The 72,089-nt window shown below is 39.8% G+C and overlaps 2 protein-coding genes across 2 annotated transcripts; both read left to right on the top strand.

The window, feature by feature from the left end:
* The first annotated feature begins 22,723 nt into the window (after positions 1–22,723).
* IFNGR1 (interferon gamma receptor 1) lies at positions 22,724–43,252 on the top strand. The gene is made up of 7 exons (XM_082633742.1): positions 22,724–22,943; positions 33,033–33,147; positions 34,047–34,210; positions 35,398–35,570; positions 37,511–37,700; positions 40,168–40,295; positions 42,139–43,252. The coding sequence occupies exons 1-7, from the start codon at positions 22,760–22,762 to the stop codon at positions 42,691–42,693; spliced, it is 1,509 nt and encodes a 502-aa protein (XP_082489868.1). The 5' UTR covers positions 22,724–22,759; the 3' UTR covers positions 42,694–43,252.
* A 14,045-nt stretch (positions 43,253–57,297) lies between these two features.
* On the top strand, positions 57,298–67,571 carry IL22RA2 (interleukin 22 receptor subunit alpha 2; the record flags this gene model as incomplete). Its single annotated transcript, XM_082633709.1, is given in 5 exon segments — positions 57,298–57,507; positions 59,877–60,048; positions 60,052–60,055; positions 66,268–66,434; positions 67,422–67,571. Coding segments are annotated over 5 exon segments (681 nt in total). The 5' UTR covers positions 57,298–57,319.
* Positions 67,572–72,089: the final 4,518 nt, after the last annotated feature.

Genomic DNA, 72,089 nt, shown 5'->3' on the forward strand with positions numbered 1-72,089 from the left:
ATTTTTCTCAAGTGCTCATGGAACATTCTCCAGGATAGATCATATCTTGGGTCACAAATCAAGCCTTGGTAAATTTAAGAAAATTGAAATTGTATCAAGTATCTTTTCCGACCACAATGCTATGAGACTAGACATCAATTACGGGAAAAGATCTGTAAAAAATACAAACACATGGAGGCTAAACAATACACTACTCAATAACGAAGTGATCACTGAAGAAATCAAAGAGGAAATTAAAAAATACCTAGAAACAAATGACAATGGAGACACAACGACCCAAAACCTATGGGACGCAGCAAAAGCAGTTCTAAGAGGGAAGTTTATAGCAATACAATCCCACCTTAAGAAACAGGAAACATCTCGAGTAAACAACCTGACCCTGCACCTAAAGCAATTAGAGAAAGAAGAACAAAAAACCCCAAAGTTAGCAGAAGGAAAGAAATCATAAAGATCAGATCAGAAATAAATGAAAAAGAAATGAAGGAAACTATAGCAAAGATCAACCAAACTAAAAGCTGGTTCTTTGAGAAGATAAACAAAATTGACAAACCATTAGCCAGACTCATCAAGAAAAGAAGGGAGAAGACTCAAATCAATAGAATTAGAAATGAAAAAGGAGAAGTAACAACTGACACTGCAGAAATACAAAAGATCATGAGAGATTACTACAAGCAACTCTATGCCAATAAAATGGACAACCTGGAAAAAATGGACAAATTCTTAGAAATGCACAACCTGCCAAGACTGAATCAGGAAGAAATAGAATATATGAATAGACCAATCACAAGCACTGAAATGGAAACTGTGATTAAAAATCTTCCAACAAACAAAAGCCCAGGACCAGATGGCTTCACAGGCGAATTCTATCAAACATTTAGAGAAGAGCTAACACCCATCTCTTCCAAACAATATCAGAGGAAGGAACACTCCCAAACTCATTCTACGAGGCCACCATCACCTTGATACCAAAACCAGGCAAGGATGTCACAAAGAAAGAAAACTACAGGCCAATATCACTGATGAACATAGATGCAAAAATCCTCAACAAAATACTAGCAAACAGAATCCAACAGCACATTAAAAGGATCATACACCATGATCAAGTGGGGTTTATTCCAGGAATGCAAGGATTCTTCAATATACGCAAATCAATCAATGTGATACACCATATTAACAAATTGAAGGAGAAAAACCATATGATCATCTCAATAGATGCAGAGAAAGCTTTTGACAAAATTCAACACCCATTTATGATAAAAACCCTGCAGAAAGTAGGCATAGAGGGAACTTTCCTCAACATAATAAAGGCCATATATGACAAACCCACAGCCAACATTGTCCTCAATGGTGAAAAACTGAAACCATTTCCACTAAGATCAGGAACAAGACAAGGCTGCCCACTCTCACCACTCTTATTCAACCTAGTTTTGGAAGTTCTAGCCACAGCAATCAGAGAAGAAAAGGAAATAAAAGGAATCCGAATTGGAAAAGAAGAAGTAAAGCTGTCACTGTTTGCAGATGACATGATACTATACATAGAGAATCCTAAAGATGCTACCAGAAAACTACTAGAGCTAATCAATGAATTTGGTAAAGTAGCAGGATACAAAATTAATGCACAGAAATCTCTGGCATTCCTGTACACTAATGATGAAAAAGAAATCAAGAAAACACTCCCATTTACCATTGCAACAAAAAGAATAAAATATCTAGGAATAAACCTACCTAAGGAGACAAAAGACCTGTATGCAGAAAATTATAAGACACTGATGAAAGAAATTAAAGATGATACAAATAGATGGAGAGATATACCATGTTCCTGGATTGGAAGAATCAATATTGTGAAAATGACTCTACTACCCAAAGCAATCTACAGATTCAATGCAATCCCTATCAAACTACCAATGGCATTTTTCACAGAACTAGAACAAAAAATTTCAAAATTTGTTTGGAAAAACAAAAGACCCCGCATAGCCAAAGCAATCTTGAGAACGAAAAACGGAGCTGGAGGAATCAGGCTCCCTGACTTCAGACTATACTACAAAGCTACAGTAATCAAGACAGTGTGGTACTGGCACAAAAACAGAAAGATAGATCAATGGAACAGGATAGAAAGCCCAGAGATAAACCCATGCACATATGGTCAACTTATCTTTGATAAAGGAGGCAGGAATGTACAGTGGAGAAAGGACAGCCTCTTCAATAAGTGGTGCTGGAAAAACTGGACAGGGACATGTAAAAGTATGAGATTAGATCATTCCCTAACACCATACACAAAAATAAGCTCAAAATATATTAAAGACCTAAATGTAAGGCCAGAAACTATCCAACTCTTAGAGGAAAACATAGGCAGAACACTCTATGACATAAATCACAGCAAGATCCTTTTGGACCCATCTCCTAGAGAAATGGAAATAAAAACAAAGATAAACAAATGGGACCTAATGAAACTTCAAAGCTTTTGCACAGCAAAGGAAACCATAAACAAGACCAAAAGACAACCCTCAGAATGGGAGAAAATATTTGCAAATGAAGCAACTGACAAAGGATTAATCTCCAAAATTTATAGACAGCTCATGCAGTTCAATAGCAAAAAAACAAACAACCCAATCCAAAAATGGGCAGAAGACTTAAATAGGCATTTCTCCAAAGAAGATATACAGACTGCCAACAAACACATGAAAGAATGCTCAACATCATTAATCATTAGAGAAATGCAAATCAAAACTACAGTGAGATATCATCTCATACCAGTCAGAATGGCCATCATCAAGAAATCTAGAAACAATAAATGCTGGAGAGGGTGTGGAGAAAAGGGAACACTCTTGCACTGCTGGTGGGAATGTGAATTGGTACAGCCACTATGGAGAACAGTATGGAGGTTCCTTAAAAAACTACAAATAGAACTACCATATGACCCAGCAATCCCACTACTAGGCATATACCCTGAGAAAACCATAATTCAAAAAGAGGCATGTACCAAAATGTTCATTGCAGCTCTATTCACAATAGCCCGGAGATGGAAACAACCTAAATGTCCATCATCGGATGAATGGATAAAGAAGATGTGGCACATATATACAATGGAATATTACTCAGCCATAAAAAGAAACGAAACTGAGCTATTTGTAATGAGGTGGATAGACCTAGAGTCTGTCATACAGAGTGAAGTAAGTCAGAAAGAGAAAGACAAATACCGTATGCTAACACATATATATGGAATTTTTAAAAAAATGTCATGAAGAACCTAGGGGTAAAACGGGAATAAAGACACAGACCTACTTGAGAATGGACTTGAGGATATGGGGAGGGGGAAGGGTAAGCTGTGACAAAGCGAAAGAGAGGTATGGACATGTATACACTACCAAACGTGAGGTAGATAGATAGTGGCAAGCAGCCACAGAGCACAGGGAGATCAGCTCGGTGCTTTGTGACCGCCTGGAGGGGTGGGATGGGGAGGGTGGGAGGGAGGGAGATGCATGAGGGAAGGGATGTGGGAACGGATGTATATGTATGACTGATTCACTTTGTTATAAAGCAGAAACTAATAAAAAAAATTTAATAAAAAAAAATAAAATAAAATAAATACACCTTATTCAATTTTCCTATGCAGAATTCTCAGAAGATAAGATGCATCTATCATATAATTATATCTTTTTGTGACTAATAACCAAAATATATGGGTTTATTGCTTGGAACCTCTTACCTCTCATTCAAACCGATCTTTTCAACATAATATAATATGGTAAGACCCTTAACGTCTATAGGAGCCACAAAGGAAGCAAAAGACATTAGTTCATTAACTCAAGAAATATTTTAATATCTTTTATATGCCAGGAAACTTTCTACGTGCTGAGAGTACAGAAGTCAATCAAAACAGACAAAACTGGGGGGGGGGGTTGGATTATAAATACATAAGTAAAATATATAGTACTGTATCTGCCTTTATGGGATTTATGGTAAAATAAGCCTGCACGGGGATATGACTTACATATGTTTTCAAATCTTGCTGTTTAAAAAGAAGTGATTAAATATACTTTTGAAAGTTAGGACTTGTTATAACTGTGTTTTTTGTAGCTCCAACATCTGAGAAGGGTGGATGTGAAGAGACTGTTGAATATACACTAGAAAAACAATAAAGCTGGAGTTGAGGTCGAGAGAAGATAGAATTTCCTGATTAGTTAAACAATATCTATAAGGCTCATCCAGGCAAGAGTAAAGCCCTTCATAGGAAGATGCAATCTCTATGGAAGGAAGGAAAAAAGAAATCTCAATGAAAGGGAATGAGAACCTCTGAGAATTACCTTGAGGAAAGGCTGGAAAAACTGGCAAGAATTTTAATACTCAGTCAGAAAGTTGCAAGAAGAATGTTAGGTATTCTGACTCACAAATTAAGTCAAACTCTCAAAGCTCTGAAACATGCATAACATGAGAGAGTTTGTGGCATGAAGCACTGAGGTTTGGAGAGAAACTAAAGACTTTTTTTTTTCAGTGAAGAATGAATGAAGAACCAGTGTTTATGAAACAGAAATGTTCTTTATATTTAAGCATCTATATTTCTTTGATTCTTGTTCTAATTATATTTTTCAATCAGAAAAATAATCATGCTGGAATCCCCTGGCAGTCCAGTGGTTAGGACTCTGTACGCTCACTGCCGAGGGCCCGGGTTCACTCCCTAAAAATAAAAAAATAAAAAGAAAGAAAGAAAGAAAGAAAGAAAGAAAGAAAGAAAGAAAGAAAGAAAGAAAGAGAAAGAAAGAAAGAAAAATAATCATGTTCAGGCTTAAAGTTTTATGATTTCCTTAGAAATTCCTAATAGGAAAAATGTAAAGTTCATATCTGAATCTTAGCTCTAATATGATGACTCCTCATTTGGACCATGAACCAATGCTCAGCTGATTCTGGTATCTCCTCATTTTAATATATGCATATTCCCAGCACTGAGCTGGTACAATTCTAGCAAATACACGGTGACAGCAACTGTCACAGCCAGTCAAGACAATCCACAAGCAAACAGAACTTCCGAGAAGCCAACATAGTTCTATGGTTTGTCCCCTCAAATATTTGACTACCACACATTAGATGCTGTTAGAGTGAACACAGCCCTACATTGTTGTCTCCAGCTAGATACAGACTGCTTTCATCGCCAGTTAGCTTTCCTTTCAGTGGCTAGAGTTTGTGTCTCACATCCTGGTCAGCCTCTAATAGGAGGTCACTTTTCACATGAAGAACTGAGAGAAAATTTGTGTGAACATTCTTTTTTGTATGTTTAAAAATCATGACCAGAAAAACAACCTATATCCTAAGGATAATGAGTCAATAATAAAGACTTTTTTAGTGGCCAACAGAACATTTATGTGGGACATCTTTACAAAATCTAAACCTCATATCTTCGGGATGAAAAGGTTAAGGGAGTTTGAATAAGACAATGTATAGCTTCTCTTTCTCGATAACTATGGTTAATTACAAAAAAAAAAGTTCTCCCTAAAAAAGTTTCTATATCAAATAATAGATAATAAAACCATCTTCCAGTTTTTAATAAAGGGACATCCAGTGTAAGGATTAGAAGCCTCACTTTAGAGGCAAAATAAAGGAGACAAGAAATACCACATGTTCTATTCTCTACAATCAGAAGAATGGGCTGCCCAAGGAAAGCATTGCCCATTCTACCCTAAGCAGAAAGAACTGCTGAACAACAATTTAGAAAGGTTAGAGCTCTTCTCAGTAACCCCCAAATTCCCAGTTTTAAGCCATGTTTTAGGTTATTCAGAACTATTCAATTCCCTGTAACAACAGAGAAACTTTTTAAATGGTCAGCATAAATAGAGTACATTGTGCAACTTCCCTCAGCCAAACCACAAACTGTCACAGTGTAAACAGTCAGATCCTTAAAAGAGAGCAACTGAAAATTGTAGATCCAAAGTAGGGACCAGGGAAAAGGGACAGTTTTTTTGAAATGTACCTTTATGTGCTTTCTGATGGGGAATACCTGTTTCTGTAAGTTACAGAAATAATAAATAACAGTTATTTAGTGCTTACTGTGTGCAAGATACTGTACTGATTTATTCTTTGTGGAATTCTATGAAAAAGACATTGTTGTTGTTATTGTTATTGTTATTATCTCTGTTTCACAGGTGAGGAAAATAGGCTTAAAGAGTAGGTGACTTGGCCTAGGGTGGTAGTAAGCAGAGGCAGATAGAAATGGTCAGATGCTGGGCATGTTTTGAAAGTAAAGCCAAAAGCAAATGCTGATGGAGGTGATGGACATGTGAGAGAAAGAGAAGTCAAGGCTGATCTCTAGGTTTGGAGACTGAGCGTTTAGAAGAAAAGAGGAAGCCTGCAGGGGGACACAGGTTTGGGATTATGGAGGCCAGGAGTTTGGCTGTGGAGATGTTACATTTGAGACGCCTATTAGACACCAGGACAGCAGTGTTAGGTAGGTAGTTAGATATGCAAGTTGGGTTCAAGAAAAAGGTTCAGGCTAGAGATATAAATATTCAGAGGTGGAAGAGATAAGGAGGAATCAACAAAGGAGAATGAGAAAGAGCAGGCAGTGTTGCAGAAGGGGATTCAAGAAGGAGTAGTATCTTAAGGTTAAGGGAAGAAAGGGGTATCTGGTGCGTCAATTGACCTACGTCAATGCTGGTGATAACTTAAGTAAAACGCACCTGGAGGATTTCCTGACCACTGGATTTAGTAAGATGAGGACTCTGTAAAATGCTGTTTCTCTTTAATATTGGAATCCTTTTTCTTATTCTTTAAATGTGAAACTTCAAGCATATCAACACCTTATTATCCTCACTCCAATATTCAGCTTTTAATTTAGATTATACTTTTATCCTATCCATCCTTTTTTTTAAAAAAAAATATCCTATCCAGCCTTTACTAATACTACAACCTAATTCAGGTCCCTGTGACCTCAGGACTGTGTTCCTGAGTCCCCTCCTACACTACCTCCTGATTTCCAGTCTCCTCACCAGCAGTCCATCCTGATAAGTCATCCTGGAACAAAGCTCTTCTCAGGGATTCCCCAAGCTCTTTGGCTGTCGTCAGAAACATACTAATAAGAGATTTTTCTCACCCACTTCCCCACTCCAATGCACGAACATGCCTTCCAGATACCCAGCAGAGCCCGATGAACCTGTGAATGGAAAAGGTCTGCCTGGACCCCACAGAAAAGAAGCCACAGTTTGAACCACCAGTAGAATGGTTGGGCCCCTCTCTTTGCCAAAATTTGATGGATTCTCTTAAATCTACCAAGAAATGTGGGAGATTAAAAAATACCAACGCAGATTAAGCTGGGCAAAGGACTGATGCTTTCCAATAATAATAAAAAAAAAAGCTCACACACCTAGTAGAATGATTAAAGTAAAATTAAAACAAAAACAAAGCCAACCTTACAGCACCAAATATTGGCAGAGACAAGAAGCAGCTGGGACTCTCATTCACTTCCTGTGGGAATGCAAAACCATTTGGGCACTTTGGAAAATAGTTTGGCAGTTTCTTATAAAGTTAAATACTTAAAATAGGACCCACCAGTCCCACTCCTAGGTATTTACCCAAAAGAAACTAAAACATATATTCACATACACCCATAAAGTAGGTAAAAAAAAAACTCATAAGTGAATATTTACAGCAGCTTTATTCATAATCACCCAAAACTGGAAACAACGCAAATGGCCATCAAATGGTGAACAGATAAACAAATTGTTGTACATCCATAAAATGGAATTCTACTCAGGAATAAAAAGAACAAACTCCTGATGCCTGCAACAACATGGATGAATCTCAAAGGCATTATGCTAAGTAGAAAAAGCCAGACACAAAAGGCTACATACCACATGATTCCATTTATATGACATTCAGGAAAATGTTAAACTAAAGAGAGAGAAAACAGATTCCTGTTTACCAGGGACTGGTGGTAGTTGGAGGGTCTGACTACAAAGGACCCTGAGGACACTTTTTCGGTGATGGAAAAATTACTGTAACTTGATTGTTGTGCTAGTTACATGAGTGTATAGGTTTATCAAAAATCATAGAACTGTACACCTAAAAGTGGGGAATTTTACTGCACGTAAATAATACCTCCATAAACCTAATTTTCGAAAGGAAGTTCCATAAGGGCAAGTACTTCGTTATATTCACTGCTTTATCCCTAGTACCTAGAACAGTGACTGGCACATAGTAAGTATTTATAGAAAGGAAAGAATATAAGAATGAGAGGAGGAAGGAAGGAAGGAAGGGAGGAAGGAAAGGGAGAGAGGGAAGGAGGGAGGGAAGAAGAAAGGAAGAAAGGAAACAAAGAGAAGAGAAAGAAAGGACAGGAAGAGATAAAGGGCAGGGGAAGGAAGATCTAATTCTAGATTTTAGGCTGAACATTCTTTAGATTTTCTAATACAAAAATTCTGGAACCAGTAAGTAGCCCATTCTAGAGCCTTAATTTATTAAACATTTGATTTCAAATTTATAGTCTAGAGCAGAGAGTAAAGGTCAATATAAGGATTAAGAAACTATATACATTTCTGGTTGAGATAATACAGATATAAAACAAAAAAAGAAAACTCACGATATAGTACATTTTTAAATTGATTGGGAGTCTAAAAGAACATAGAACAAATTTACCTTGGCATATAACTGTAGAATTTTCTATGCAAATTGCCTAAGCTAGGAGTCAAAATCAGTCATTCAAAGTTAGATTCCTCTACACAGAATCATCAAAGTAAACATTAGTGAGTTCCAGTAGCCAGAAATAAAACCTTAAAGAGAACTGCCTTTAATTAATCAGTGTGCTTTATGTCAAACTTATACTATATTAAGTTCAAGTGTAAGAGTCCGTGTGGTCCCAAGGTATAGTGTATGGAGGATGCTTCAATTAGTAACAAGATTAAAGAGTAACAGTGGCCAAGTCTTCATAAAACTATGCCCAAACATAACGTTGTCCAATTCATCATTTTCTCAGTAGAGACTTCATTCATCCCATTACAGCAAGTAAAGTAAGAAAAATAACAGCTCAGACCTTAATGCTAACTAGTCCTTCAGATTCTCACAGATGATACTAAATACACAAAAAAAAGCATTTAAAGGCTGGCAAGAAAATGTTTAAGTAACATACATATGCAGGAAAGAATTACGCTGTGAACATGACTCATCTATGTGTTTCTACTGGCGAGAAAATGCATTGTTCTTCCTTCCTGGCAAGGAGTAAGTTCACCTTTCATAGCACTTTCTTGCAAATGGGTAAAATGCTGGAGGAGGATGAGAACAGCCAAGCAAAACTAGAAGAAAAGAGTGATGAATGTTAGGTTTGTCTAATTAAGGCCACACCCAAACACTAACAGGAAAGGATTTTTGAAAAACTACCTTGTGAAGTATATGTATCAGCACCTATACAGAGGGAGTCAGTTAAGAACATGGTAGGGAAAGCAAACTACACTGTTGGGAAATAAAATTAATTTTTAACAAAAAGTTGTTAGAATTAGTTACGTCTGTGGCAGGTAAGAAACGTAATAGTAAGACTGTTCATGAAAAGAGGGAAGGGAAAAGAAGAACTTGGAGGCTATTTTTCTCCTCTCTCTGCTTACTTGTTTTTAAACCTCAACAGTAACCAAGCAAAAGAGCCTGAGACCGACATGGTGACCACAGGTATGTAAAGAAAATGGCAGAAATGAAGGACATCATTTTCTAGCTTGGGAGATGTTCATGTGAGCCACCTATGTGATTTGAAATTCTCTAATAGATACATTAAATAAGCATAAAAAAGTATAAAGAGGCAGATGAAATTAGCTTTGATAATATATTTTATTTAACCCAATATATTCAAAATTTATGATTGCTCAACATATCATTAAAATTAAAAGAATATTAATGATATGTCCTACTTTTTTTTTTTTTGTACTAAGTCTCCCACATCCGGTAAGCATTTTGTACATCTCTATTTGGACAAGCCACATTAAAAGTGCTCAGCGGCCACAGTAGCTAGTGGCAAGTCTAGGCTCTTCAAACGTCTTTAGATGTTTTACTCTTTCTCATTTCCTAACCTCCAAACCACACTGGGTTTACAGATTTTTAAATCCAAATCTTCACCTTTTAAAAATACATTGTATGCGCGGTCCATTTGTTGTTGTTGTTGTCCCAAAATCTTCCATGTAAAATAGAAGTGTTCGTTCACGTAAATCTGGACTAAAGCAGTGTGTACAGTGAGTGATCTAGTTAAAAACTACAGTTGTGGGGCTCAACCAAGTCCCCAGGTCCTCTTCACTGCTGACACATTAACACACACATTTTCAACCACAGAGTTGAAAACAAATCTTTTGAAGTGATGATGAAGTAATGATTAGAATTTAACACCTTCGAAAAAGGAAACGCCTCGCTATAGCTATATAAACTTCTAGGCTCTAATTTTTTTCGACAGAGAAAATGACAACAATTTTTACCATCAAAAATTGTTATTTCTCTATTTTCATTTTTTTACTTAAAAAAGACAAAAAATAACTTAAATGTAATACAGTCATCATTACAATAATCATTTTATAATGAAACTATTCTGAAAATTTTAAGGATCGGGGGTTTTACCTGCATCCTCACCCAGTCAGAAATTCGGCCCAGGTCCTGCAAGTCAAGATCAGGATACTATTCACCTCCTTAATTTTGCCTCCATCTCAGATTTCCAATTTTCTTGAGGTACCATGCCCAGCACGTATGTGAAAACTGTAGTGGACACCAATTGTCTTCTTCCCGAAGCAGATTCTACTAATTTGCCTTTTTCTGGATGTTTTGCTTCTCACAGGTAGTCAGGTCCAAGTTCAACAGTGTAGCTAGGAAGTTAGGCCTTTTCTGACTCTCCCAGGACTGCTTCTGGGAATTTGGTTTTATGCCAGTCCCTACCCTCTTCCTTAGCCAGCTTGGAGACAAAGACCCCCCAAACTGCAATAGCAAGACCCAGTTCTCTCCATATCACAAACCAATACCTGCGTGAGTAGGAAAAACCTATGAGCCAGTGAATTGTATTATCCTGAGAAAGTGCTCAGAGTCTAACTTTACATTTAGTATCTATGGTTAATTTTATGTGTCAGCTTGGTTGGGTCACAGTGCTGAGATAGTTGGTCAAACATTATTCTGGATGTTTCTGAGAGAGGGTTTTTGGATGAGATTTACATTTAAGTTGATGGACCTTGAGAAGGCAAATTGCCCTGAATAATTGAGGAGGGCCTAGAATGTACGGCTGGGGCAACTCAACCCAAAACCCATGACTGCTATGGAGCAGGGAAGGGCTTGAAGAGGTGTTGTAAGGACAGCCACAGCGTTCAGAGCAGATCCCCACACTCTCCCTGACTTGGTCAGAAAGGCTGTTCAGCATAGTCTATAAATAACCAACTAAATGAGTGAAACACTCAGCATGACTGCATAAGCCAAGCAAGATGTATTTTAAGGAATTAACTCATATTATTATGGAGGCTGGCAAATCTAAAATCTGCAGGGTGGGCTGGCAGGCTGGAGACCCAGGAGCCAATGTTGCAGTTCAAGTCTGAAGGCTGTCACTGGCAGAATTCCTTCTTGTAGTGGGAGGTCAGTCACTATTCTATTAAGACGTTCATCTCACTGAATGAGGCCCTCACTAATTGTCCGGCCCTGTGGCCTATCATGGGTCCTCCTGCCAGCCTTCTCTCTCATGGTGATTTTCTCTCAGAGGCCTGCTTCTCACCTCTTCGGTCCTTCATATCAGGGTCTATGTTCCTGAGTCCCAGTTGCAGGCAGGGTTCAAGGTCATCTCAAGAGGTTCCCAGTCCCATTTAAATCAGAGGATACAGGGACTTCCCTGGTGGTCCAGTGGTTAAGAATCCATCTTGCAATGCAGGGGACGCCAGTTCGATCCCTGCTCGGGGAACTAAGATCCCACATGCCACGGGGCAACTACGCCCATGTGCAACAGCTACAGAGCCTGCATGCTCTGAAGCCCACACGCCACAACTAGAGAGAAGCCCGACAACAGCAATGAAAGAACCTGCATGCCGCAGCTAAGACCTGATGCAGCCAAAAAATAAATAAATGAATGAATATAATATTGTGTTAGTTTCAGGTGTATAGCAAGGTGATTTAGTAAAACATACATATTAAAAAAAAATCAGTGTTTCCATGGTGGCGCAGTGGTTAAGAATCTGCCTGCCAATGAAGGGGACACGGGTTCGAGCCCTGGTCCGGAAAGATCCCACATGCCACGGAGCAACTAAGCCCGTGGGCCACAACTACTGAGCCTGTGCACCACAGCTGCTGAGCCTAGGGCCCATGCTCTGCAACAAGAGAACCCACCGCAGTGAGAAGCACGTGCACTGCTACAAGGAGTAGCCCCTGCTCGCCACAACTAGGGCAAGCCTGCACGCAGCAATGAAGACCCAAGGCGGCCAAAAATAAATTAATTAATTAAAAAAAATAATCAGAGCATATGGCCTAGCACCTGTTTAAGCCTCCTGAACATTTCATGACAGTCAGCAAATCCCCAATATTCCATGACCATCCTCAGCTTGTTTGTTCCATGTACTCTGAGGGGTTTTAGCAGGCTTTCAACTGTTGACAGAAATAATAAACAATCTATAACAGGAATAGAAAAGAGTTTTATTTGAGCCAAACTGAGAACTATATAGCCTGGGAGACACAGGTTCAAGAAGCACTTGAATTGTGTTCTGCTGGACCACAAAATGGGGGAGTCTTATAAAGGCAAAACCTGCTGGAGCTGGCAAGAAATAAGGGTGATTGTTATGCAAGGATTAGTTGGAATCCGAACTCGTTGCATAGTTACCTTGAGACCATAAGGTTGCAGCTGGAAGCTGTTAGCAGGTATTGTTTTGAGAACGGCTGATGTTGTCTTTGAGTTTGATACAGCTCAGAAAATTCAGGTTCTCAGTGATGCAGGAACATGCCTGAAACTATATTCACAATGGCCACCTTGCTCTATTTTGGATGCCTGGACCATGTTTACTCCATTTTTGATTTTTAAATACATTCTTGTCTTTAATGGTTAATGCAGATGTATAATGCATGTTTGACAGGCCATAAGACAGGCTGTTCTAGTTAGCATAAAATTCAAGCCAAATCATGCATAAGCCAGAATGACTTCCACATACACTAGTATGTGAAAATCTCTTCCATCACACCTAATACCACTAGCCAAAGTCTCAGCTTCAGCCCCACTAAATAACCAAAGTTAATGTCAGAAATGTCAAAATGGAATGGGCTTTTATATAGAGTGTGCTGGGATTTGGGGACAGAGGAAAGATGATGAAACTGTGACCAGATGATGCTAAGGAAAGAGAAATACTAGCTATGATTTCTCAAGCACTTTCTCTGTGCCAGGCACAGGGTAATACTCTTACCCCCATTCACTGAATCCTCACATCTGCCCTACTGAGATGAGTATCCACATCTCACAGACAAGAAAATTGAGGCACAGAGAGGTATAATAACCTACTCAAATGTACAAAGTTATTAAATAATGGGGCTGGGATCTGAGCCCAGGCAGTCTGGTTTACCACACTCTTAATTAACTGCCGTATTCTCTGACAAAGGGACTACATACGTGCACAATCAGGAAATGACATCTCTCTCTGGGACTCTGCTGGGGACACACTTAACAGTTTTACCTTCCTGAACTCCACTTTTTTTCTGTGTTTCCATCATAACCATTCCTCTTCTGATGCAGTTTTTTTTAAATTATGCTAATATCTTCACTTAGGTCACAATTAAATTGTTCCTCCCTCTTTTGGCCTAAGAGATAAGTGTTAACTTCATTACATCTTGATTTTAATAAGCAAGCTCCTTCATAGATACAGAACAAACTGAAGGGTTGCCAGAGGTGGGAGGTGGAGGTGGGTGAAATGGGTGAAGGGTTTCAAAAGGTACAAACTTCAAACTTCCAGTTATAAAATAAGTAAGTCATGAAGATGTAATGTACAGCATGGTGACTCTAGTTAATAGTACTGTATTGTAAAAAAAAAAAAAAAAGTTACAAAGGGACTTCCCTTGTAGTCCAGTGGTTAAGACTCCGCGCTCCCAATGCACGGGGCTCAGGTTCGATCCCTGGTGGGGGAACTAAGATTCCGCATCACACTGTGCAGCCAACAAAAAAAAAAATTTAAATAATACTGTATTGCATATTTTCAAGTTGCTAAGAGAGTAGCTCTTAAAAGTGCTTATCACAAGAAAAAAATGTAATTATGTGTGATGTTAGATGTTAACTAGACATTGTGGTGATCATTTCACAATGTATACAAATGTTGAATCATGTTTTACAACTGAAACTAATAAAATTTTATATGTCAATTATACCTCAGAATAGAAAACCAAGTTCTTATGGTCTTCTACCTGACTGCGAACGTTCTTAAATCTGACATGAATGACTAAGGAATGGAGAGTGGTAGAGGTGCAGAGTTTGTGGGTCTGTAGTTCAGGAGCTATAGAAGGCAAAAACAGGGGAAATGCAAGCAGATTTGGTACTTGTATCATAAAATTTATGAACATTTTTTTCATCAAAGATAGTCATTTCTTAGTAGTCAATAGGAAAAAACGTACTGTTGAAATTTTCTATTTTCTTTTGTCTGCCACTATTTGGTGGCAGCTAGGAGACCAAGGTAAGAGTAAAAACTGGTTTCAAAATTTAGTTCAAAGATACCTGCCTCTTGTAAAGAATTTCCTGATTATTCTCCACCACTTTGAGTAGAACTGAGCACTCCCTGCCGTGTTCTCCCTAGAGCTGGCACAGACTTCTATTACAAGACAAATAAAGCTGTGATACCATTTTTAGTTTACAACTCCCCCCCTTCTCTCTTGTAAAATAAGTTCCTTCAGAAAAGGAATGATAGCTTATTCTTATCTATATCAATGTGTTGGGGGGTATTGAGCAAATTATAATACAGCTAACATTTATCTACTTTCCTGTCAGGCCTGGGGCTAAGCAACGTTCAAAACTATCTCATTTAACCTTCACAATGATCCTATGTGGTATACATTATTCTATCTCCACTTTACAGGTAATGAAACTGAGGCACAGAGAAGATAAGTAACCTGACCAAGACCACATGGGTTATTCAATGGTGATGAACCCGGGCAGAGCAGCTTCAGGGGCTTCATGCTTGACCATTGCACTGTACTGTCTCTCTCATAAAATGTCTGATGATGAACTGACTGAAGAAAAGACTGTCTTGCCCACTCCGAACCAGCAGCCTGGATTCTGTAACAAGATTAACACACTTCCACATGATAAATTTCCATGTAGATAAAATTGTTCTCTACATACTTTGGAGGGATATCTTAGTCTGTTCAGGCTGCTGTAACAGAATACCATAGACTGGGTGGCTTATAAACAACAGAAATTTATTTCTCACAGTTTTGGAGGCTGGGAAGTCCAAGACCAAAGTGTCAGCAGAATTAGTGTGGGTCCTCTTCCTGGCTCATAGACTGTCATCTTCTGGGACAAGTGTGTTCTCTGGGGTTTCTCTTATAAGGGCACTAATGCCATTCATGAGGGCTCCACCTCATGACCTAATCACCCCCCAAAGGGCCCACCTCCTAATGCCATCACATTAGGAGTTAGGATTTAACATATGAATTGTTGGGGTGAGGGGGACACAGATATTCAGTCTGTAGCAAGTAGTAAGAAATTATCTTCTTATTTTGATTTGATTTCTAGTCCAAAATATCATATTATGAATTCTTCTTTCACACAAACTTAATGTATTTCAATTCTCTTTTTAGAGGTCTGGATGGTAGGACATATACATTCTTTGATCAAAGTATTGATCATGATAGCTTCGTGGAAAGCTTTCATTAAGGGTTAATTTAAATTAAAGAATGATATGAAGTAGAGGTCCCAAACTCAAATGCCTACAAGAACCCAGAAAGTAGCATAAATCAAGCAATGTGTGAAGTGAATGAGACAGTGGGCTTGTGGTTCAACTGGGGAATGGGAGGCTGTAGAGAAAATTTTTATGTTTTATGTTTTTATGTTTCATGTTATGATTTTCTGAGCAAATTTTACTGACAGTTGGGATCTGAGCTAAAAGAACAAGACTGGACGGTGAATTTATGAGTGATTGCCTAATGAGAATTCCAGAGAGATTTACCTAGAGCTTTTTGTTTTCTTTAGAGTCAAAGAGCAATGAAAGCCCCTCACGCACCCACCCCACCTCAACCCCACCCCCATAGGACCATGCAGACATCTTCTATGATGTAAAGCTGGAGACTCTAGTCTTATCTTGTATGTGGATAAATGTATTCACATCCCAAAGGGTAAGAACCCAGGATCCGTCTCCTCTGTGTCCTCAAGGAGAATTTGTTCACAAGAGGGAGCAAAAGATTTCACTTTTTCTCTCAGAAAGGGAGAGATATATAAATGTGTAGGTTGATTTTGGGGAGAGTGATTTGCTCACCTACAGGAGACACTGTTACAAGTAACATGACATCGTATGGCTCAGGGATAAGAATTCGGACAAAGGGGATACGGGATGATTACTTGCTGTAAGTAAATAGTAATCTGCTCTGGGGCTTCCCTGGTGGCGCAGTGGTTGAGAGTCCGCCTGCCGATGCAGGGGACACGGGTTCGTGCCCCGGTCCGGGAAGATCCCACATGCCGCGGAGCGGCTGGGCCCGTGAGCCATGGCCGCTGAGCCTGCGCATCCGGAGCCTGTGCTCTGCAACAGGAGAGGCCACAACAGTGAGAGGCCTGCGTACCGCAAAAGAAAAAAAAATAAGAATAATCTGCTCTGCTCTAGAAACCCAGTATTGGTGTACAGGATAATATTAATAAATAGAAATATCAAAAACTTAAAAGGAATCTATACTCTACCTAGAGCCAATGAAAATACAATTATCTCTGCTAACCGAACAAAACATGTCTATAGGCTGACTTTAGTCCATGAGCTGCTGGTTTGCAGTAACTAGTATTAGGTGTGCCCTGTCCTTTGGAAAGTGGGTTGTCCTATACTTTTAAAGGTACCTAAAAGACCCCTCTTTCAGAGTAAAATATGTTACTCTCGGTTTTTGTCAAGACCTCCAATGTCACGGTTGTAAATTCATTGTTATGCTAGTTAGAAAGTTATAATGCTAAAATATATAGGAGTGTTAACCCAAAAATGGCTTTCAAAATGCTGATATCTATAAATTGATCTGTTTATTCATCTTTCCTCAGAGCCAGCTAAAAGCATCCGCCTGCAGATTACAGAACCATTTATCTAAATGTTGATCAAAGATTAAAGTGGAGAGAAACCTTAAGCTGAAGCCTTGTGACCCAGGGCAGTGCTAGGTATTCTCAAAGGAGGACTCTCGGTAGCTGAAAAGCAGCAAGAGGGCATTGGTGTGATGTGGGAAAGCACTTTGAGAGGAAGAAGCTCTGAAAGAGGAAGTGCGAAGCTCTGAAAGAGGAAGTGCGAAGCACTGAAGACAAATTGCATGCTTCTTGACACTGCTTCATTCTTGCTCAGCAACAGTTTATCCAGCCCAGTGTTTTGTGTGATATTGAGAAATGTTTTCTAAAAGAACACGATAGCTGTCCTTTATGGAACTGACCACACATGGCTAGAAATTATGTTAGGTGGGTTCTTTTAGTTGCAAGGGACAGAGACACTCTGATTACCTTGAGTGACAAGGAATTTTGGTGCAAATGTATGGGAAAGTCAAAAGAGGAAACAATCACCATTGAAGCTGGTCCTTAGGGACCACACTGGGAGGGCACTCTTCAGGGTACACAGCAGTGCTATGAAGCCTCTGGCTGCTGCTGCAGCTCCAAGACTTGGGCCTCTTGTTCTCCCCTCAACAAGGGATCTTCTTTGCCTACTATTCTAGTGTTCTACGTTCTGTCCCTGAGTTTCTTGTTTCTTCTTTTTTCTTTCTTCCCTCCCCCTCCCTGCCCCCCTCAGCCAACCTTCCTTCCATTGAGGTTTACATCCCAGCTCTCTGAAAGAGAATTTGTTTAGGTTGGTCTGACCCTGAGTGAGAAAAAATGTCAACTTAATTAACAGAAAACCAAACTGGCAATGGCTTGAATCAATAGGGCTTTATTTTTCCTCCTATGACAAAAGTCCAGAGGTAGGTGATTGCAGATATCGGCTCAGCTGCTCAATGCAAACATCAGTATCTCAGGTTCTCTATTTTTCTATTCTTCCATTTTTAGCTGTTGGTTTTTCATCCTTAATCGTGTTTCCTCATGGTTGCAAGATAGCAGCTGTAGATCCAGGCATCATGTGCCTACGTTTAAGGCAGGAAGATTAGAGAAGGGTCAAAGCCAGCAAGCTCTCTTGTTGCATCTGTCTGTCTGTCTCTCTCTCTCTCACACACACACACACACACACACACACACACGCACACGTGCTCAGACTTCTGCTTACGTCTTGTTGACCAGAACTATGTCATATGACTATGCAGCTGCCATGAAGGTTGGGAAAGTGACTATTGAGCTTTTATAGACTCTATAGTGGGAAGGAAGCAAGGAGAAAGGTTATTAGCAGTCAGTCAATGAACAATGCCTGCCACAGTCATAATCTAGCATGTGGCATTGATCTTAGGCAGTGCTCCAAAACAAGCCATCTACTAGAAGACTCTGCAGTCTATGGATAACTGCCTTTGAGTCAGGGGTTTGATCTGATATGATCAGATGTCAGCATGAGAGCTCTCCTCAAAAGGGGGCTGTGTGCAGGGCAAGAACAGAGAGTACTTGGTTTGGTACCAGTATGATATCCAAACATGGCTAAATTCTCATCAGTGAGTCAATTATAGCTTGATCGACCATAAGTTTAACTATACCTGCTACATTCCCACAAGCTTGCTTTGTCCATTCATACATTTATTCAATAAATATTAATGGAATTATAGGCACTTACCCTGGTGCAGGGGATATGGCAGTGAAGAAAATAAGGAGCTTACTTTCTAGTGGAAGAGAGAGAGAATGTATGCTCCAATAATCCTGTTCTTCTCTTTGTAATAACCACCACAATTTCAGTGCTTATGTGTTTGTGGATACATAATGGGTAAAACATAGTTAAGTAAGGGGCAGTGTGGAGGCAAGGGTAGAGTGTGAGAAGGTAGGGAAGTATCGGCTTTAATTTATAGAACAATCAGAATTCAGAACTAAATGCTTTAGCCACAGGGGCTTCCCTAGCCACAGGGTGGTGCAGTGGTTAAGAATCCACCTGCCAATGCAGGGGGACACAGTTTCGAGCCCTGGCCCGGGAAGATCCCACATGCTGCGAAGCAACTAAGCCCATGCGCCACAACTACTGAGCCTGTGCTCTAGAGCTTGCGTGCAACAACTACTGAGCCCGCGTGCCACAACTACTGAAGCTCACGTGCCTAGAGCCCGTGCTCCGCAACGAGAAGCCACTGCTACAAGAAGCCCGCGCACCGCGACGAAGAGTAGCCCCCACTCGCCGCAACTAGAGAAAGCCCGCGCACAGCAACAAAGACCCAACACAGCCAAAAATAAAAACAAAAAATAAATAAATTTATTTTAAAAAGAAAAAATAAATGCTTTAACCACAAACTTTTCAATCTGTTTTCTTTACAGGGAAAGCGGCAGACATTTCTGCTCTGGAGAAAAAGGGAAGGAAATGCACAGTGCCAGGAGCCAAAAGTGTAGTTTCTGCTGTACACCCAGTCTCTGTTCTTATTACAACATAGTTTTAATTTCTTAAATTATTTTATTTGGCCTTTATTTAACTTCCTCTAGGCCATGTTGAACGTGGCCTACAAAATGCAGCTTTGCTCCTGAGCAGCACTTCTCTTTACACTTGGCCCTGGATTTACCCACCCCATAGCCCACACTGGTTTTTTTTGGTTTTAAAAACTCAACAGAGGATATAGTGGGGACCAACGTATACTTGGATATTCTCTGGCCATTAGGCATTAGATGTTTACCAAGGGAACTGGCACTGTTCATTCGCCTTCTGTGTGATTATATAAGATTTATTTATTGGATTTTTAAATTACTTTACTGATCTTCCTCTTACCTCTCTGTGATTCTCCCTTCCCCCAGCTTTATTCAGGCTAATCCTCTTTTATCCTTCAGGTCCTAACATAATTGTAACCACCTAAAGAAAGAATTGCCTTAAAACTTAGACTAAGTTCCTGCTTAGACTAAGTTCCTGTTTATGCTCCTGTAAATCCATGACTCTCCTTGATAATAGTTATAAGCTCAGTACTTATAATAGCTTGATTAACACCTGCTTAATCTCTCAGTAGACTGTAAGCTCCATTAGGGCAGGGGCCATGTCTGGTCTACACCTCAGTGTGTAGCAGTGTTGGATACACACAGTGGCACTCAATAATATTTAGTGAATTAATAAATATCTTTAGTCTCCAAGTGACTAGCACAGTGCCGCCAATGGATGCTGATGGTGAAGCTCTGCCCAGGACTAGGGGACTTAGCTCCATCCTCGCCCTGCTGCTGAGAGTGCTACTGGCAGACACCCTAGGCTGCCAGTACTCTTTGGAGAATGCCTTACTTAAAGAAACAGGCAACCCCAAATCATGTCCCCTCTCTGTGTGGTTCGTATCCAGTGATTAATCAACGCTGGGAGTTGAAGGTAAAGCCACTCGTGCCAATTCAAAGATACTTCTAGAAGGCCATCCTGGCTCCAAGGGGTCAGCTGAAGCCTTTGTTAGGATGGCATTATAGATCATCTTCTCCTGCTCAGTCCTGTTCCCTCCACCTCCCTTTCACAGGCATCGATCCCAAGAGCATACAAGAGCATGTCTCGCACATCAATCTCCCCCAAGAGTCTACTTCGTGGGTAACCCAACCTGTGATGTCTGCTACGAAGATATTTACTGAACCAAACTGAATATTATGTTCAATTGATTTGAATGTTATGCTCCATAAACTCCTAAACAGCAACGATCATTTCTTACTTATCCTTGCAATGATTAGAAGGTGACTTTTATATAGTGAGTGCTATGATCTGAATGTTTGCGTGCCTCCAAAATTCATATGTTGAAATTCTAACTCCCAAAGGTGATGATATTAGGTGGTGTGGACTTTGAGAGGTGCTTGAATCATGAGGGTGGAGCCTTCATGAATGGGATTAGTGCTTTATAAAAGAGAGATCCTTCCTTCTTCTGTCATGCCAGGAAACAACTAGAAGCTTGCTAGCCAGAAGAGTAGCCCTCACCCGACCATGCTGGCACTCTGATCTTGGACTTCTAGTCTACAGACCATGAGAAATACAATTCCGTTGTCTATAAGCTATTGAGTTTGTGGTATTTTGTTATAGCAACCCAAACAGACTAAGACAGTGGACATCACAAATACATGAAACAAAATATTTCCCAAAACTTAGTCTAGTTGAGTTAAAGCCTTACTATGCAAAGTGTGGCCTTAGAGCCAGTGGCATTGGCATTCTTTGTGTATTTTGTTACAAATGCACTCTCAAGGCCCAACCTGAATCAGAACTAAATCCAAACTGCATTTTAACAAGAACCCAGGTGGTTCACACTGATTTTCAGAAATACTGAGCTAAGGGATTTATTCATATAAGTAAAATTAATATTTATTCATATAAATAAATGTTTATTCATATAAATAAATTAATATAAAAAATCCTCTAGTTTGTACAGCATCTTCATAAGATTTTTCTCTAAAATTTTTACTTAATGCTAGTGTAATCATGCCTACTTTCATCCAACAAATACTAAATGAGTGCCAAAGATTTCAGCCCTACAAAGCTTACATTCTAGAAGGGGGAGAAAAATAAAATCAATATGCATATCACAGAGTGTGAGGGAAGGTAAGTGCCACGAAATAAACAGTAGGGCAGTGTAAAGAGGACGGGAAGATGGGCTGCAATTTCAAATTTTTGCAGAAGGCCATGATAAGCAGAGACTTGAAGCAGGTGTGGTAGTTAGCCATGTGCACACCTGAGCACAAGCCTGGAGTGTTCTAGTAACGGCAGAGGCCAATGCGCCTCGAGTAGAATAGGTGAGGTGATGCAGAGTAATAGGAGGTGTGGTCAGAGAGGAAAGATCTCATGATGAGAGGCTGCTTAATAAATCGCTATTTGATATTTAATTGCTGAAAAGATAATGCAAGCTATTTTTCCTCCAAGAATAAAGTAGTTCATGGCCGAGCCAATTCTATTTTGGGCTATGCAAGTTTGCACAAACCATTTCACCCGCGAAGCTTCGGACTCCTCAGCTACAAATGCAGGGATTAGAGAAGGCATGTAAGGGCTCTTTCTGCCCTAAAATCTAAGTTCCCAGACGCATTGATGCCGAAGTCTTATATAAGATAAAGTAAGCATTGTGGCTGGGTTGTGGCCTAGGGCAAAGTTTTGCAAGTCCAGAACACTGCAAAAAGAGGAAGATGCATCACGGAAGGTCGTGCAAACCTGAAAGAACATGACCTTTGGACCCAAGTTACTCACAAACCTGCGAGCCAAGGTCGCGACCACAGACTGTTGTGTCCCTAACGCCGAGCTTCCACAGGGGCAGCCTTCCCATTGTAGTCCTCCTCCCCTCCCAGGCCCCGCTTCCCCGGGCACCTCCGCCACCCCGCGCACCTCCGCCACCCCGCGCGCGTCCTAACTACCACGCGCAGACCTGCCTCCGCGCCCGCCTCCGCGCCCCGGCCCCGCCTCTCCCGCCCCGGCCCCGCCTCTCCCGCCCCGGCCCCGCCTCTCTCACTCTGGCCCCGCCTCCCGTCCAGGCTGGCGTCCCAGTCCTGGTCGCGGCTTTGCTGTCCGCGCCCCACTTTCCCGTCCACGCTCCGCCTCCCGCTGGCGGGATGGCCTGCGGTGGAGGAAATGACGCCAGGCTTAGGCCCGACGGCCGCGCCGGGGGCCTCCCGCAGTTCTGGGCAGCACCCCAGTCGGTCCGGAGCAGCATGGCTCTCTTCCTTTTCCTCGTCCTTATCGTGCAGGCCGGAAGCTGGGCTGAGATGGGCGCCGCGGATCAGAAGCTGTCCTCGGGTATTGTCGCTCGCGGCAGCGCCGCGACCGGGTGGGGACGGGAGGGGAGGGAAGGAACCCCACCGACCAGGAACCCTCCCCCGCTCTGAGGAGCCGTGTCCGCATTTGTCCTCAACGCCCGGTGGCTTCGGGTCCTAAGGGGGCGGCCGCCGGGAAGGCGACGCAGGGTTTCCGCGGTTTGCAGCCTTCCCTTCCCTTTCTCTGGCCCCTTCCGTGGTTAGCAAAACAACAAAACACGTTCTCTTAATTAATTTTTAAATAACTGAGTTCCGTGGTCAGCAGTTGTACACTATGGCCACAGCTCATGACTTAAATATTCGTAAGTAGGCCCCGAATCCTTAGAAGTTCTTTCGCCAGCTGAGAATTATGAAAAGGCAGTAACCGTCTCTTACGTGTAAGTCTGGAAGTGGTCCAGTGCGGGCGCTCACGAGCCCATTTGTCAGACAGTAGGTCTCTTCGCATAGCCTAGTTCCTCGTTTTTATCTCCGCCTGCTTTTTGATGTTTCCCAGGAAACATGATGAGAACATGTTTTTTCTAAAGCTAGGTATAATGATAATTAAGAGCTCCAGTGAAATCAGTAGTTTTTCTGCAAAAGGGATAAACGTAGATTTTCAGAAAATCGGACAGTCTTGAGTGTCTCCTCTGTGCAGGCAGTTAGCAGCTGTCTGGAAGGGGTCAGGGAGACCCAGCCTCCTTTACCCTTGGCAAACTCTGGGTCTGCACCTCTGTTACGACTTTCTCAGTGACACTTGTTAGATGTGCTCCATTCATATCCAGCTCTCCTTTGGCTTGCCGTTTAGAACTAAAGCAAACAAATAAGTCATTCCTTGGAAAAGAAATTGTGCCAGGTGTTGGGAATACAAAAATGGGAGTTATTTAGTTTCTCCCTTCAAGGATCGTGATTTTATAGCTAACAGTTATCAGGCGCTGTTTTAAGTTCTTAGCACAGCATTTCCCAGAAGTCCTATAAAGTAGGTGCTGTTGTATCTCCAAATATGGATGAGAAACTGAGGCACAGAGAGGTCTAACCAAGTTGCTGCTATTCACTGGGGAGCTTGGCAGTTGGGTTCCAGAGTCCAAGTTCTTAACTCTGCACTCTGCCATTACCTAGGGCGTTAGTCATCCACAAGGGCAGTTGCAGTCCTTTGTGATAAGAGCTTGAACTTACACATAGGTTACGGGAAAGCAAGATATGGGCGTCTGCCTCTGAGCAGGGGAATCAGGAAAGACTTCACAAAGAAGATGACCCCAGAGTTGGAACTGGAGGTGCAGAGAGACTTGTGTGTGCAGAGGAAGGGCTGTGAAACAGCAGGTTGAACTAGTGGAATAATTTATGTATTTTATTGTACAGTACGTGCGTGAGGATATAAGGGGAGAAAGGATATGTGGAGAGGTCGGAACCAATTAATGAAGTGCCTTGTCATGTGTAACAGCAAAGGACAGAAACACAGCTTTGGCTCACATAGACAAAAAGAGGAATTTATTGGCTCAGAGAATCCAAGTGAGAGTTAAACAGAAAGGTACAGATGCCAGCTGGGCCTCAGGAAGTTGAACCTGGAACTCAAAAGCGCCCAGACCCTCCAGTTCTTACTACTGACTCAGTGTTGGCAGTCTTCTCGACTTGGCAGGAATCATGGATGTTGACAGCTTTTGGGTTTTGACATCTTGCAGCTTCCTCCACCATAACCAAATCCTGGAAGAAGGCTCTGATTTGCCTATCTTGGATCAGACGCCAGCGAGGATGGGAAGGATATTGTTACAGGTGGTGGCAGTAGGAGACTTCCCAGAGGAAGAGCAATAATGTTCCTGAAAGAAGTACAGGTGCTGAGCCAGCAAAATAATAGCTCACTCTCCCTTGCTCAAGTCAGTGGGCAGCCATGGGGTTATTTTAAGGAGATAAATGATTTCATGCAGGATCAGATAGGCCATTTAGAAAGACCATTCATCTTACAAAATAGTTTGGGGGTAGACTCAAAGGAGGGAGGTCACTTAGGAGACTGCTGCTTAAGTCTGGGAGGAGACCATGGGAAGAGGCAGTTTAAATGGAGAAGAAGAAATTAGAAGACAGACTCAGCATAACTTGGTGATTCGCTGGATGTGGGAAGAGAGGAAGAGGGTGACGGAAGTTCCTGGCTAGGGCAGAGCATTAAACCAAGTGCACGGCCCTTCCTTCTGAGTACAGAGCCCTCCTGAGCATGGGGCCTGTAGTGACTACACAATTCATATGTCCTTGAAGCCGGCCCTGGGAGTAGGATTGCCTGCCTTCCCCCCACAGGAAGATCTTCTGTGGCTTCTGTACTCCAGCATTTTATAAACACAGGTGTCAGCTACCTTCTTCCAGTTTGTTCTTCCACTCTGGGTATTACCTGAAGAGCATACTGCTTTAGCACAGTGGTGGGGCTCTTAACTCGCCTTCTGCACTTGCTTATCAACTCTTCATTCTCTAACTTTAGGTAATGCTCTGGGTGTGTTGAAATTTTTCATTATTTTCTTTGGAATCTGTATGTTTTTCAGAGATTCAAAATTCTTAAATCAGTGCATTTCAATTATATTTACTGAAGAAGGTATTAATAATAGTTTTTTCATTTTATTCTGATTCATGATTTGTATGGATTTTTGAAAGATCCACCTTTTGCTTCTATATAAAAGAAACCCTAAAGAATTGAAGAGAAAAATAACCCCTTTAAAGAGCTGTCTTATACAATTTGGCAGCAATAGCGTAATTGTTGTATAAGCTAAATGGATAATTTGTGGTTCCATTTTAATTGGACAAAGAATCAGAATGAAAGATGAACCAGAATTAAATGAGTTCCTGACAAGAAGGAATGAGTTTCCTTTAATTTTCTTATTAAGGGAGTGTATTTTAGATTATCCCAATACTATTCAATAGATATCCATTTCAATCATGTCCATTCTAAATAAATGATTTAATACATTGTTCAGATTTTGCAGTGCCATCATGTGATTGTGATGGTGTGAGAAATCAGGCAAAATTACTTGAAGCAAATGCTTGTGATGTCATCAGAAAACAATTATCTCCAGTTCCTATTTATATATGGAGCTTATTTTCCCCATCTTTTATTAAACTATCATAGAAATGATGCTTAAGCAGCTTTTGTTAATTAAAACCAACAAAACTTTACACATTGTCAAGTCTTTAAGTAGCTTCTCTAAGCCTTTTTTCTCTTTTTGGTAAATATTACCTCCCTCCTAGGATGGTTTTGGTGCTTAACTGAGATAATGCGTAACGAAGTTGAGCTCATAGCTTGTCATGTAGTAAATGTTTAATATATGTTGGTGACTATCATTCAATTATGTGCATCATTATTTTCACAAATATATTTTTAAATATTAAATTGTTTTAGTTATGAATGAGAAATTGTGTCAGCTTTTAAAAAAACAAACTCATCCAGATCAATATGAGAAATTTAAAGTCAGCTCAGCAGCTGACTCCTTCCACCTATTTCCTGTTCTTCAAAGACTGAAAAGTCCTCTTTAGTTTTTTCAGTTCCTAAACTATTTCTCAACTTAGAATGAATTAGTCCAAAAGGGAATTAGTCTTGAGAAATGACTTCTCTCAGGGACTAGGTGGATCTGGTTCAATTAGAATTTATTGGCATGCCAAGCAACCCAACTAGATGAAATTGAATAAACAGGAACAATAATAGAACCCTGCATTTCAGATCAGAAAAGTGGCTGGGGAGAAGTTTTTTGGATAAGCCCTAACTTGGTGATTTGAGTGAAAGATCTGGGGGGATTTTAGTTAACTACGGGTTCAGTGTAAGCCACTCTTTGACATGCCCATCTCTTTAAAAAAAAAAAAAAAGAGGAAAAGTATTTCATTCACATCAGGTACATTACTTCTGGGCCCACATTTTAAGAAAGAGAGAGTGAGTGGTAAAACGTGAAGACAGACAGGAGGAAGAGAAGACTGCAGGGGGTCTTGACTCAGCTAAGGAGCTGTCATATGGAAGGTGAAATAGTCCTGAAATATTTTAGATGTCCTCACTTGAACCCTTAGTTCTGGTACTCTTTTTCTGAAGGTACAAGGAAATAACAGAAGGAAGTAGGAAAAGGACCGTTTTTCCATTAGTTTCACAAAGTGATAGATATGATTCATTTCAAAGCCCCAAAATACTGATCTGTTTCAGTTTTAAAACTTTTATGAATGCTTGAAACACCATGTGCAAGAATTCTTAAATGTCTTTATTCATCTTAAATCTAGAGGACGCTGCTACTTGCTAAGAGAAAAAGTTGGAAAGCATTAAGAAAAAGTTATTTTATCAGCACTATAAAACCATTCAGTAGATAGATCATAATCATAAATATATCTGAAAAAGATGCCAAAGTCCGGATTTGAAGTTTTTCACTTTTTCTGCCTGGATTTCTCATGCCATTTCTCATTTTGCAGTGTAAGAAGAGACCTTTGTGAAACACTCCATGGCCCCTCATCTTTTTTTTTTTTTTTTTGCGGTACGCGGGCCTCTCACTGTTGTGGCCTCTCCTGTTGCGGAGCACAGGCTCCGGACGCGCAGGCTCAGCGGCCATGGCTCACGGGCCCAGCCGCTCCGCGGCATGTGGGATCCTCCTGGACCGGGGCACGAGCCCGTGCCCCCTGCATCGGCAGGCGGACTCTCAACCACTTGCGCCACCAGGGAAGCCCAGCCCCTCATCTTTAACACGAGGAAGTTGTTAGCTCTTTTCTCTGAGAGTTGTTAATTCAGTAAGGGGTCTGGATGCTTTAATTTGGAGCGTTTGTTTTTGAGTTGTAGTGTCAGATGACCTAGAATCCTCCAAAACGATTTAATTACTGGCCCGTGTATCCTTACGTCTTTATGCTTCTCAGTTTGTCCTTCCCATAGAGAGGTTGGTGAACAGATAGTCACATGGTGTCTACAGAGTACAGAGCTCTGTTTGTCCTTAGATGTATGCATCTTTTATTTAGTCTTCGAAGGCTATTATGTAAAAATCGGTGAACTACTGAGGCTGTGCCTCTTCCAGTAGAGGCACAGATGCTTTCGGTGGTTGTGGGATGGAGCACAGGAGGCAGCCCATGCTTCTGTCACCGTCCATGCAGAGGAAACCTGGAGATGTCTGCAGCTGTTTGCTTCCCCTTCTGCTGCCTTCCCCAGTAATTATTACAGAGCTGTTCTGGCTGCTGGTGTGGGGGCTTCCGTGACATCTCCATTGCCGCACCTAGCGGCACTGCTTCACCACTTGCTGATCTTCATACATCTTTTCTGTTCTCTGCCTTGGTCTTTTTTCATATTTATCACCAGGAAACAGTTAGTTGTAACCAGAACTCTCCTTTTTGTCTGCATTGTACTTAGAATGTTATGAAAAGTGATTCTTCTCTCCTTTGTTTGGTTTTGTTTAATCCTCAGCTGCTAGTTCCTAGAGGAGTTCTGGGAAGCAGATCTTAAAAGAGCTAAAGTTTACTCTGAGTAGGATGCAGATATAATGCTCCAAATAACTCTGAACCCATTTCCAAAAACAACACGTGTTACAGAAAACTGTCAGCATTTTTAAGAGATAGGGTAATCTGCAAGATTATTCTACTTCATGAAATACTCTAGTAGGATCTTTCCTTTAACTCCACACTCTCTTGCTATTTCTACATATATTTTTATTGACATAGGGTAAATTTTTTATGAATAGAAGTTTGCTGTAAGCCTCAGTTATTTATCTGAATATGTAGCCATGTAAACTTTAGGTTATAAAATTCTGAAACTTAAGAAAACGAGTTACTCATGTCGATTTATGATGAGATTTTAGCAAAGATGACAAAGGTAGATGTCTAATAACCGCATGGTTTCTCTTCTGGTAGCGTTAAAACCACAGGTTACATCCTTTGGTGTCAATATTCAAAAGTTTCTCCTATAATCTAGTAGTAATTTCTGTTTGCTGGTTCCATTGAAACCTCTTCTCCTACCACCTGTCTTGATTGCTTTGGAAGCTATGGTTTAAGTCCTTATCCTAGTCTAACCATGTCAAGCTTTTTCTTAAATTATGGGAAGTATTACCTGACTCACACGAAAAACTGATCTAATGTAGCACAAGTCTATTGCTGTTTGTATTTTATAATGTATGATTCAGTAACCTCTTAAATTTAAATGGACTTTATTTGATATTCTAGAATACAGATTGATTTCTATATGCCTTTTCCTCAAATGCAGAAATTAATCTCAGATTGAGTACATACAGTTAAAATGTCATTCCTATTGGGAATAATTTTTTTAAAGGGGGCTTAAAAGAAGTGAAGAACTTCACTGGAAATGAGAAGGAGGATCCTTGTTACACAGTGGCAGGAAGCTTAGCAACACCATCACCTTCAGTAGCACGGAAAGTAGGAAACGTGCCTGGTGAGCCCGGTGGCCGAGTGAAGGAGGTTTCCAAGCAGATTGAAGGTGCCATGTGGTTTCTTCTTGTTTCTTGTAAAATATAAGATTAGAGAGAATAATCAAGGGAAGGACTGTTAAACAAAAAGAAACCAGGACCTGATGGTTTGTAAATGCTCAGCCACGAGAGAAGCAAAAGATGCTAAAATTAAGAAATGGCAAAAAAAAAAAAAAAAAAGAAATGGCTTCTGAGGGAAGTTCTGATTCATTATGAGTTTGCTTAACATCAGGTACCTCTCTTTCTTATCTAGTTGCAAAATTATATTTGTATGTGTGATTATTATTGGATATCAATGTTGAATTGAACCTGGAGGGGGGTGCCTTAATTTCCTCCTCAACCATAGAATGTAAGCTGTTTGAGATGGTTGTTTCTGAAGTTGAGGTGCGAACACACCATAGAAAAAGGAACCCTGTTAAGGAGGGCTTAGTCTACCCTGCTATGTATGGCCATGGGAACTCCACCAAAACCAGGGCTAAATCTGGCAAGACCAGTGCTTCCTGACTCACCTGCAAGGAAATTGCTTAGAGAACCAAAGATGATGAGTACCAGCAGCCATCAGCAGTATTCCAGAAAGAAAGAGTAAGTAGAAAAATGGTAGATATCTGACCACTGGCTGCAGATCAAAGGGCATGTTGTACTTACTGAGTACTTGAATCTGAGACATCCTTCCAATTTCATAATCTCAACCTTTAGGCACAAATTGTTTTGCTGCTTTGGTGAGTCATATGGAAGTTAGACATTTCAACAGTAACCAAAGCTATTCGCTGAGCAGGAAACATAAAATGTACTGGTTTATCAAAAAAATTCTGTTTCGTTTAATTTATTTTTTTATTGAAGTATAATTTACAATATTATATTAGCTTCAAGTGTATAACATAGTGATGCAGTATTTTTTTAAATAAATTTATTTTATTTATTTATTTTTGGCTGCGTTGGGTCTTCATTGTTGTGCATGGGCTTTCTCTAGTTGAGGCGAGCAGGGGCCACTCTCCGTTGTTGTACGTGGGCCTCTCATTGCTGTGGCTTCTCTTGTTGGGGATCACGGGCTCTAGGCACGCGGGCTTCAGCAGCCGCGGCTCATGGGCTCCAGAGCGCAGGCTCAGCAGCTGTGGTGCATGGGCCCAGTTGCTCCACGGCATATGGGATCTTCCCGGACCAGGGCTCAAACCCATGTCCCCTGCATTGCCAGGCGGACTCCCAACCACTGTGCCACCAGGGAAGCCCGATTCAGTATTTTTATAGATTATACTCCATTTAAAGTTATTATAGAATATTGGCTATATTCCTTGTGTTGTACAGTATATTCTTGTAGCTTATTTATTTTAGACATAGTTTATGCATCTTAATTCACTACTCCTATCTTGCCCCTCCGCCCCCCCACTGGTAATCACTGGTTTGTTCTCTATATCTATGAGCCTGTTTCTGTTTTGTTATAGTCTGCCATTTGTTTTTAGATGGTACGTATAAGTGATAACATACAGTATTTGTCTTTCTCTGACTCATTTCACTAAGTATAATACCGTCTAGGTCCATCCATGTTGTTGCAAATGGCAAAATTTCATTCGTTCTTTTTATGACTGAGTAGTATTCCATTGTGTATATATACACCATATCTTCTTTATCCATTTGTCCACTGATGGGCACATGAGTTACTTCCATATCTTGGCTATTGTAAATAATGATGCTATGAACATTGGGGTGCATGCATCTTTTCAAGTTAGTGTTTTCGTTTTCTTCAGATATATACCGAGGAGTGGAATTGTTGGGTCATATGGTAGCTCTATTTTTAGCTTTTTGAGGAATCTTCTTACTGTTCTCCACAGTGGCTGCACCCATTTACATTCCCACCAACAGTGCAAGAGGCTTCCCTTTTCTCCACACCCTCTCCAGCATTTATTGTTTGTAGATTTTTTAATGATGGCCATTCTGACTGGTGTGAGATGATTTCTTTTTGCATTCTGTTTTTAAATTAGTTTTTCCTCCTAAATAAAAAAGTTTCCTAAAATTGTAATAAAGCAGGGTTTCTCAGTGTTTGGCACTGATGGCATTTTGGACTGCCAAAATGTGGAAAGCTATCCTGTGCATTATCAGATATCAGCAGCATCCCTAGTCTCTATCCTTTAGATGCCAGTAGCACCCCACCACTAACACCCAGTTAGGAGAACCAAAAATGTCTCCAACAGTGCCAGATGTTCATGGGGGACAAAATCACCCCTTGTGGAAAACCACTGATATAAAGGAAAAAATAATCAGAAAAAAGGGAGAAAATGGCAGTAGAATCTAATTGTCCTTTAGTCCATATAACTCTTGACCCATGTTCTGCTTTGAAACGATAATACAGGTGCTAAATCGTTGTAACTTAAGACAATGTACCAGTTCGGGTTCAAATATTGGAATTTTTATTTTGGGAAAATATATAGTAGGTGTTTTCTTCAACAGTAAGCAAATATCCTATGTGTGTGAAATTAACACCTCACTTGACAGGTGAGGAACTCTGAAGTAACTCTTTAGTAGTATAGCAAGGAAAGAACCCAGATTTCTTAATAGCCAACCCAGGGAATATTTTTCTTATTAGAGCAGTCTACTAGGTATAAACATAAGTGATCATCATTATCATCTGGGATACTTTAAAAAAGTATAAACTTTTGGCTCTCTTTGAATTTTTTAGGATGATAAGTTATGTTTGGAAGCCACTGCACCTGACCACATTGCTATTCATTTATTTATTTTAGTTGTATAAGCACATCATGTTCAGTGGAGTTTTCCAGATAGATAGGATTGAATAAGCTTAAATTTCGGGTCATATTGCTAACTCTGTCTATACCTTCATGTTCATTCATGAAGAAGGGAAGGAAAGGAGGGAAAGAAAGAGGGAGAGAGAGAGGAAGGGAGGAGATGTGTGTGTGTTCAGTTTTTTAAGGGGTGGTGGACAATAACCTTTTACACTGAGCAGGGAAAAAAACAGCTGCTTTTAGTAACTAGATTATGGTCATGGTAGTGTTAGATTATAAGATGTTAAAACTTCTGCCTATTCTCTTGTGTGACACTTTCATGTCTTATCAACAAACATTTTCTAAATCGGTTTAAAAGAGCAAAAGCAGGAAGAAATATAGGGTATGTTTTGAAAAAAGCCCTGCACACCTCAGAGAGCAAAATGTTGATGAAACTGGAATGCTTGATGGCTCCATCAGGCAATCGTTAGGCATCTATTCCTGTGCTAGAGAAAAGGTAGTAAAAGTGTGTAATAGTACTGGGTGGAGGGTTGAGAGCCCAGGTAGTATTTTAGAGTGAAATTGACCATCCCTCTTGTAGCCAGTTCTTCTCTAGACATTGAATACAGTCTGTGGTATCAAATATAGAAAATTCTAGTGATTAAATGAATTGAGGATTATTGTTGCACCAGACAGTGCAGTTATTTATAAAAACTCCTCAAGCATTCTAGGAATTTATTGCTCATACTATATTTGTGTTCCCCTTGCATTACAATGTTGTTTCAGTAATTTAAAATGAATTCAAACACTTCTATACATTTTTTAATAAAATTAATTTTTAGAAATACCTTAATTTAAATAAATTTATTATCTATTCTGGTGAATTCTTTTCTTCAAGTACATATTTGGCTAATTTGGCTTCTTATATTGAGGTTTTCTAATGTTAATGTTAGTTTCTTACATCCATCCATCTTACAGTGCCGACACCAACCAATCTTACAATTGAGGCCTATAACTTGAATACTGTTCTATTTTGGGATTACCCAATTATGCCACGGAGCCCTGTGTTTACCGTACAGGTGATGACCTATAGGTGAGTGTCACTCTTTTATCTTTTTCATTCTGTTTTTGCCTAGGTCCTTGTACGTTTCATGACTGTTTCCTTCCATCATTGTTCCTTCCCATGTGACCAAACTTCCTGAACTGCTTATAGACTTCCAGAAGTAATAAGGATGCGAATTAGTTCTTTTCAGAATTCCTGCCATTTAGTTCTTCCTGTCAAAATTGAGGTAGAGGAGTATCACTAACTTCTGACACTTTAAGGCATGACAAATAGAGGTTACAGTTCGTATTAAAAACAGTGACGTCGGGGCTTCCCTGGTGGCGCAGTGGTTGAGAGTCCGCCTGCCAATGCAGGGGACACGGGTTCGTGCCCCGGTCCGGGAAGATCCCACATGCCACGGAGCGGCTGGGCCCATGAGCCATGGCCGCTGAGCCTGCGCATCCGTAGCCTGTGCTCCGCAACGGGAGAGGCCACAACAGTGAGAGGCCCGTGTACCGCAAACAAACAAACAAACAAAAAACAGTGAAGTCCTCTTACTTCCTATAGTGTATGTACTGTTGAATAGAAAGAAAAATTTCCAAAAGTTTTTTGACAAGTGTTAGGAGTGATTGTAATATGTTGGATTCTGTAATTAAGTAATGACTCAATGAAATCGATTTGTTTAAAGAACAGATTTTTAAAAATTACATGTGGAATGTGGTTGGTACAGGTCTTATTTTGACTTGAGCCTCTTTATTGTAAATGAATTTACTGTAGACCTTCTAACCAAAGGTTTCCTACTTTGTCTAGCTTCTCCATCCTATTCTTATTAAACTCTTACTACCAGCTCCATGCTATGAATGAAAAGCAAAGCACAGACAGAGATGGTTCAAGTTTATGTATTAACAATAAAAATTACCTTTGTGTTTCTTTGTTCTTCTTCATTTTAGGGACGGGCAATGGACTGATGCCTGCAATACCTCCCATCATTCTTGTAATATCTTTTCCATAATTGATGATCCATCAAGTCCTCTCTGGGCTAGAGTTAAAGCTAGGCTTGGACAAGAGGAATCAGTCTATGCACAGTCAAGAGAATTTATCTTATGCAAAGAAGGTGAGTGGAATGTATACGTGTCTAAATTTTAATCTTATGCATGTCTTCTGTATAGATTTGCTTTTATAAGCAGTTGCTAAAAATTATCAGAATGCCCCAGAAACATTTGGAGGAATTTAGGGAGTTCCTGTCTTCTCTCCTCCCAAGCCCCACAAAATAGGGCTAAGAGGCTCCCCTCACTTTGCGCCTCCTAAGCTGTGACGCTTCCACCCCATGTAAGTGTGGGTCTGGACTCTGCACCCCTTCCTCTCTCTGTCCTCTGCCACTGCTCCCTTAGTCACATTCACTGAGGACTGTGAGAGCTGCTCTCCGTCTTCCCCTCTACCTTAACTCCTCAAGGCCTTTGGGAATTTTAATACCAATTTAATACATTAAAAATTTTAGAGTTCCATAATCGCCTTCATCCTAGTTCAGCTTCAGCCCCCACCTTGGTTCTGCTTCTTTTTGGATCGTGCCTACTTTTTCTCTTCTACAGGCCCCTCCTCTACTTGCCCTTGAAGTAGTTTTGTTCCCCAGAGTCCATGCTTTTGTCACCTGACAATTATACCATCTATGTCAGATTTTTCCCACACAGATTTATCAAGGGCATACTATGTGCCAGAAAGTATGCTAGTTCCTGAGGATACATTGGTGAGTAAAAACAGACCTGCCTGGTGCTCAGTAGGTGTGCAATAAATACGTGAAAAATAGATAAATGGTTCACCTACAAGGTTTCAGACATCAAAGACATATAATAAATATTTGTGGAATCAGTGAATATCTAGTTCTGATTTTCATAATAAAAATTCAATGTATTTAGCAAACTTTTATAGGGCCTTCATTCCAGATATCCATGGGCATTGGAAATACAAAGAGTTTCAGTGAGGATTCAAAGATAACTAAAATGCCTTTTCTGAAACGATTTTTGGAGAACATTTTCTGTTTTCTGTTTAATGTTTTTTAACCCACAGAAGCAAGATAAAGGAAAAATAACTTCATAGAGCTTCTATTATGTCAAGGCTTTTTACCAAGATTCACTAAGCACAGTTAAAGTATCTTCTAGATATCTGTGGAATGATTTAAATGTGGTCTTGCTTTAGAACAGCAAGAACAAAAAGTGTAGGCTGATCGAGTTTTGGTAGTGATACATAATACACTGTGAAGTTCCAAGGCTGGTACACATTCTACTTCTTTTTTTGTCCCCTCAGGGAAAATTGGACCACCTAAACTGGATATCACAAAGAAGGAAGACCAAATCATTGTTGATATATTTCACCCTTTAATTACTGTAAATGGAAACGAACCAGAAGCCATATATGATGATGAAAATACTTGTTATACATTCACGTACAATGTGTTTGTGAGAATAAATGGAAGTGAGGTATGTTTCTATTTCATCTTTCTCAAAATGGACATTTTTCCGTTTCTAGCATAAGTTGTTTCTATACGTGGTGTAATGAAAGTGGACTGTTCATGAATATTCAGGCAAGACTCGTGGATCATAAGTTTTACTAAGAAAAAAGAAATATATGAATGCTGCTAAAGGGAATCAGTACTGGCGTTAATCTTTAACACTGGCCATGTGGAAACATTTCAAGTTTTTCTTTGCCTCTTTTAACAGCATGGTCCTAATCTAGGATATTAACCCGTGTTTTTCCATTTCTCCACTGGTAAGATGAGGATAATTTTAATCTTTTCTTCCTCATTGGTAGTTATGTAGTGATGTGAAATAATATGAAGCTCTGACTGGAATGTTTGTTTTTGAAAGGAAACACCAACGGTACTTACTACTGTGTGATATGGTTACATCCTCGCACTGGTGTGCAGACCACACTTTGACTAGACTTCTTCTGTTCCATCCATTCTCCACAGCACTGCCATTCCTTTATTTAACAATATTTGTTAAGCACATGCCCGGTGCCTTCTAGGCACCAGGAGATAGCAGTGAACAGTACAGACAAAAAAACTCCAGCGATAAGTACTGTGGAGAACAACAAAGCAGAGAAGAGGGCTGGGCAGTAGTGATTTTCAGCAGGGTGGCCAGGCCTCACTGGGAAGTGTTAACCGGAGCCAGGGCTGGAGGAGGTTAGGAGGTGAACTCTGTGGATGTATGTGGGAAGAGTGTATCAGGCAGAGCCTGGCAATAGCACCCAGGCATGTGAAGGGAGCAGCGAGGCTGGCTAGAGCGTGGGGGCAGATGAGGTCAGAGAGTTTACTGGGGGCCACTTCTCTAAGGGCTTCGGAGGGATTTGACTCTTATTCTCAGTGGGACATTGTGCCTCTGGCAAGATTTAAGCAGAAAAATGACATCTGATTTAGGTTTTAAAACATCACTTTGGTTGCTAGCTGAGTCATCTTTCTAAAGTGCAGATCTGACCATATTATTACTTCACTGCTTAAAACTCTTTAACAAATCTCCATCAGCTACAAGATAATTTCTAAATCATCTTCCATGGCATGGCCTGCAAGGCCTTCATGATTTGGCCTCTTGCATCACTTCCAGCTACCTGTCTCCCCAATCCTTCCAACTTCATTTTCATTTGTGCTTTGGTGAACTGCTTACTGTTCTTAGTTGCCTGCAGGCACACTGCTCTTTCACAGAATGCCCTCCTCCACCTTTTCTACTTCGGAAAATTTCTACTCATTCTTCAGTATTCAGCTGGCATATCATCTCTCCTTCGAAATCTTTTCTGACAAGGTGGACTGTTTCCTCTTCCATGGTGTTTATTCCTTGTTCCATAGAGTGGTCCTCTTGGAGTACTTGTTACTCTCTTACATTTCTTTCTTATCTCTCTTCCACACTCTATCATAAGTTATTTGAGGTCAGGCACCACTGCCCTACCTTTGTGTTCTCAGGCCCTAGCACAGTGATCCGCGCACTGTGGCTGCTTGAATGAATGATCAACTCCCAGAGATTGCTTCAGTCCCTTCTGTGTATCACTGCCAAGAGATCCTACAGCCTTTGCATCGTGCCTGTGTTATTCTCACCACGAGATGCTTTTCTCTCTCACCAGCTACGTTTCTAGCACTAGAGGAATAGGACTAATGAACATTTGTTGGTTTGACAACTAAGAGTGAACACTACTGCTATTTGAGTTTTAAATTCATAATCTCTATTTTAATTTTTAAATGTATTATCTCTATAAAGAACATTTTAATGGATATAGAGCACCATGCCATGTTGAAGTAACAAACTGACTTATTGTTTGATATCAACACTATTTTCAGACATGCTCCCAACATTCATCATATTGAGTGATTTTTTCTTTCCAAATTAAAAGGAGTCATGCGTTTTCATTGGTTTTTTTTTCCTCTTTCCAGACCACAAATAAAATGTACATAAAGAAAGAAGATGATTGTAATGAGACTCAGTGCGTCTTAAGTATTCCTGTGTCCTCGCTGAATTCTGAGTACTGCGTTTCAGCAGAAGGAGTCTCAGAAATGTGGGCTGTTACAACTGAGAAGTCGGAAGAACTCTGTATTACCGTTTTTGATAATAACAGCACAGAAGGTAAGTTCTTGCCATTTTCCCCTAAATGTAGGGAGTGATCACTAAAAGAGGGTAATGTAAAAAGAGGCAATTTGTAATTTCAATAAGTCCCTGCTCTTTTAAAAAATACTCAGTAGTTCCATTCTTCAGAGAAGTTCAAAATTAAAAGTAAGGCCATTTTTCAGGCATTAAGAGATACAAAGCAACCAATTTAGAAAGCCGTGTGATGACCTTTTGGCCCAGGAAAGAAAAAATATAACAAAAACATAAAACCATGTGCATAAATGTCTTCATTGCAGGATCATGCATAATGACATAAGTTAGTTTATTACTCCAATATAACAAGATGTTATATATCCTTTAAAATGTTCTTTATGGGGACAGTAAGTTTAAAAACTAAAAGCCGCAATGTTCATTGACTAAAACTGTGTGATATGTGAACTGGACAAGCACTGGAAATTAACATCCAAAAATAAATATAGATTGGTTTAAATGCTGGATTGTAGGTCAATTTTATAACACATTTTAAAATCATTATTTTTATTTTATTATTTCTTGTGTGTGTGAGGGGGATACATATGATAGAACTTCAGAACTGGCATTCTCATTTGGCAGGTACCTAACAAAAATTTAGACTCTTTTTCATGGTATGAAATTTAAATGTTCATTATAGATAATTTATAAAATATAAAAAGCCAGAAGGAAACAAAATTATCTGTAGTTCTAAATTACAAACACTCAGTTGCTCACAGTTTGGTGTTTTTTTTCCATCCTGTTTTTTCTTTTGCTATGTAGCCTTGATCATATTATGTAGTATATGTAACTTTGTATACTGCTCTAAGCATATGCTATAAATATTTTTCTATGTCATTTTACATACTTTATTAATATTTTTAATATCTCTAGAACATTTTATTATGAAGATCATATTTAGTTAATGTTCCTCAATTTTGGGGCTTTTGATTACTTGTAGATTTTTCTCTATGATAAATCATGCTTTGGTGATTGTCTTTGGGTGTATATATAATTTTTTTGATTGTTCAGATGTTTTTAGAACATATTTTCTAGGTTAAAAAAGTGTACAAAAAATAACACAGTACAAATTTCTTTTTGAAGAATGGAAATCTAGGCTGAAGAATCAGACCAAACACCTAAAATTAATACTAAAAACTTTTAGGCCATTATATGAGGGTTTCAAATAGGTGACTTAAAATAATGCAGTGCATTTAATATCAGTTTGTGTTATACTATTTGGAGTAAGAAAATCCTAATTAATGCATAAATTTGAAATAATGCAAATGCCCTAGATTTATTTAAAAAAAAAAATCCTGAGTTACAAACTGGGCTTTTATTGTGTCCACATGATGGCACCATCGTGGCTCATAAGCAGCATTCCCTACCTGCCTGCTCAGTGCTTCTAAGCAACATGCCAGTGTTTCTTATGGGGTTATTTTATCTTTTCCTATTGTAATAATTTTTTTCACCTCCTGTAACAGGTGTGATAGAGGCGTTTATTTGACTAACTTCCAGAGTCATTATTAGAATAGAAATTAAAGGTAATAAAATGCTAGGAAGGAAGGCAAACACCACCACAATATGTAGAGTACTGTTAATTTGTTTGTTTTATTTGTTTGTTTGTTTGTTTTTGGATTTGTTTGGTTGTTGTTTTTTTTTTGGCCGTACCACACGGCATATGGGATCTTAGTTCCCCGACCAGGGATCGAACCCACGCCTCACCCCTCTGCAGTGGAAGTGCGGAGTCATAACCACTGGACCGCCAGGGAAGTCCCGAGTACTGTTAATTTGGAAGAGAGGACTATGGAAAAAAAAATATTGAAGATTGTGCTGTGAAAATAAAAAGCCACATTAGAGAAAAATATACAACCGTGATTATAGATGTTTGTGCTCTGAAATAGATATTCCCAATTTTATATTATTCGTTGTATCTAGTTTTCATTCAGGGGAACTTTATTCCTGTTCAACTTTCCTGTGTGTGTACACATCTGTGTATTTTTATAAGTTTTTGTAATGTTTAAATAAATAACAATTTAAGAATTCAGAAGGGTGGGACTAAATTATTTTAAGAGTTAGAGACATTGCCAGAATTTATTTCTAAAGAGATATATTTAAAATTTTTTTCTTTTGCCTCTTCAACTGAGAGAAAAGTGTAACTCTAGAAACACTCTGTATTTGAGGCTGTACGGAAATTGTTATGAAAACGTTATTTTAGCCACATCATGTCATGACAGTGTAGTCACAGAAAGTTTAGAATCTCAAAGCTGGGAAGAATCATGTTGATATCTAGGACAGGTACATAATTTTTTACTCATTTCTCCTGACTTCTGTGTCAGTGTTCTTTAAAACTCTGACCATACTAATTACCTGATATGTAAATCTGTTAAAGAATAGCACTAAGACTTTATAACTATTTGTTGGATATAGCAGTGTTCCATTGTAATTCTAATTTGTGATTTTTCCCTTTTCTTAGATCCTGTTTGGATTCCAATTGTTGCTGCTCTACTACTCTTTCTAGTACTTACCCTGGTAGTTGTATGTTGTTTCGTTAAGAAGATGAATCCATTTAAGAGAGAAAACATCATGTTACCCAAATCCTTGGTAATATATTTAAATGTTTTTTCTTTAATTATATACAGTTGGCCCTTGAACAACACAGATTTGAACTGTGTGGGTCCACTTATACTTGAATTTTTTTCAATGAATATGCTGGAAATTTTTTCTGAGATTTGTGAGAATTTGAAAAAACTCTCAGACAAACCACATAGTCGAGAAATACTGAAAAAATTAAGAAAAAGTTAGGTATGTTATGAATGTATAAAATAGATGTAAATATAAATATAATATGCAGAATATCTGTGAATTGACCATTTATGTTATCAGTAAGGCTTCTGGCCAACAGCAGGCTATTAGTAGTTAAGTTTTTGGAGAGTCAAAAGTCATATGGGGATTTTTTGACTCCAGAGGCGCTCAGTGCCCTTAACCCTTGTACTGCTCAAGGGTCAAATGTACACTAAAATGTTAATTTGAAATTCTCGATAATTCTTAAAATTTGTTTTTTAAAGTAGAATGATGTTCGGCAGCATGTCACCTATCATAAATAACTCAGTCTTCCACACATCCGAAGCCACGTATTTTTTACTATGCACTATGCTTTTTTATGCATGGGGCAAAGGCACAGTGAGACGGTGCTAAGGAGCTTAAAGTCTAGTGGGAAAAAAATAAGTATTCAGTGGTTGTCCAGTGTGATAGGTTCAAAGATAGACATTTATATACATGCCAGTGAGGACTTCTTTTCTTCTACTTTTGCAGGGTAGGTTTAGTCATGGCTTTTCCAGAGGCAGTGATGCCTGAACAGTCTTAAGGGACAGATAGCAGTTTACCCAGGTACTAAGGGACAGTGTGTGCTAAGGCTCCGTGTCAGGAAAGCGTGGCTTTTGAAAATCTGCAAATACAGAAACTCTTCATGGTGGTTAGAGGGTAGAAGGAAAGATGACCCAACAGTGAGTCTAAAGGAGAAGTGTGACATTTTAATGCCTAACATTTAAAAGTCTTTGTCTGATGAAAAGAACATTTAAAAGTATCAGAATGATAACTATTTAAATCAAATACGACAGGCAAAATATCTGTGATATGCAAAGAGCATATTTAAATTTGTTATGGAAACATTATCTTTAAGTAGAAGGGTTAAGAACTGTCAACAGTTAGTAGACAATTCACCTGTGAATTATAATACTCTTACTACTAGTAGTTAAGCACAAACCAACCTTGCAGTATGCTATTTTACACCCACTAGAGAAGGAAAAATAAACCTGAATATCCATTAATACCTTGTAATAAAACTGGTATATTCTGGCAAAAAGTAATTATAGCCCTGAGGGGAAGGTAAGCATACAGTGGGTGTAGAGTAGTAGCATCCTAAACATGCCACACTCTTAGATTTAGTAATTCCTCTCTTAAGAATTAATTCTTAATTTCATAAATAAAAAGATGTATAGAAATATTCACTTCAGCATGTTCTATAAATGGTGAAAATTGGAACACCTTAATACTTAGTATTAGAGAAATTATTTAACCATCAGTGTAAAATTACTGAGCCCATGAAGATTAGAATTATGAAAAGGATGAAATACTACGTAAAATAAGTAGCTGTACTCCCATTACAAATGTAACATGCATACATGTCGAAGGTAGTACACAAAAAGCAACATAGGTTGGTGAGATAGTGACTTTCTAAAAATTCTAAAATATTGTTTTTAATCTTAATATATTTCCATTAAAAAGAAAGAAAAGGCAGCTATCAGATTCTATTACACTGTTATCCTAAATATGCCATTCAGTTGTATATTTAGTTAACCATTACCATTAGACCATTTTTCTTTTGAGGATGAGCACTTAAGTTTAATAATTTATTATTTTTAATCACTGATTTCTCTTCCCCTAGCTGTCTGTGGTAAAAAGTGCCTCTTCAGAGACAAAATCTGAATCAAAATATATATCGCCCATCACCTACCAACCAATTGCCATAGAAAATGAGCAGCTCTCCCCAGGGACAATTTCAGGTGTGCATACTGAGGACAATCCAGGAAAAGCAGAACATGGAGAAGATATTTCTAGTGAAACAGAAGTGGTGATCACCGAAGAAAATATTTCTGACTTGGCCCCTGGTAGCTCTCTGACCCCAGTAAAGGGAGAAAATTCTATCCACGCAAGCAGTACCCAGTCTGAAACCTGCAGCATCACTTTAAATGTGTATCACTCCAGAAATGGTTCTGATAGTGACCTTGTGGTATCGGACAACTGCTGTGACTCAGAATTTCCCCCAAGTAATAAAACTGAAATAAAGACAGAAGGACAAGAGTCCATAACGCTGAGAAACACTACCACCTCCTTTGGTTATGACAAACCCCATGTGTTAGTCGATCTGCTTGTAGATGAAGGTGGTAAAGAGTCCTTGATTGGTTATAGACCTACAGCAGATTCCAAAGAGTTTTCATAAGATCAACCAAGGTCACCAACTTGGAAGGATCTGCTTTTCCTGAACAGTTTTCCTGCTTTGATTTCATGAAAAGATCATGATTTCAGAAATTGTGTCTTCTTGACATTAATCAAATGGAGTGTCATGGTTTAGATAAAAGTGTAAAGAGCCTGCTTGACACTCACTTTTGGTCGGAAAACTGCAGAGTCTTTAAAAAAAAAACAAAAACCCCTGTCACATGTGAACCTTTCCAGTAGCAGTGAACGGTCTCTAATAACCCTGCTTCCTGTAATGGTAGGTGTTACGCCCAGGGTCCTTTGTAACAACTTCAAGAGATAAAATGGATTTTTTCCTTCGTGTGCCACAGCCTGGTATTTGTTTTTGGAAGTTCATGTATATAGTCTTAGATTCTAATACTTTCAGAAAAAACATGAATGCTTTTCAAAAGTGTACTTAAAATTGAATTGAAATCAGTAGTGTTAATAGAGTGTGTAAATAAAAACATGTATATATATTTTTATGGAACATTGCATTTAAGGATTTTTATAATAAAGTAAAAGTTCATTTTTGTATTCATTTATTCAGAGTTAACTAGAATATTTTTTTATTCACTTGCTTGTTTCCATCCATTAATGTTATAGAATCATTCTAATTATTCATCTCTAATCTTTAAAATCGTCCTAAAAATAGCCTAGTCTTTAAAAATTGTCCTTTTATATCTGTATCTTAATATTTAGCAATCAGTGTGCAGAACACACAAGCTGTGTGTCCCAAGCTGTTTGGGGGGAAAAGCAGAGATTGAGCTGTAGAGGGTGTAGAGTGGGGAGTCTCTAGCATAAAGATGGTGGTCAAAACCACAGGAGTGGGTGAGCAAGAGCTAAGTAGCATGTGGCGTGAAGAGCGAATCCCCAACCAGAGGCAAACCAGGAGTTTATATACCACAGAAAAGTTCTTGAGAATTACTAAGAGGATAGGAATTTTAAGACTCAACTGAATTAACTGACTAAAAAAAATGTTAAATACAAATTACATGAGTAAATTAAGCCATGGAAAAAATATTTCTCCTCATTTAAAAGTGCAAATGGAAACGCGTTGCTGGTTTATTAGTGGGGAAAAAGGTACTAGCATACTCATTTGGGGGACAATGTCTTATGAATTGCTTTTTAAACTGATATAGGAGTACACATAACAACCCATAAAAATCCATATCCTTTACAGAATCTAATCTCTATCGTAGGAAAATTATAAAAAGTAAATTTTTAAGGCAAATGAAAAATGTTCACATTAGAATGGGAAAAAGCAAAAATATGAAAATAATGGATATAGCCAAGGATAAGGTGATAGTTACCACTCTTCATAAGGAAAGTAATAGGTATTACCACCAAATGTAAACAGAGTACCTGTTCTTTTTACCCTAGCTAATTCTGATAACAATCTTTTTCATTGCTGCCAGTCTTTATAGAAAAAATACTTCAATGCCTTCATTTGCATTTCTTTCATAATTAGTAAAGTTGGGCGTATTTTATATGTTAGGTGTTTATACTTCTGTGACGACTAAAGTTGTCTTTTGTCCACTTCTTTCTGGGCTGTGCACATCTTTTTTATTGACTGTATCCTTTGTCTGCCATGAGTTACACATTTATTTTATAATTTCTTGTCTTTCACCCAAGTCTTACTACGTAGATGTTTAAAACGTTTATAAAGTTAAATTCATTTTTCCTTTCATTCTTAAGAAAACTCCCTTTCCCAAGAAGATAAAAATTTTCACCCATGTTCTCTTCTACTATTTGGGAGTCATTGTTTGTTTCATTTCTACTTTTAATTCTTTTATCCGTCTAGTTTCTTTTTCTTTCATATAAGACATGACATAGGGATTCAGCTTTATTATCTTGGTTTCTAGGGCTGCCATAATAATTACCACAAACTTGGGTGGCTTAAAACAACAGAAGTTTATTCCCTCACATTTTGGAGACCAGGCCGAGCTCCCTAGAAAGGTCCTTTCTTGCCTCTTACCAGCTTCTGGGGGTTGCTGGCAACACTTGGCGTTCCTTTGATAAATTGGAATAGTCTGTTTCTCTAGAGCACCATACCTACTAAATCGGTCAAAAGCTGGTGACTGTGGGTAAATCACTTAGCCTCATGGGAGTTGGATTAAATTCTCTCTACCTTTGGCTCTAAGAATCAGTGTTTCCATTTACATTAACTAATAAGGGGATCCTCTTCCTAACACAGTTCTGATTCTTAAACTAATTTTTCCCCTAAATTATTACTGCTTTCCAAAAATTCGTGCCATTGCATCATCATTTCATGCCAAGTTAAATTGTCTAAGATTACTGCCTGTGTCACCTTTAGGATACTGGATCTTATGCCTAAGAAGAGTATAAATGGATGACTTAGATCATAAATCCCAGCTTCATTTATGAGGTGCAGGACTTACTCTACATTTTCCCCTTCTATGCCTCTACATTCTGGAGCTCGGACTCTTTGGGTCACTAGAGCTACCAGCTGGGAATGAATGAACAAACAAAAGCAGATGTATAATTATTGAACTGTTTTCAAAAATACCCACCTCGTCTCATCTTTACAACACCCCGTGAGGAGGAATTGCTGTCCGCATTTAAGGTGAGGAATCCATCAGATTAAGAGACTTACCCAGTAAGTGGCGGAATGGGGCTTCTGCTTCCAGTGCTTTCTCCAGTAAATCTCAGCTGCGGGCTGGTGGTTATTCACATGTTTAGTGGTAGAGAGATCTTAGAGTAGAGATGTTACCTGGGATGTTTAACCTGTGTTCAGACACTCTTAAAGTAGAAATATTTTCAAAATAGTTAAAAACTAAAGGGGAGGAATTAAGCAGATAGAGGAAGGTAAATTATCTATGATAAATTTCTAAGTTATCTATGCCAACGGGAGATGGAAAAAGGATTGCTGGCTTGCACTGAGATCCCCATTAAAGATTAATGTTTAGGTTTGAGGGGATACTTTGAGATTCTCTAGAAAGTTCTGTAACCTGGGAGCTGAGGAGTAAACAACTGACATTTATTGAGTCCTGACTATGTGCCAGGCACTACGCTAAGAGCTTCATGCGTGCTACCTCATTGTTAAAATTCCAGAGTACCTATATTTGATAAATGAAGAAACTAAGGCTTGGAGAGGAAGAGTAACTTCCACTTGCCACATAGTGCAAAGCATTTCTTCAAAATGAGGAGAGTGATGAGGGATTGCCCGACTAGCTGCTCCAGGAAGGAGAGGGAATCTAGAGCACCACTGAGTGGAGGATGGACTTGGCCCTTCTCTCCTGCTGGTAGGGGCTCAAGAACAGCCTGTCGCACACAAGGGGTAGGGCAAAGCCTGTGGGCCTGAGCAACAGGCGTCACTGATTCTAACCCACCCTAGGTTAGAGATGATGGCTGGAGAAGGGGCGTACTAAATATAAACTCTCAGTGATGGATCAATTTCAAATGATGATGTGGTCTAAGAAATCTCTTCTTTCAGCCGACATTTATTCAGCACCTACTTGCTCCCTAGTCCCGAATATGTGTAGGGTAGTGGTTCATTAAGGGCAGGGGCTCTGGAGTCAGAGCACTTGAGTTAGAACCCCAACTTTGCTTCTCACCAAGTGATTCCTTCTCTTTGTCCCAGTTTACTATGAAGCAGGGGTAATAACAGTACTTAGCTCATAGTAAGTATGGTTAGGAGATCATCTCATGGAGCCTTTAGTGCAGAACTTGGCCCATGGCAAGCACTTCCTAAAAATGAGCTACCCTAGGGGTGGGAAGGAATCACCAATTAAATCATCACATTCTTAGTTAGAAACAAACTGACAGATGTAATGAAGAGGAAGCACAGGGTGCAGCCGGAGCACAACAAGGGGACCAGGTTTTGAGACCGGGGATCGGGTCAGCCTCTTGAGGAGGTGGCATTGAAGCCTCAGAAGGGTGGTGGGTGCAGGGAGAGTGAATTGAGAAGAAACTTCCAAAACTAAGGGACAACACGTGTGGGATCCTGAGCTGCAAACGTTATGTTTTTCCTCTTTAAATGTACACATTATTCTTAATTCAGTTCCTTTCTCTCCCATTTCAAACTGTCCTTTTGTTCTTACAGGTCAGCAGTGCTGTCAGGCAGAGTCAAGTGTGGCCACTTACAGGCAAAAGATAAATGGCTTCTGTTGGACACTGATTCGGACGAGGAACAACCGAAATGTTCCCATCCCAACCGCCTTCATATTGACATTTTATTATTACACATGTTCTCTGCTCAAAACCTTCCAGTGGCTTCCCCCTCCCTCAGAATGCATCCAAAGACCTTGCCGTGGCGTCCAGGGCCTTTGGCTCAGGCCCCTGTGTGCTCCTGGCCTCACGGCCAATGCCCTCCCCCGACCAGCCACAGGGCCTCCTGCTCTTTCATCTGAGCTTTCTTCTCCCCTCTCTTAGGTTATGCAGGGCTCCCTGCCTCACCCAACTCAGGCCTCTGCTCACGTGTCACCCGCTCAGGGAGGCCTCCCCTCCCCCCATCTGCAGCAGCATCTTCCTGGCGTGCGCTCCCCTGCACCCTGCTTTGTCTCCCCAGCGCTGGCCGCGGCCTAAGTAGTCATGTGTCTGTTCCTTGTCTGCCTCGTACACGCAGATGCTAGGTTGTCAGCTCCACGAGAGGAAGAACTTGTCTGATCCACTGTAATATTTCCAGAATTTAGGATGGTGCCCGTCACACAGAAAGCGCTCAAAAAACATTGGTTGTCTAAGTGAATTGTCTACACAATCACTTCTATTTGGCTTATCATTATGTCCATGTCGGTTTTACTCCTCTTGCAGCAGTTAAAATTGTGTGTGTGTGTGTATGGAGAGCGAAAGAGAGAAAGAGAGTCTGTTTCTGTGATTCCAGAAAATTTGAGAACTTCCGCAGAATCACAGAAGTTCTTGCGAGCCAGAACTGAGTCAATAAAATATGGCATAAATGTGTGGAATTATAGTCAGATGCTAAGAAAAGCTAGACAATTTGCAAAACTAACAAACAAAAAAACAGCTCTTTTTTTTTAATGGATTTGTGCCTGCTATTATTTTTTTGTTTAGATACCAATCGTACGCAAATGGGCATAAATCTTTTTTTTTTAATTCATTAATTGATTTATTTATTTAATTTTTGGCTGCGTTGGGTCTTGGTTGCTGTGTGCAGGCTTTCTCTAGTTGCGGCGAGCGGGGGCCACTCTTTGTTGCTGTGCGCGGGCTTCTCATTGCGGTGGCTTCTCTTGTTGCTGAGCAACGGCTCTAGGCGTGCGGGCTTCAGTAGTTGTGGCACGCAGGCTCAGTAGTTGTGGCTCCCGGGCTCTAGAGCACAGGCTCAGTAGTTGTGGCCCACAGGTTTAGCTGCTCGACCAGGGATTGAACCCGTATCCCCTGCATTGGCAGGAGGATTCTTAACCACTGCACCACCAGGGAAGTCCAAAATCAGCTCTTCGGTTTTTTAAGAGTACCAATCTTCACGTTCCATAACAGGGTGCCAAACTCAGTGAACTGATTTTACCTCAACCATTCCACCTGTGTTATGCCATCTATAGAACTGTTCCTTTCCGTCATTTCCAGTGTTGTCATGCAGGGCTGCGTGGAACCAGATATGACTCACTCTCCAGATCTGTAGGGATCCCCTGTTCCACATAGCAGGATTCCCACTTGACTCCTGCTGAATGTTTGGGAAACATTACGACAGCTGTCCCCACACACCCAGCCTGCAGGTAGGACTGATGTTTCTCAAGTCTCTGTTATAAGCAGATGTTTGGCAAATTTCTCTTACTGATCCCCTAGAGACCTGGTGAGGCAAGTATTATACATTTTTCCCAAGTGAGGAAACTGGGGCACAGGAAAGCTAAAAGTTGTTAGGTCAACTAGAAATCACAGAGGTATGCCTTGGGAATATAATGGGAACTCAGAATGTAAATGAAACTTTGAGGGCAGCAGGGCTGAGGCCTTGTGCAGCTAGGGCATGGGGGCAGGTGCAGCTCAGAGGCTAAGTCAGCCAAGTGCTGGGATATGGGAGACAGGAGCCCAGTGTGACCTTGAGCAGGTACCTCTGCGGGAGTCTGTCGGGCTGAGGGAAGGACACATCCCTTCCCCCAGGGATGGGGGGAAGGCAGGCGGCCTCTGCAGTACGAAGGTGGAGTCCCTATTTTGGGGAATACAGGATGTTTAAAAGAGTCCAGAGACCCCAGAAATCAAAACTTAGTCAGTGTTCTGGGTTTGTCTGGGCATTTGGGGGAGGGGGATAAGAAACGGCATCCTATAGGACTTTGAGCACCAGGATGGGGATCCCGCTGCAAACGAATGAATCTCAGAGAAATGTATTTTGAGAGACTCAAACTCGAGTTTCACTTGTCTCCAAAGTCCAGGCTTTATCCACTGTGGTCTGATGTCTCTAGCTTCCTATATAAATAAAACCTTCCACTTGTCTTTGAATATACGTTATTCTTTAACTTTGACAACAGGCACCTACCTCCAGGTACAGCCTTCAGTGAAGCTATAAATACACTGGAATAAGTTACTTACGATGGTTACTCATGATGCTATAGTAAAATAGTACATAAAGGCATTATTTTAAAATGGGAAAGGTACTTTCCTTACTCTGAGGTTCATGAGGATTTAAAAACTTTTGTTCAGAAGCTCAGTGTCCCTCTTGTTGTACTGTCTGGATGTGTTACCTTTGGTCATGAATAATAAGTTAACACTAATCTGTTTCTCTGCCCCTCAACTCCCAGAAAGCAAAGCAATAGGGAAGGGGATTTCCAAACTGCAAATGGTTGCCAAAGTCAGCATATTTTTCTTCCCTGGGAATCATGAAAAAGCAACAATGAGAATTGAACTTAAAAAGCTTCTCCACTTAGAAGGTTTGTTTTTAATTCTCTCTGTAAAAACCCTTCTATCAGAAAAAGTAATCTAAGTTGCAGAATTGTTAAAGAAATAAATAGAGAAAAAAATTACATTTCAGAGCCAGAGGGAGAGCCTGTGGGATACCTTCCAGAGTAAATTCCTAGTGTAAATATTTGTACTGATATAAAATAAAGAATAAAACAAGTGAAACAAACATCTGACAAAAGGAGTTTTTCATTAAAAAAAAGAAAAACAGATTAAATAGAAGAAAGATAGAAGAAAGGAATTTTAAAAGGTAAAAGGAGATAAGAATGAGACATTAAATTTTTAAAAAGCAGAATATATAACTAATCATAAAATCTGATTCCTTGAAAAAATTTTAAAGATAAATAACTAGCTAACCTAACTAAAAATAAGAAAACAAGGGAGAAAATATCACTACTTAATGTAGGAAATTATAATAGAGAAACTACAGAAATGGGAAATTGCATACATCATAAGGGAATAATTTGCTCAACTCTCTGCAAATACATTTAAAAGCATAAATGAAGTGCACACTCTTCTAAAGAAAATATAATTTGTAGACTTTTCTGAAGAGAATAAGGACCACGTAGCCCTACATTACCAAGAAGGGATGAAGAAGATGATGTTGGCCCCCTGTGGATGGGCTCTGCTGGCTTGTTCAGTACTGGATGCCTAACCTGGGGCCTGGCACACAGCACATGCTCAGTAAAGATTTGCTTGAGCGAATAAAGAAAGGAATGAATGGTCAAATCTTTCTTTACGGAATCAACATTACAAGTGAAAACAACGCATGATTTTATAATAAACCTCATATCCTGAGGACAGCGAGATCTGACTGTACCCCTCACTGTGTCACTGCACGCTATGGAGCCTAGTCAGGTTCTCCTAGCCTCTCTGTGTCTCAGTTTCTTCATCTGTAACATCAGGATAATAATACAGACCTCCTGGGCTTGTTGTGATGATTAAGTAAGATAACGTATGAAAATGGGACTTCCCTGGTGGTCCAGTGGGTTAGACTCCTTGCTCCCAAAGCAGGGGTCTGGGTTCAATCCCTGGTCGGGGAACTAGATCCTGCATGCATGCTGCAACTAAGAAGCCCACATGCTGCAACTAAGGATCCCGCATGCCACAACTAAGACCTGGCACCGTCAAAATAAATAAATAAATTCATTCATTAACTTTAAAAAAAGATAATGTACGAAAAGAATCCACCATAGTGCCCCACAATTATTAGATATTATTATCAACACTAAAACATCATTAAAATTTCTGTAAGAAATTTTATAAAGATGACATCTTGTAGATAAGCTTAAAATTTTTTTTCTTTTGTTATGAAAATTTTCAAATATATACAAAAGTACAGAGTATAATGAAACCCCATGCACCCAATACCCAGTTTCAATAATTATCAGCTCATGGCTGGTCATCCCCTTCCCCAAACACTTGGATTATTTTGAAGCACATCCCAGACATTATGTCATGTCATCTATAATACTTCAATATCTATTTCTAAAACAATAATAATAACCAAAATCCCATATCACACTTAAAAATAAATTAATGATGATTCCTTAATTAGATGAATTATTGGTTGGCTGGAAGCCACAGGAGAAAAGAAGAGAATCAAGTCGGTCCAAGGCAGGGCTTTAGGTAAGTTCTCTCCAGATCCAACATGATAGAGGCATCCACTGTCACTGTCAAGGCGGTCTCTTTGTGCTGAGGGTCTGATGGCTGGGGGGTTAGGGGGGCGAGATAGAGGGGAGGGGAGGGAATAAGTTTGAAGCCAGCATTTCATGCCTGAAGAAAAGTAAAGCAAGGGTCTCCCATTATCTGTAATTTTCTTACTTCCCAAAGCAAATCTCATTTCATTTGAAACAATTCTGTACAAATTCTTCCGCTTCCAAGTTGGTGAGATTTTAAAATTTAATTGTATCTTTTCATTACCTTGAGTCACAGTTGGTAGTGTGGCTTTTATGCAGACTCTGAAGTCACACAGAGAGCTCATCTAAGGGTGACAAGACTAGTTTAGTTTCTGAAAAATTTTTTTAAAGATTTTTTGATGTGGACCATTTTTTAAACTATTTATTGGATTTGTTGCAATATTGCTTCTGTTTTATGTTTCGTTTTTTTAGCCCTGAGGCATGCGGGATCCTAGCTCCCTGACCAAGGGTTGAAGCCTCACCCCGTGCATGGGAAGGTGAAGTCCTAACCACTGGTCCACCAGGGAAGTCCCTGGTTTCTGAAATTTAACATAGCACAGAAGCTCACACATCTCTGAGAGAATTCAGTTCTTAGAATATTCGATGCTCTGCTCTTTCCCCCATTTCCCCTTATTTGTTCTACAACATCAGGAACCCCGTGGAAACCCCAATTTCCTTCTCTGCTGCTACTTATTAAACCTTAAATTAAGATTTTTTTTTTTCTTAACTGGAATTTGAAGTAATTTGGTTGCTCCAAAACATAAGCTATTGGCATTAGAGATATTGAACATCGATAATTCAAACCCAGATTTCTATTCCCCATTTAAAACCAGAGTGAATGAAAAGTCTAGAGTTCAGTGGCTAACATGAGCAAGGAAATGAAGGATGATGCTGAGAAGGCTAGGAGACAAGGAGTCCCCAGAAGGTGCAAAGGGCACCTAAGATAGGCTGCTTGTTTCTTCTTTGAAAGCCGAAGCCAACTTAGAAGCAATGGAAGTTTCACCTGGAGGAGATAAGGAGTTTGGAGTCAGAAGTCTGACCCAGCACAACGGCACTGGGAAACACCCTGCATCCTGCTGGGGCAGTATGCCTACTTCCCCCTTTAGAAGTCTGGTTTGGGTAGGTAGGGCAATGTCTATTTTATTTGCTGCTGCATCCTTGCTGCTGAGAACAATGCCTAGCACATGGTAGGGCAGAAAATATATGTTCTTGCATTAATTAATTAATTAATTATTACTTAAATAATTATTGATTAATTAGTACTGCTCAGCAGCCATCACTCTTCCTTACTAAAAGGGCTATTCTACCAAGAACTTGAAAGTTTGACTACCCAAGAGGAAAAAGAAACCAGCATATATTTCTTCTTTTGACCCAAAAAGCCTCTTTAAAAAAATCTTTATGACTTTCCTGTGCTTTAATGTATAATTTTAGTGTCTCTAAAAACATGTGGTAAAAAAATTTTTTTTTTGGTCATAAAACTGATGTCGTGAATCATGGGCAAAAAACAGATGACCTAGTTTGATTAGATAAGAAGATAGGACAAAGATTTAATGTAGTTCAAAATGAACACTGCCCCCGCATTCATCCTTTTAAGGAATTACTTGGTTTGATGGGCTCAAAATCTTTATCAGCTAGGTTGCTGGAAACCGAGGGCAGGAATGGAAAAGGAAGAAGCATGAGCTGAATGGGGCCCATTGACCGGGGCGGCTGTGGAGGGTGGAAGGCAGCCCTCCAGAGAGGCTGAGGTGGGCAGAGGGTATGAGGTCTACACCAGGGAGGCTACGCGAGGAGCTTCCATGAAGGCAAGAAAAGGAAGAATCAACCAGAGACCCCACCTGCCTGAACCACTGCCAGGGGCCCTGATAGTTGCAACTGCCAAGCCCTCTACTCAGAATCACCCTGGCAGCCCCTCTGCCCTCTCTGCCAGAATCCCTGAAGCCCTCCTTCACTCATCTGTGAGCATCTTGCATAATTCCTCACCCTACCTGCCCTCCGGGCCACCAACCCTCAGTGTTTTGCCTTTTCTCAGCTAGCAAAGCTCCCAAAACAACAAGCGTCCACATCAAAGTGACTTAACAGCAAATGTTTTTTGAAATGATTCTTAATACTTATTACCCCCAAAATTATAATACAATATAATTTATGAACAAAATGAAATTGTGTTTGCTTCAAGAACCATGGTTACAACCAAAAGGGGATGTTGAGTGGGAGGATTCGAGTTTCCTCTCCTGTCCAGAGCTGTCCTCTCCTTGAGGGGAACGCTGGTCACCTGACCAATCACACTCACAACCATGTCACCTAAATGTTGCTTTCTAGGCTTCCTCATCGCTGTCCTCCTGCCTGGTGTGGTAGGTAAGTGCTTCATTTCTTTTTAATTGCTCACAGCTTTGTCATCTGAGTCTGCTCAAGGGGACTGTTAGACATGGCAGTGGTGCATTTCTGGGCTTTGTAAAAATTTCAGCTCTCTCCTGTCACAAACGGGTCCAGACAGACACAGGATCCGTTTCTCTCTGCAGCCTGAATAACTGCATGCGGACTTCACGAGTAGCTACTAAAGAGGAGGCACTCTTGTGGGTGCAAAAACTTCCCACAGGACAAACATACACACCCCTCTGTCTCCTGAGCCCTTCTTTCACCTTCAAGGACAAGATAGCATACTGGTTACCAGCAGAGCTCCTAAGGCAGACTGCCTGAATCTGGATTTCAACTCTGCCATTTTATTATCTAGAAAAACTGGGGCAACTAGCTTAAACCCCCTCTGCCTCAATTACTTCATCTGTAAGGTGGGGATTGTAGGTCACTGTGAGGCTTAAATGAGTTAATACATGACAAGTGCTTAGAGCAGTGCCTAGCACAGAATAGACCATAAATAAACAACATGTGAGAATTTGCTGGTGGGATCCATGGAGAACTCTTCAAGAGCAGAGAGCATCTTATCATCCCAACATACCTCTGAGAAAGGCCATTAGGACCCCCAGTTAACAGATGGGTACCTCTCAGTATAAGTGTCTCAAGTAACTTTCACAAGACTGTACAGTTGCCCAGGACTGATAACATAAAAACAATTCAATCCTCCATTTCCCAGAAATGTGTGGATCTGAGTAGACTATGCCTTTGGTCTTTGGTCAGACCAAGAACTCAATTAGCAGAATATGGCAGGAATTTAAGTGCTACCCAAATGACCTTGGCTCTGTATCTTACCAGACCTGTAACCATATGGGCAAGATACACAACTTCTTTAGACCTCAGTTTCCCCACGTGTAAAATCTACTAATAAAACTACCTACCTTATTGGGTGGTTGTGAGAATGAAAGAAGATGTAAAGCTTTGAGCACAGGACCTGATATACATTTAAGGTTCAAACACGTTCAGTGATTAACGAAGGCCGGCCAGGGGGAGGAGGGGGGGGGAAAGAAGAAGGAATGTCTTCATCCTCTCGTTGTTCTGCTTCCTCCATTAGGTCCTCTCTCCTGAGGCTTTTCTGTTGGTTTGCTGTGACGGGTGAGAGGCAGGCTCCAGGGCCAGACAGCCTGGGTACAAAATCAGCCTCACCGTCTGCAGCTGCACCAGCTCTTTTACTTCTCCAAGGCTTGGATTTTGGTCTGTAAGAGGAAGACCACAATAATATCTTTTTCACAGATGAGCAGGGCAGACTCAATGAAGACAGGTAAAATCTCCTCTGTGTCTGGTACAGAGGGATTGCTATTTTCTTTGATGGAGGTTAGCAGTGGTGTTACAAAAATGAGAGAAGAAATCTGGAGACAGACGAGGTAAAGGACACTGGACTATCTATGTTCAGGATAGCAAATCAACTCTAGGAAGGATCTTCCGGAAATTGTGCATGCTTGTCACCTCCTGAAAACTTCTGCTAAGTACAATTTTATGTGCTAAATACGATTGATTGGGTAGTGATCTGGGTGAACAAAACCAATGGTGGCATTTGACTCTTTCCAAGTACACATCACCACTTGATGCACTGAAGGAGGTCCAAAAATAAAAATAAAAACAAACAAAAACCAAATAACAGTAATGACACTATTTGGTTGGTAAAAATAACTACCTAAGGAAACAGCCCCATTCATTAGAAAGTAACACATCTTGAATGTTCAGAGCTGAGACCATGGGCTTAGGAGAATTTGCTTCCACCTTAATGATATTTGAGCAAAGACCTAAAGGAGATGAAGAAATGAGGCATGTGGAAATCCCGGGAAGAGTATTCTAGGAAAAGGGAGGGGCCAGCGCAGAGACCTCGGATGGGGCCATTCCCAGCATGGTGGACCAGGAGAAAGGAGGCCACTCTGGAGAAGCCAGGGGGCAAGTGGTAGAAGATGAGGAAAAGACAGGGGATGTGCTTCCTCACTTCTCCTGCCTACCACCTATCCCTTAGCAGAAACTTTGGGCCTATTGGAGAGGCGAAGCTTTACCTCTGCCCATTTTAGGTTTTCAGCTGGGACTCTTTTTTTTTTTTTTTTTTAACTTACACAATGTTACATGTCAAATTTATTTAATAAAAAAGTCGGCTAGGCTTCCCTGGTGGCGCAGTGGTTGAGAGTCCGCCTGCCGATGCAGGGGACACGGGTTCGTGCCCCGGTCTGGGAGGATCCCACATGCTGCGGAGCGGCTAGGCCCGTGAGCCATAGCCGATGAGCGGGCATGTCCGGAGCCTGTGCTCCACAGCGGGAGAGGCCACAACAGTGAGAGGCCCGCATACCACAAAAAAAAAAAAAAAAAAAAAAGTCGGCTAGGACTCCTTAACAAAAAGGCAGATTAATAAAACAGTTTACTAATGTGTGCAGCGCACAACACCAGGGGCCATCCTGTATGAAGAGAAACTCAAAATGGCGGCTCAGAATTGCAGCTTCTGTAGCATCTTCAACAAAGCACGATACACCTGTAGGAACATGACAGGACAGAGGAAAGCAGTTTTAGTCTTCCAAGGGAGGAATTTGTGGGAAAGTAAATACGTGGGAGAAAACTAATGGAGTAGGTTTCATTTGTAGATTCTTCTGGGGCCTTCTTTGGACTGATAAGAATCTGTCTCCAGTAAAGTAAAAGGAGAATTTATTGGGTTGGCCAAAAAGTTCGTTCGGGTCTGTCCGCAAGCGCCTACCAAAAACCCGAACGAAATTTTCGGCCAGCCCTCTATATCCTGCCTTTAGGCGGAAAAAAGGGGGAGATCAAGAGAGCTTTTCCTGCATTTGCTGCTTCTTAATTGCCTTCAGCTCAAAATGATTTTTATGTCAAAGAGGCATATTTGGGGGTAATGTATTCTGGTTTCCTTCAGACCCTAGAATAAAATTTTGTCAAAGGTCTCTTGCCTCCAGTGGACTAAATGTAGGTGAGATTGAGCGCTCATGTCGCATGAATTGACCAAGAAAGCACAAACTATGCCAGTGCGAAACGATCCCCTTTCCTGCCATGACTCCTGTCGAGACTCTTCTCAGGAATGCTGGGTTCCATGGCAAGCCCTTGAGCAGTTTCCCTCCACAGCCCGGACCACTCCACCTGAGCAGTTATGCTCGGGCACTTGGAACCAGGATGCAGGCAGGTAAGAGCATCCACTCAGGAGTGGAACCGGCCTACATGCCATAAAGTCAGGTCAGCTGAGAGAGGTGGAGGGCAATGAAGTAGGAAGAAGAGATGAAGCAAGAACCAGAGAAAGGAAGAATGAGTTCCAGGCTGAGGTTCTGGAGGCAGAATAGAATCCAGGCGAAAGCTTGCCTCAGAGGAGCAGTAATGCAGGGTCTCCTAGGAAGGTGGGCAAAGTGGCCTTGGTGAGGCCTTTCATCTCAGTCATTACATTCCATCACCACCAGGGGTGGAATTAAGGACAATACTATCTTTCACTGCTGTTACTTCCTCTCCAGCTTAGGAGCGGGGTGGGAGTTTATCACGTATGTTCTTATAGTCTGGATCACAGCTGTCCTGAGACTTTAGCATGCATCAAAATCATCACATCAAAGATCAAAAATGTTGATTTCTGGGCTCCACTTCCACCATCTGCACCTATAGCAACTATTTCAGAGAATCCTGACGCAGGTATTATTACACTGAAAATTATGGCTAATAATGATGGTGCTCATATCAATGTTCAGTGTTGCTCCGTTTCTTATTGTTTTCGAAACTCAGCCAGCCTACGAGTCTCTGAAACCTCAACGAGTACATTTTCAGTCCCAAAATTTTCACAACATTTTGCACTGGCAGCCTGGGCGGGCTTTTCCCGGCGACAGCAGTATCTATTTCGTGCAGTATAAAATGTAAGTAATCTGAGCTTCCTCCTGCTAGTAGAGATGGCCACTAAGATTCCATGTTCTAGAAGGCGATGGAGTGTTAGGGTCTGAACTTTTGTCAGTTTCAGAAAGGTTGAGAAGAAGCAGAGGTGGGGGCAGGAGTGTGTCTTCCCTGAAGGTGACACAAAATGCATGATGACGTGTAATCTGTGACGGGAGATATTTCATCCCTCAGAGACCCAGCACTGAGACTTCACAGGGTCAGCCTTTGGCTTCACAACAGAGACTCTCAATACACACTTGTCCACTGAATGTTAGAAGCAACTTGTTTAGCACCTAATAGGTACTCAATTAAATTGACGCTATTGATGGTTGAAAAAGAAGTTGTGGGACACGTGGATGTGAGTGTGTAAACTACATTTTCAATTTAAAGGTCATTTCTTTAGAGTGGGTTTACTATTTAGAAAATTCCTTTCAAAAATGAACGCTTCCCGTAAGCATGAATGCAAATTGGAACACACTGAGGCGTGTTCAACCTGTGTGATCTTCAGACTAATTCTAGTGGATCGTTGCCAAAACTCAGATATAATCCACTCCTTTCCTGGATTGCAGCCTGGAAACAGAAGCTCCTGATTTGCAAATGGCAGGTTTTCCCCTTCACACATCTCTGTTCAGGGGGCTGGGGGTGGGAGTATGCCGACAGGAGTTGAAGCTCTTCCTTCTCTTACATAGATTGAGATTCTGGCTGAACATGAGACAGGAGATATTATAGTTTAGCTTTTATGATTTTCTATTAGAAATTCAGAAGATTAGATGTAGCTATGGACCAAAGTAGCAATTTTTATGCCATAAATTCATTCATGTCTCTCCAGCATGGGGTATATCCAAAGTCAGATTTTTCCATTTATCAAGCTCTCACTAACTTCAGAAGGACTATTTCCAGAAGTTTCTCGGTCTTTAACTGCTGCTTTTCTCAACATATTTTATGTAGCAACTGTCAGCTTCACAAATCTTTACAATAAAGATTTCTCCACTCCAAAACCAGATTTGTGCGTCGTTGGAAATGCTTCCCTGTAGGAAGAGGGGATTGATGATCTTTTTATTCTTTCCCTGTAGGCAGTATAAACATATCCAAAGTGGGCCTATTTATGGTTCAACATAAACAGTGGATTAGACGTTGTTTTTCCATGAAATTAATGAAGATTAAACTTTAGGGCCCCATGGAAAAATTTCATAGTTGTAAGTCTTTTTCTTAAATAGAGCTCTTAAATTTGTATAAGTTTCAGAATACCTGGATCCATTCCTACCTATGTGATATTTTCAATAGCACAATGCAGATTTATATTTTCAAAATCTTTCGTTTTGGGTCTATCCAGTTCTCATGGGTCTACTGACAGTTTCTGTCTCATTTAGGATAGGTCAAAAAATGAGGTATTACACTAAAAAAGAACCCAGTCATTACAGCTAAATTCAGCTAGCAAAGGCAACGTCTAATAAGAGTTAGAAAACATTAAAGTGTGCTTAATATATGTTGTTGGTTCTACTCTTATGGTGTCTTCTAATATAATGAAACTGCTGTCAGCATATAGTTTACAGAGTACAGACATCAGCAATACTCTTCATTATATGGCTAAAAAGTTATATTTCAAGTCCTTCAACAAATATTTTGGAAGCTTTCTCCCCAGCCTCTAATTCCTTCTCTGTTCCCACCATCATCTTATTGCATTTTCTTTGATTTGTGACTGGTAAGGAAGGGAAGCATTAATCTTCCCTTTTGCTGTTACACCATCCCACAGTCTTAAGCTGAATCAACGTATCTGGCACTTCGCCTCATTACGTTTTCTTCCTGGGTTCTCCCCATTCTCTCCCAGCCTCTAATTACAAAACTCCTTAAAGAGCCCTTCCTACAACCCTCGTTCAGTTGTCAAAAAAGAGGTTGACGTTATGTGTTGGGTAAGTGTCACCTGAGATGAAAAATGGTGGCAACTTCTCAGAATCAGCCACGTTACTCAACAGCAAGCTGAAAAGAAGTGAGGGAAACCACAAAGTGTTGAAACCTCAGGAGCTTGAAGGACATGGAGAGCTCGTAGTCAGAAATGGAAGTTGGTTCAGACCCCAGAAGAAAAACTTCACTAAGTACTAAAAATCCAAAAACCCTTATGCTAGCGTTACAGAAGGGATCAAGCTTGAGTTTATATTTCAACAAGATAGCACTTTGATAGCACTTTAATTAATTTAACATTTTTTAAGATACTTAAGAACAGCTGTCAACTTTCACAGTGGTGCTGATATTGGAGGACAAATTTCAGCCAGTCTGAAAACTGAATAGACTGAAAAAACTGAAGACTCCTTCAATGGAATAAAGGAATGCAGATTTTTGCTTTTCCCTTCTATAGGTATGGACAGAGACAATGGAAAAATAAAGAGGACTGCTGGGGTATTCGAGAGTTCTTCTGTGACCTTACCAATGAAACGTCAGACATGTGGGAACTTTACTACGGGAGAGTGAGGACGACCCTGGCTGGGGTCCACTCAGGCTGGACCATGACACAGCGGTTCTCTCCCTGGTAGGAAAGTGAGTTCCATGGAGTTTCTTTGCATTTGCTTTTCCTGCCCTTGAATAGACCTCATGCAGCATGGTTAGCTAGCTACCAGGCCCTGTGCTTTGGTGAGGTCCACACCATTGTCTCATTTGATGTCATTCTCAGAACAGCTCTATAGCAGATGGCTTTTACTATTCTCATTTACAGCCCAGGAAGTCAAGGCACAGAAACTTTCGTAGTAGCCCAGGTCTCAGAATTCAAATTCGGCTGCCTCTGATTCAGAGCTGACACTCTATCCCACTGCCAGGATGTTGCCTGCTAGAAAAAAGAAGTATTTTTAGATAGCAGAAAAGGAGCCATATGGGGTTATTCCTAAGCATGACGGTTAAGTTCTTGAAAATACACATTAGAAAAATTTTCTATTGAGGAAATTAAGACTTTTAAGTCACCTCTCCAAAAGAGGAGACAAAAAGTGCTCTCTTGTATCCATTTCTCAATGATGTATATTCTTCTAATTTAGTCATAATGTCAGAATAATATACTATAATCTATGATGTAAATTATAAAAGGAGCCATTGCCAACAGACCTTATATAAAATAGTAGACAAAAGGTATGAGAAAAAAAGTTTAATGTATATGTACAAAGATATGCATAACAAGACAGAAAATATGGGTATTTATTACAGTCCTCACAATGGCAACTAGTCATGAAGCTGTAGTTAATATTTATAACTGCTTTTCTCATGATTTAACTCAACGTTCTCTTTCTTTTCAGCCAGCACCTCAACTTTTCATTCTTGAGGAGTTTGAGTCCTTTTGATCTTTCTCATATTAACTTAACATAGTCTTAAATTAATTTTTATCACTGAATATAGGAGTTCTAAGAGGCACCTCCGAGGATACGAAGCATACTTGACCCCGCTGTATATATAATTCTATTTCCCTTTGATAATTGGAACCAGTCACCCTAGACAACAGAAGTACCGCATTTCCTCCTTGTTGGTTAAGTGGCATAAAGAGCTCCCAACCTTCAGGAGGCAGCCTCAACTTCCAATTCTTTGAAAAAATTGTTGTTATAACCCAGAAGAATTAAGGATCAAGTGTATGGGAAACAAACCATTGAGTGGTTTGAGTTTACCAGTGAGAATTGCCCCTCCCACTTCCACTTCCTGTATCCTAGACCAGTAAATTCTTTCCATGGAAGAAATAGCACCATATATTGGTCACAAGATTAGAGCATGTACAAATTCACATATCACCTCACAAGGTATTGTCTGTCAAACTGAGTTTTCAATTGTCCACCTTACCTTCCTATCAAGCCGGGGGTTCTGAGTGATGGGATATATGGTAAGGCTGAACATTCCTGTGGGTGTGAGACTTGACTTCACTACTTCTACATTAACTTAGATTTTCTGTCATAAGCAATATATCGTGGTGTACTATGCTCATGAATAAGGCGTTCACTACATCCATGGTGGGGGGTGGTCATGGGGACTGGCTGATAAAAGCACTGAAGCGGAAAGACAAATATTTAATCAGAAAAGTATCTATTCCAGTGTCTCTTGTCCCGTCCTTGTTGGAAGGGATCAAAAAAGTCTGCTATATAAAGTGAACTATACTAGGGGTTCAGCACTGGTCCTCCCAACTGGGAAGTTGAACACGCAGGAGTGCCAGTCCAGTCTTGGCAAGAAGAAGTCCATATTGTCGAGTCTGTATAGCTTCCATCCCTTTTCACACTGCCATTTTGAGCCTATTGAGCAAGTGTGGGGCATCGGGCAGACAGGCTTTCATTGCCTCCACCTAGATTTATTAAACAGCTTTATTGAGATAAAATTCACATCCCTTACAATTACTCATATGTGTACAATTCAATAATTTTTTACTATATTCACAGATAAGTACAACCATCACCCATAGTCAATTTTAGAACATTTTCATCACCACAAAAAAGAAACTCCATACTCTTTGGCTATCACTCTCCTATTCTCTCCCTCCTTTAGCCTCTCAGCCCTAGGTGACCACTAATCTACTTTCTGTCTCTAGAGAGTTCCCTCATCTTGATATTTCATATGAATAGAATCATATAATATGTGATCTTTTGTGACTGGCTCCTTTCATTTAGCATAATGTTTTCAAGGTTTGTCCATTTTGTAGCATGTATCAGTGCTTCATTCCTTCTTGTGGCTGAATAATATTGCAGTACATGGATATACTGCATTTTGTTTATCCATTCCTCAGTTGATGGATATTTGAGTTGTTTCCACATTTTAGCGCCTGTGAATAGAGCTCCTATAAACATTCATGTACAAGTTTTTGTGTAGACATGTTTTTATTTCTCTTGGGTATATACCTAGGAGTGGAATCACTTGGTCACCCTGTAACTGCATGTTTAACCATTTGAGAAACTGCCAGACTGTTTTCCAAAGCAGCTGCACCATTTTCCATTCCCATCAGCAGTGTATGAGGGTTCCTATTTCCCCACATCCTTAGCACCACTATGTCACTTTTTGATTATAACCGTCCTAGTGCATGTGAAGTGGTATCTCATGTGATTTTGATTTGCATTTCCCTGATGATTAGTGATGTTGAGCATCTTTTCATGTGTTTATTGTCCATTTGCATATCTCCCTTGGAAAATTGTCCATTCAGGTACTTTACCCATTTTGAAATTGAATGATTTATCTTTTAATTACTGAGTTTTAAGTTTTTTGTATATTATGGACACCATTACCTTATCAGATATATGATTTTCAAATATTTTCTCCCACTCTGTGATTTGTCTTTTCACTTTCTCAATGGTGTAATTTGAAACCCCAAAGTATTTAACTTTGGTGAAGTCCAATCTACCTATTTTTTCTCTTGCTACTCATGCTTTTGGTGTCATATCTAAGAATTCTTTGCCAAACCCAAGGCTATGAAGATTTATCCTAAGCTTTCTTCTATGAGTTTTATAGTTTTGGCTCTTACATTTAAATCTTTGATCAATTTTAAGTTCATTTTTACATATTATGTGAGGTAAGCGTCCAACTTCATTCTTTTGTATATGGCTATCCTGTTGTCCCAGCATCATTTGTTGAAAAGGTATTCTCTACCCATTGAATGATCTTGGCACTCTGTTGAAAATGCAGGCCATAGAGAGAAGATATTCACAGTGCATGTTTTGGACAAAGGACTGTGTCCAGAATGTACAAAGAACTCTTACAAATCAGTAATAAAAAGAAAAGACAACTAATTTTTAAAATGGGCAAAGACTTGAACAGGCTTTTTACAAAAGGCAATATTCAAGTGGCCAATGAACATATGAAATTCCATTAGTCATCAGGGAAATGCAACTTAAAAACACAATAAATTGGTACAACACACTTACCAGAATGGCCAAAAGTAAACTTTTTAAAAATAATAATGCCAAGTATTAGAGAGAATGTGAAAAAAAATGGGAACTTTCATACACTGCTGAAGGGAATATAAATTGGTCTATCTACTGTGGGGAAATGGCAGAATTTACAAAAGCTAAACATATATAAACTCTATCACCCAGAAATTCCACTCTTAGTTATATTCTCAACAAAATGCATGTTTCCCAAGTGACATATACAAGAATGTTCCTTCTACTTTACTCAGAATATCCAAGAACTAGAAACAACCTACAAGTCTGTGAATAACACAGTGGATGAATTGTGTTATTCATACAATTAAATACCACACAGCAATCAAAAGAACAAACTCTTTTTTTTTTTTTTTTTTTTTTTTTTTGCGGTACGCGGGCCTCTCACCATTGTGGCCTCTCCCGTTGCGGAGCACAGGCTCCGGATGCACAGTCTCAGCGGCCATGGCTCACAGGCCCAGCTGCTCCACATCATGTGGGATCTTCCTGGACCAGGGCACGAACCCGTGTCCCCTGCATTGGCAGGCGGACCCTCAGCCACTGCGCCACCAGGGAGGCCCACAAACTCTTTTTTTTTAATGTTTTTATAGCATTCTTTATATATATATATATATATATATTTTTTTTTTTTTTTTTTTTTTTACTTATTTTTGGCTGCATTGGGTCTTCGTTGCTGTGCACGGGCTTTCTCCAGTTGCGACGAGTGGGACTACTCTTCGTTGTGGTGTGCGGGCTTCTTATTGTGGTGGCTTCTCTTGTTGAGGAGCACAGGCTCTAGGTGCGCAGGCTTCAGTAGTTGTGGCACACAGGCTCAGTAGTTGTGGCTCACGGGCTTAGTTGCTCTGCGGCATGTGAGATCTTCCCAGACCAGGGCTCGAGCCTGTGTCTCCTGCATTGGCAGGCAGATTCTTAACCACTGAGCCACCAAGGAAGCCCCAAAAGAACAAACTCCTGATACATGCAACATGGATAGATGTGTATGTATTAGATTGCCAGGGCTACCATAGCAAAATACCACAGACTGGGTGGCTTAAACAACAGAAATTTATTTTCCTCCACTTCTGGAGGCTGGAAGTCCAAGATCAAGGTGTCCACAGGTTTGGCTTCTTCTGAAGCCATTCTCCTTGGCCACTTTCTTGCTGTGTCCTTCCATGGTCATTCCTCTGTGCTCAGTTGTATGTGTCTTCTTATAAAGACACCAGTCATATTGGATTAGGGACCACCCATACCACCCATATGACTTCATTTTTTAAAAAGCCATATGCTTTTTTAAAAAAGACCCTATCTCCAAATGCAGTCATATTCTGAGGTACTGGGCGTTAGGACTTCAACCTATGAATTTGAGGGGAGGCACAATTCAGCCCATAATTATATATATACAAATAAAAGTGAAAGAGTGAAAAAAGCCAGACACACAAAAAAGTGTATATTGTATGATTCCAAAAATGAATGTACATGGCGATAAAAGTTAGGAAAATTGTGGTTATCCTCTGGGGTTAAGTGATTGGAGGAAAGGTGAAGGAGGTTTCTGGAGTGCTGGTAATGTCCTGGTTTTTGTTCTGGGTGGTAGCTATACAGGAGTGTTTATTTGTAAAGATTTGTTGAGCCATATCCTCACAATTTATTTGTCTGTATCTGTCTTATAAGGTGATAAAAAGTGTATTTAAAATTTAAAAAATTCTAACCAAACAACAAAAAAGAAAACATCACCTTTCAACATGTGTTCACAATAAAAACACAAGGAAGCAGATCAACACAAGCAAGGTTGGAAGAAACAAGTACTGGCTGGACCAGTGCTTCAAGGATTTGTAATATTGGAAGCAGATAATAAAATAATGAAGCTTAAAGAAATAACAGAGGGAATAAAAACATAATCAAAGGACAAAATATTACTCAGACCAAATAGATTGAAAAAGACCCAAATAGAGCTCATAGAAATGAAAAAAATATAATCATTGAAATTCAAAAAGTTGATTTGGGGGGTTAAAGATCAGTTTAGACATGACAAAGTAGTAAACTGATGGACTGGAAGACAGCTCTGAAGAAACCCTTCAGAATACTCCACTGAGAAAAAAAAAGATGGAAAAAGAAAAAAGAAAATGACATATGGAAAATCGAATGAGAAATGCTAACAGATATTGAACTGAAATTCTAGAATAAAAGCATGTGTGTCTCTATCTCTATCTCTAAGTTGATTGATCATGGCTAGTTTTCAAGAATTATAAAAGATATGTATCTACAAACTAAAAATACATAATGAATGCCGAACAAGAAAACAACAACAAAACCCATTAACAAATTAAATCATTTAGAATTACTATAGTTAATCTGGGGGAAATTAAAGTGACAATTTATTTAGTTTTCTTTCCTAGTTAACAATCATCTGATTATTGATAGAAGAATGCAAGAAACAAAAATTCTCTCTTGATCCTCCTCCTGCTATTCCATAGTATATAACATAATTCTGTTGAAATAATTTTATAGCAACAAGTCTTCAAATGATTTTCAAGCTGCTTTGAAATTTTACATCTTTAAGGACCTACAAAATATTTGCCTTACACTAAGATCTTCACCCAAATAACTTTTTATACTTCGTTTTCCAAAACAATCACTGCAGGCTGTGGAAATGATTGATAAATGTCCTCTTAAAGCTGATTCAGAATATATGTCTTGGCAAATAAAGAATCATCTGCAAAGAAACTTCTCAGATATTTATATTTTAGGTGTTAGCAGTATCTCTTCATAATGATTTTTGCCAGATCCCTGAACTTAATAATGATTTGTTATTATGCATAATGTGTCCATATGAAATATTACATTTTTGAGTGATATTGTCAAATTTTCCTATTCTTTCCTCAGCAAAAATAGATCCTCCAGTCATGAATATAACCCAAGTTAATGGATCTTTGCTGGTGAATCTCCATGCTCACAACTTACCATATAGAGACCAAAAAGGAAAAAATGTATCAGTGGAATACTATGGGCTAGTATACCATGTCTTTGTAATTAACAATTCACTGGAAAAGGTAAGTTCAGATGAATAGATAAGTTTGGTATTTTTTCTTTTGCTTAAACAACATTTTAGCCATAAAATAGGTCCTGTCTTTTGCTACTCTATCCCCTCTTATTTTTCCTTATCTTTTTTTAGTTCCTTCTCACTTTCACCCTCATTGATAAGCAATTAGTGGTTACCATCGCCATCAGAATTGTGTGTACGTGTGTTTGCACCTTTTCCGTCATTCAGCTGGTTTCCTTTTGATTTTCCCTGCATATCTAAAGATTGGTATTAACAATATTTAATTCCATTTGATTGTCACAAATATTCATTTTTATGGACTTTACACCTCTTATTTTAAAGTGGCTTTTGGATCAGATCATTATATATTAGTGCCAGTTTTGCTCTGATATTATAATCCTCCATTGGTGCCTTTATTTTGGTTTGGTGGTTAATTGAATGTTCCTTTTTTTTTGGTGTCCATCTAAGACAGGGTTCCTTTGGCTGTAGAAAACAGAAACCCATTCAAACTTGTTCAAATAGAAAAGTGGAGGGGAGAGGAGGATTTTTACTTGGAGGTAATGATCAATCTTACAACAGCCAGAAGCAAGAAATAAAGTGCTGCCAGGCTTTGTAGTCACTGGGAAGGAGAAATGGAGAAGCAGGTTGTAAAGAATCTCACTCTGTTTCTCGGTGGTCACATGCCACATGTCTACAACTGCCTCCAAATCTACTCCATTCTCCTCACTGCACAGTTCAAATTCTTAAAAAAGAGACTCTGACCACTGGGTCAATCAATCAGCATCACTAGGGAGAAGTCATGTGGTTCCTCCACAGCCATGTGACCTGTCCCTTTCTCAGTCTGTGAGCTAGGACTCTGGAGAAGGAGGATGTGTCTCGGAAGACACCCTACAGCCCATCTAAACTGATCAAGAACAACTTAGTTTTATCAAAAATAGAGCAAATCAATGACTTACGGGAAACCATTTATCATCTCATTTTTCCCCCTTGTGTGTAGGAGCAAAAGGTATATGAAGGAACTCACAGAGTTGTGGAAATGGAAGCTCTAACACCTCACACTGATTACTGTATAGTGGCTGAAATGTATCAGCCCACATTAGACAGAAGAAGTCAGAGAAGCCAAGAGAGATGTGTGGAAAGTCCTTGAAGTGCTCTGCAGAGTGGCAATCCAAACTCTCTGAGAACAGGACAGCTCGTTTTGAAGAATCTCATTGAAAGTTGTTTTTATATTTTTTTTCTGAAACATAGTTGATTTACAATGTTGTGCTAGTTCGTTTTTATATATTCTTAATGCAATGTTCACCGCTATACTTCACAGACCTCTTGGTTTAATCATTCGTAAACTAAATTTAAGCAGTTCCCCCTGCAAAAAAAAAAAAAAAAAAAAAACCATTAGAATTTAAAGAAGAGGCAGAAAACAAAGGGATGTGTGAAATACAGAACTTTATTTCTGACTGTAACATCTCTAACATAATCTCCGTTCTTCTAAGTCAGCTAAATGAAAATTAAAGAACCAAGGAGCAGTAGGCATGTTTTTAAATGTTGAATGAATTTTTAAAAATAGTATCACAGACAAGCAATCCTGATGCAATCCTTTTTCACTATCTATTGACAGTTCACTTGACATAGATATTTCAACTTTCACATAAGTGGAATTTTTATGTGAATGAGTATTTTCCCATACATTTCTATTTTATATGAATATACTTTCCATACATTCATTTTCTATTATATAATATTCTTACTTAATGAACCAATATTTTCTTTTAAATTCTATTCTATGTAAATAAGAATAATATTTGAAAAAAAGCCTCTCATGATTTCTGGATTAATATCTAGGTTAAGTTTATCAGCAATAACATCTAAATACCAAAAGATGCCTACTTAATACAATTTCCTTCATTTCCCTCACATTAAGGTTTTCTTTTCTGTTTTTGTTTGTTTTTTAATATTGCCTGAGAAGAATATATCTTTATTCTCAAAGTCAGGTATAAGATTTTTCAGCAACAAAGTAAAAAAGAACGTTTAACTCTAATTTGTACCACACTCATTACTCAATCCTCCTGGTGAAGGGTCCCTTGCCAGTGGCATCTTCATAATCTCCATATACAAGGATCTTTTGAATGACAGTTTGGTTGGGGACATAGGGTATGGTTGGGGACCAGGTAAAGAAGTTGACTTGCAGCTGAAAGCATAGCATGGGTGGTGGGTTTATTGGGGAGAGGGGCTGGTGCTGGCAGAGATTGTAGAGCCAGTTGAAGCCCACCAACAATCTCCTAGCAGCTCCAGGCCTCAACAAGTGAAGGTCTATGGGCTCGGGCTCAGTATAGCAACAGAAAGCTGCCTTCCTCACCTTGGGCTCAGTGTTTAAGGTTGTCTTTTTTTGTGAAGAGATATGAATTGGAGAACATTTGTACGATTCCTCATGAACATTGCTACAAAATGTGACAAAAATATATTAAGTGTTTCTGGTTATATACAATTACACACAATAATAAACTGATTAAAAATTCAGAAATGTGCAGAGGGAGATAGTAAGAGACAGAGAAAGAGCTAGAGAATTATTTTCACTGCTTTCCCATGTGGTCAAAAAAAATGAATTTGAGCACACATCTCAAGATAAAAATTACTTTAATCTATGTTTTTGAATTACATTTTTGTTTGTTTGTTTGTTTGTTTTGTTTTTTTGCTTGCTGTCCTTTTGAAGGGGAATTAAGAGCAATGGGATGGGTATGGAGTAAAGATTGTGCGTGGCCAACAGCATTTAAGCTTTTGAAATTCAATAGTCCTGAAGACTGATTTAAAAACAGTTATGGCTGCCTCATGAAAGTTATTAGGTAGCATCAAGTTTTATTTTATGTTTGTTGTACTTTGTTTTTGCTTTCATGCTTAGGCAAGTTACTTACTTAGGTGTGCTTAGGCAAGAATAAAATACTTTGTAAAAAATGATAACTGTTACATTCTTCATTGTGTTAGGAATATATTGTACTATTTCGATAAATCTTTTCATTTTTTTCTTTGTATTTTGACATATCTGTTACTTGGGTATTTTAAAGGATAGACTTGTACATTCTGTCAGATGAAATCTTAATTAGACTTCTTAGACCTACACTAAGTTCCAACCAGAAATAAGCAAACAGTGTCGAGCAGGACTTCAGGCATTCCTTGATCTTGCCCTATGATCAAATGGCAATTCCACTCTTACAGGTTCTCAGGCCAAAAGGTTTGGGGCCATCTTTGTTTCCTCCCTTTCAGTCACATCCTATATTCAATCTGTCAATAAATTCTACTGGCTCTAAACTCCAAACTATAACTTTTCTCACACCTACCTTATTCCAAGCCAACATCCTTTCTCATCTGGATGATTTCTAGAGCCACCTGGCTGGTTTCCCTCTCTGCTCTTGCCTCATTCTAGTCTGGTTTCAGCAGGGTAGCCGAGTGATGCTTTGAACATAAATCAGATCATGTCACTCTTATGCTCCTAACCCTCCAATGGCTCCCCGTCTCATAAAGGTAAAAAACCAAAGTTCTTTCCATGGCCTCCAAGGCCCTGGATGATCTGATTCCTTTTCTCCTAATCTCTCACACCTCAGTCCCTAATTCTGGCCACTCTCTCTTTGTTCCAGCACACTGACCCTGCTGCTTGGCCCTCAAATGCAAATGTTCTGGCCTGAGGGCCTCTCTACCAGCTGCTTCCTGGAAAGCTGTGCCAGCAATCCATAGGCTAGCGCCCTCACCTACACTAGGTCTTTGCTGCAAGGTTGCCTTATCAGTGACGCTTCCCTCACCATTCGATTTAAAATGGCAAACTACCCGCCGTGACTCTCTCTACCCCTCATTTTCCCTCACAGCACTTAAACCACCTGACACACTGTAGTTCACTTGTTCATCTTGTTTATTGTTTGTCTTTCCCTCCTCCACTAGAATGTAAAGGCAGATCTGTCATTTTGTTTTGCTTTGTTTTGTTCTGTTCCCGCAACTGTCTCTTCATCCTCTAGAACAGAACCAGTGCATAGCAGATGCTCAATATTTGTGAGATAATTTAATGAAGCAAGAGTGGAACCACTGACATCATGGGGAGTTGGTGAGGAGGACGGGGCGGGGGAGGCTTTTCTTATCATTTTGTACAATCTGCTGCCTATCTTCCTCCACAGGTTAGTGTGGGAGAGTGAGCCATTGTTTACAGAGATGCAACGATGGAGATAAGCAGAGACAAGATCTTGGGCAATTCTGAGCAGAGCTATTCTGGAGTAATTATTTCTTCCTCCAACTGAGTGTCATTTCCTAGGCATTGTTTGCTCTACTTGGATAGTGGCCAAGTCCAGAAGTCCCACCCCAGGTTTTCTTTAAAAGGAGAGAGGGAATGAAATTGGGAATGTGAAAAAACATACCCACTTTGATGAGAAGGAATTTTAGAGAGAGTTCTCAATATAGGATTGAGGTAGGTGTTCATGGTGTAAACTCATTTCTAGGATGGGTTCTCATAGGACAGCAACCCAAGATCATACAGTTTGGGATTATTTATATGAGGTTTATGGCATCCTTAGTAATGGCTTTTTTTGCCAGAAAAAAATTATTCAGGGGATATTGGGATTGTTTTTAATTAATTCTTGATTTATGAAAACTGAATATTTAAATCCCCTGTTATTCTTTGTTTTTAAGTTCAACTCATAAACCTTATTACTCCTGTTTATAAATCTGGCAACTTTTAGCAATCACTTTTAAGAGGGCTTTTACAATTTAATTGAATTATTTTAGATATTTATAAATTTAATATATTCCATATCCTTTTGAACACCTCAATTGTATAACACACAGGTTGTCAAGATCTGTAAGAGGTCTGATAGCTTACCCTACTCAAAAGCTAACAAGTTAGCCTGTCAACATTTTTTCAATGCTAGCAGCAGACATGAGACTCCTGGGTCAGAGACAAAGAGCTTTAACACTCACAGCAATAGCATTAGCCAGAGTATGATCATTTTGCATCAGTTCACTGTTCAGTAGGTCTGGGTTAGGGGCTTCCCTGGTGGCTCAGTGGTTAAGAATCTGCCTGCCAATGCAGGGGACACGGGTTCGAGCCCTGGTCCAGGAAGATCCCACATGCCACGGAGCAACTAAGCCCGTGCACCACAGCTACTGAGCCTGTGATCTAGAGCCTGCGCTCTAGAGCCTGCGTGCCACAACTACTGAAGCCCGCGCGCCTAGAGCCTGTGCTCTGCAACTACAGAAGCCACCACAATGAGAAGCCTGGGCACCGCAACGAAGAGTAGCCCCCTCTCATCACACCTAGAGAAAGCCTGCGCACAGCAACAAAGACCCAATGCAGCCAAAAATAAATAAATAAAATAAATAAGTTATAAAAAAGAATAGGTCTGGGTTAGGACCCAATTATAATATGACAACTAAATTTAATGTGGTATCCTAAATGGGATCAAGAAACAGAAAAAAAAGGGACATCAGGTAAAAACTAAGGAAATCTGAATAAAGTATGGACTTTAGTTAATAATAATGTATCATGATTGGTTCATTAATTATGCCAAGTATACAATACCAGTGTAAGATAATAATAAGGGAAATCAGGTGTAGGGTATATGGGAAACCACTGTACTATCTTCATAAAATTTTTGTAAATGTAAAACTATTTTAAAAGCGTTTTTTAAAGTTG

This window comes from Mesoplodon mirus (assembly GCF_964341445.2).
Source record: "Mesoplodon mirus genome assembly, chromosome: 10".
NCBI classification, from domain to species: domain Eukaryota; kingdom Metazoa; phylum Chordata; class Mammalia; order Artiodactyla; family Ziphiidae; genus Mesoplodon; species Mesoplodon mirus.

Coding starts and splice junctions, on each gene's coding strand:
- IFNGR1 (XM_082633742.1), top strand. CDS start 22,760: ATGGCCTGCGGTGGAGGAAATGACGCCAGGCTTAGGCCCGACGGCCGC. Junction 34,211..35,397: donor ATTTATCTTATGCAAAGAAG/GTGAGTGGAATG, acceptor TTGTCCCCTCAG/GGAAAATTGGACCACCTAAA. Junction 40,296..42,138: donor TCATGTTACCCAAATCCTTG/GTAATATATTTA, acceptor CTCTTCCCCTAG/CTGTCTGTGGTAAAAAGTGC.